At 48.6% G+C, this 70984-nt stretch overlaps 3 protein-coding genes across 3 annotated transcripts; all 3 read left to right on the forward strand.

The window, feature by feature from the left end:
* The first annotated feature begins 687 nt into the window (after positions 1-687).
* Positions 688-26241, forward strand: cntnap1 (contactin associated protein 1). Its single transcript, XM_007901458.2, is given in 25 exon segments — positions 688-822; positions 5699-5800; positions 6432-6491; positions 6494-6624; positions 7297-7444; positions 8919-9125; positions 9690-9874; positions 10338-10481; positions 10703-10979; positions 11144-11293; positions 11743-11914; positions 12708-12814; positions 13250-13372; positions 13867-14070; positions 14846-15002; positions 15560-15687; positions 16134-16301; positions 16785-17003; positions 17704-17943; positions 18514-18741; positions 22374-22507; positions 23602-23695; positions 24281-24508; positions 24718-24765; positions 25101-26241. Coding segments are annotated over 25 exon segments (3897 nt in total). The 5' UTR covers positions 688-767; the 3' UTR covers positions 25289-26241.
* A 2982-nt stretch (positions 26242-29223) lies between these two features.
* On the forward strand, positions 29224-33385 carry ramp2 (receptor (G protein-coupled) activity modifying protein 2). Its single transcript, NM_001292761.1, is given in 5 exon segments — positions 29224-29317; positions 30345-30515; positions 31072-31236; positions 32067-32172; positions 32972-33385. Coding segments are annotated over 5 exon segments (783 nt in total). The 5' UTR covers positions 29224-29253; the 3' UTR covers positions 33249-33385.
* A 4301-nt stretch (positions 33386-37686) lies between these two features.
* On the forward strand, positions 37687-59691 carry cdk12 (cyclin-dependent kinase 12). Its single transcript, XM_042343445.1, has 14 exons — positions 37687-38813; positions 42393-43370; positions 46152-46328; positions 47138-47277; positions 48347-48517; positions 49174-49363; positions 49998-50054; positions 51063-51164; positions 51791-51868; positions 52606-52722; positions 53897-54028; positions 56440-56639; positions 57411-57983; positions 58755-59691. Exons 1-14 carry the CDS (start codon positions 37690-37692, stop codon positions 59501-59503), a joined length of 4788 nt encoding a protein of 1595 aa, XP_042199379.1. The 5' UTR covers positions 37687-37689; the 3' UTR covers positions 59504-59691.
* Positions 59692-70984: the final 11293 nt, after the last annotated feature.

Here is a 70984-nt window from a genome sequence, read left to right on the forward strand (position 1 = left end):
CCCGGTTGTCAGTGGATTGGCGGATCGCTTTCCGGGAGTAATAATCGCTCCCCCCCCACCCCCCCCAAAAAAAAGGAACCGATTATGGTCACTCAAACCAGGGACCGGTTGTGCTGTGCGCAATTGGATGCCGCGTTTTGCCTCCGAAATACCACGCAGTCACAGTGTGGACTCCGTGAAAGAAGCTCTTCGAGACCGAGCGACGCGACGCGACGCGACCACGGCGTCCAAACGTGAGGGTTCCTGTGGGTGTCATTAGGGGCGTTGTCACAGCCGATCACGTTCGGGAAACCGATAGATCGATGGGTGGACGGATCCCTCACAGGTCCACCACGAGTTGAAAAGTGACTGTGCGATGGGAGGCTGCGTGGAGCCTGTGCGGATGTGGTAAACGCCTCTCACTGCAGTGGAGTCGGTCAGTGTGGCAGTCAGTGCTGCTCTGCCCTGCGCTGCGCTGCCTGTCTGCCCTGCGCTGCCCTGCCCTGCCTGTCCTGCCTTGCCTTGCTTGCCCTCCCTGCCCTGCGCTGCCCTGCCTATCCTGCCCTGCCTTGCCTTGCCTTGCCTGCCCTCCCTGCCCTGCCCTGCCTCTCAGGGAGGGACAGAGAGCGGCACCAGTAAACCTCCCGAGGAGCGCAGGCGCTGCGTAAAAAAAACAGAGAGAGAAGAAGCAAAACACCGACTGCGCGGAAATTCCGCATCTCCCGAAAAGCGCAGAGGACGGAGGTGGACGGACGGACGGACGGACGTTGTGCGGTGCGGCTGCCGCAATGCCGCGACTTGCACTGCCGCTCCTCCTGCTGTGGGTCGGCTGCAGCCTGGCAGGTAGGTGGGTGGGTGGGTGGGTGGAGGCTGGCAGGGTGGGGAGTAGGTGGGTGGGTGGTGGGGGTGGGTGGATGGCAAGGCTGGCAGGGTGGGGAGTAGGTAGGTGGGTGGGTGGGTGGGTGGATGGCAAGGCTGGCAGGGTGGGGAGTAGGTAGGTGGGTGGATGGCAAGGCTGGCAGGGTGGGGAGTAGGTAGGTGGGTGGGTGGGTGGATGGCAAGGCTGGCAGGGTGGGGAGTAGGTGGGTGGGTGGGTGGGTGGATGGCAAGGCTGGCAGGGTGGGGAGTAGGTAGGTGGGTGGGTGGGTGGATGGCAAGGCTGGCAGGGTGGGGAGTAGGTGGGTGGGTGGGTGGGTGGATGGCAAGGCTGGCAGGGTGGGGAGTAGGTAGGTGGTGGTGGGTGGGTGGGTGGATGGCAAGGCTGGCAGGGTGGGGAGTAGGTTGGTGCCCGGCAGGGCTGGGCAGGGCTGGGCAGGGCAATTACTGTCCCAGGCAAAGTGCCCTCCCTTTCTGCTGTGTTTGCAATGCTGTGTGTGTGTGTCCAGAGGCTCAGAGGAATCGGGTACCAATGATGAAACCAATGTGTTTCGATGTGGATGTGGGATGTTGACTCTCTAATCAAAACCGAACCATTGCTGAGCGTCAATATCCCACCGGGACAGCCCTTAACTCCACAGGTTCAGGCTGGAGGATGGATGCTGTTGCTTTCACGTGTAATGATGTAAAGGGTCGTGTGTCCTTGGGTTCTGCGCATTTTGTCCTGTTAAGAGTTTCCCAGGTTGATTTGGATTTTTCAGAGTTTTTTTTGGGGGGGGGAGTCGTGTGTGTGTGTCATATAAGTGTGTCTCTTTATGTGTCCATCTCTGTCTCCACGTCTGTTTCTGTTCGTATCTCCCTCCTGGTGTGTATATCTCTATATATGTGTGTATATTTGTGTGTGTCCCTCTCTGTATGTGTGTGTATCTGTGTCTGTGTGTAAATCTTATATGGCTCTGTACAATACAGACACATTTACATTAATATAGTGCCTTTCATATTGGGAGGAACTCCCAAGGTGCTGTATGTGTGCATATCTGTGTGTCTCTCTCTCTCTCTCTATGTGTGTTTATATGGGTGTGTTGATATAAGTTTTTATGTGTGTATCTATTTGTGTTTGTGTATGTGTCTGTATCTCTGTATGTGTGAGTGCATGTGTATATCTATGTCTCCCTGTATGTATCTCTCTGTATATCTATGTGTGTGTATACTTCTGTCTGCGAGTATGTACGTGTATATATATATATCTGTGTGACTCTATATGTCTCTGTGTCTCTCTGTGTGACACCCTGTATGTGTGTGTATATCTTTAGTATGTGTGTATCTGTATGTGTGTGCCTCTCTGTATGTGTGTGTATCTCTCTGTGTGAGTGTATGTGTCTGTGTATATCTCTCTGTCTGTATCTCTGTGTATGTGTGTGTATCTCTGTATATGTGTGTGTATCGCTGTATATCCCTGTAAGGAGATGCAGTCTCTCTCTCTCTCGCTGACTGGGTGGGTGGGTCCCTGGTTTCTGCAGTGGACTCTGTTGGGCCGGGTTGGCAATGAGAGATCCTGCAGCAAATCCTGAATTTGCTGAGCGACAACCTAGCCTCTGCTCTGCACCGGGAGAGCAGTGCACAGACTGCTCGCAAAAAAAGGCATCTTTATTCTACTTTATGCTTACAGCAAAAAAAACCAACCCGCACAACTCAGGAACTGACAGTGCGATTTGAAGGAGACGGCAAAGTCACACCACCCAAAAACAAACCTAATTGCAAAATCGAATTAAATTTGAATTGATTTCTTCCACATGTATTTTAAACTTCCCAGATTCCATCTCGTTTGCATTTCCCTGAGTGATTCGAATCATTTAAGTCGCCCTTATGGGCAATGGCAATGTATTATGTGTTGCATTTGTGGCCCTAATAGATGATTTGCCAAAATAAAAAGCCCTGCAGCATCCCATCACTTTTATTAGCCTTATTATTGTCTAAGGCTGCTTTATATTCGTCTCTGGTCACTTCCCAGCATTATGGTACCCGGGGTATGGAATCATTTGATTTGTTCTTCAGTCCTTCACTTCCCCCTCCTCGGTCTGTCTGTGTGCAAAACAAGGGTGAAGATGCAGCACCTTGGGACATCCTCCAGACGTGAATGGCGCTATACAAATGTAATTTGTTGTTGTTGTTGTTGTAGGAATAGTGTGCCTAGCGCTTTCGCTCCTCTCCTCACACCCCTTTCATTTTCACACTGTCGCTGTCCCAATACTCTTCAATAGTTGAAGAATTAACGGGGAGAGAAAAAAATCATCCATATGTATTTCTCCTTACATTCCACCTCTTGGACACAACTGTAATGGAAACGCTAAATCTAATGTACATTATACATCCAGTCATTCATTCCCAGGAGCACACTTTGTCTGTTAAAGGAAAAACATATTCGCAAGAGATTTACACGTACTCTGATTTAAAGCCACTTCATTACTGTGGAATGGGCGTCTGATAGATGGCTGAGTGCAGGGATAGGACACTGAGATTTTAGAGCTATTTCATGTTGAAATCAGTTCCTCAGGTGGCATCCAGTACTTCTCTGGGTGAGACTTGTTAGTGAGTGTGGACAGAGAATTTTATGGGGAGGGGGCCGATGGGAATGTATAGGAGTTGAGCCTGAAATGTTCCTTGTCCCAAGTCCACGCATATAGGACTGTAGCTCAGTGGTTAGAAAACTCGCCTCAAATTTCAGTTGCTCTTAGTCTTACTAACTGTTACTGATTGATAGGGACAGCCTGGCTCAGTTGGTAGCATTCTTGCCTCTGAGTTAGAAGGTTGTGGGTTCAAACCCCACGTCAGGACATCGAACTCACGTAGGCTTGGCTGATATTCCAAAGAAGTGCTGGGGGTGTTCTGCATTGTTTGAGGTGCAGCCCTTTAGATGGTTCTGTCTGCCTGTTCAGTTGGATGTTAAAGATCCCATGGTGTGTGTGTTTAGGTATTCAGTCTAATGTGTGTGTGAGATTCTCAGTCTTGTGTGCGTGTGTGTGTGTGTGAGAGGTATCAATTTACATTGTGTGTATAACCTATCCCAGTGTAGTGTGTGCGCGTGTAAGGTATCCAGTTGACATTGTGTGTAAGCTATCACAGTGTATAGTATGTCAGGTATCCAGTTTACAGTGTGTGTGTGTAAGGATTCCCAATGCACCCTGTTTATCTAACCCTGGAGAGTTGAGGTACAGGTTGGTAAGAGCCAATGTAGAATTTAATTAGATAAAACCAGCTCAGGTTTTACTGGAAATGTGGCATCCATTAAATGGAACAGTTGATTCACTGGTACAAGGGATGTATAAGGCGTACAGATGCCCATTCGTCAAATCGCGCATTAAATCTGCTTGCAGAATGTTCCAGAAGCAAAGCAGATTCCTTGCTGGAATATTCTGCCCTACAATGGCATTGCAGGATTTGTGGATTACAAATGCATCCGATGGACGTGGAATTTATGTGTTTAGCAAACGCTATGGTTTCTGTGGCCTGGTCTCGCTACTGTGCTGAAAGCATTTGAGTTCTGGAGCTTTGCGTGTTAATGCTCTGTTTGTAGATGATATTGGCCGAATCACCTGGGGAATAGTGGGACATGACGATGGGTGCCAAGGGACCTCAAGAGTATTGATATAAAGATAGAAAGGGCATTAGTTCCTATCGGTATTTGATATCGTGTCTTTCAAATATGGGAACACATTTCAAAACACCACATCTGGGCTAGAGATTAGCCTCACAGAGTATACTGTGAATACATTGTTTTTTTGTGGGTGAACGCGGCAGCCAAATTTGCACACAGCAATATCGCATAGACAGCCATGAAATGACTGAACAATTTCACCTGAGGGACTGTTGTCCAGGACACTGGGACAGAGAAAGAGAGAGCGAGCGAGAGAGAGATAGATAGAAACTCCCTTCTTTTTTCGAACAGTGCCACAGAATCCTTAACGTCCACATGACATAGAACATATGATAAAATGAGTAATCATGAAGAGGTATGTGGGTTAATTAAAGATAGTTGGCTTGGGTTTGTCGTGCTGGACAAATTAAATGCGTTAAGTGTATGTTATACAGACGGATTTTCAAAAGGTATTTGATAAGGTGCTACAATAAGAGGTGTGGAAAATATTAAGGTGCTCGGTGTTAAATGAAATGTGGCAACATTGATGGAAAGTTGCTCACTCAATTCACAACTGTTTATGGGTCACTGCTGTGCGCAATTGCAGCACAGATAGGGTTCAGAGAATAGTTTTGGGAACGTGTGTACACCCAGGATCCTGGGCTGCTCTGGGCTAAATATAGCCTAATCTCTAGCCCAGATGTGCTGCTCTGATTAATTGGTGAAAGCGGATTTTGCTTCAACTGCTCAGAGCCTCTCAGTGGCTGCTGTGTGAGAGCCCAGCACTGTACTAGGAACAGAGTCTAACAGGCTTGCAGCACAGAACTGCAGTCAGAAACTCTACACTGAGACCTACAGCACAGTGCTGTGCCAACAGCATCCCTGATGGCATCACCGAAGATGGTGTGGGCTACCGATCATGGTGTGTTGACTGCTGAGCGAAGGCGGCGGACAGTGGAGTGGGGGTTACGAGCAGATAAGAAAGAGAGAGAGATACTTCCGAGAAGAGCGTAGATTAGTTTCCTATTCACTTTGTCAATACCCAGGTTGTTCAGCCTCACGTCATAGGCCAATTCCCATTTATCCCGGATATTCATATGTCCTGCCTCACGTGGGTGGAGCACCCAAAACGGAGCCACGTTTAAGCAGCGAAGTTGCCGGTTGCTGGTGCGGATGACTGAGCGATGTGTTTCTGGATTGTGTTTGCAGAACGGTGCGTAGAACGGCTGGTGCAGCAGCAATACTCCAGCTCGTTCACGGCTTCCTCCTATTACTCAGCTTTGTACACTCCCAGTTATGGGAGGTTTCAAGGTAAGAAAATAAATCTTTTTGTATCTCAAGCGCTCCGAGACGCCGTCCGGGGTGAGAGGGCGCTATATCACGGCAAGTTGTTGTTGTTGTTGTGCGATGAAAGTCGGTCAAGCGGGTGGTAAGAATGGTGACAGCAAATTCCAGTAAAAGAGTTTCAATGCAATGAGATATCATAAAACCACAAACCGAGTTAGAGAAAGAGAGACGAAGAGAGAGAATAAGCCACAGTTGATATTTCTCACGGTTTCAGTCTGGAAGCTCACATGAACCGAAACCGCTTCAAAATCAAGGTTGAATCTGAGAATTTCCAACAAAATGATGACCTCCAACCTTGACAGTTTTATGGCCGAGACTGCAAGAGCATTTGGGGCCTTTTGTCATTGTCTGGGCGCTGAATACATGGAAAAGGCAAAATAGTGCAATAGAAATCTGAACTTAAAACAACGGAAGTCGCTGGGAACACGCAGCAGGTCAGGCAGCATCTATGGAGAGAAAGGAAAGTGAGTCGACGTTTCAGGTCGATAGTCTTTTGTCAGGATGCAAGTGGTTGATGTTGTTGTTGTGTGAAGGGCACTGCGTAAATGCAACTTGTTGTTGTCACTTGACCCGTTGACGTCTCACTGTGTTGCAGGCAGCGGTGGGTGGTCACCCCAGACCTCCGATCGGTTGCCCTGGTTACAGGTCAACCTGTCGCAAAATCAAAGATCATCGCCATTTCCACCCAAGGAACCTACAACTCCAACGACTGGGTGACCAAGTACCTGTTCCTCTACAGCGACCAGGGAAAGAACTGGAAGCCTTTCTACCAGCAGGGACATAACTGGGCAAGTCCTGAGGCTAAATGCTACATTCTATATTTTGTAATAATATAAAAATTGGAGTCCTGTAGTTCAGTGGTTAGAGCGCTCACCTCACAAACGAGAGGACCTGGGTTCCATTCCTGGGCAGGGCGAAACGTTGGGCAAGTTTCCTTACACCATTCGCGCCTCTGTTTACCCAGCAGTTGATTGTCAGTTAATTGGTGGATCGCTTTTCCAGGGGGTCATAATTCCTTTCAATTTTTTAAAAATAAATGATAAGAGTGTCCACGACTGTTTGTGGGACGCTGCTGTGCGCAATTGGCTTCCCCGTTTTGCCTAGAAAATGTACGGTCAATTAACTCTACAGTATATTCTGTATATTAGAGCTTTGAGACGTCTCGAAGACCTAATAAGGTGCTATATCAAATACAAGGATTATTATTATAACATTATATTATAATATATATATTATATATAATAATATATTATATTATAATATATATAATATAACATTATATATCCTCGCAATCGTTGTCTTCTTTGCAGTAGTTTTACGAAAATGAGTTCTTTCCATCAAACGTTGGCTGATATTCACCCTCTCTCCTCTTTCCCTTCTCTTCTTCTCCCTTTCCTCTCCTTTTCCTCTCCCTTTCCTCTCTCTCTCTCTCTCTGCTCGCCCTCTCCTGTGTGTTACAGACCTTTGCAGGGAACCAGGATAGTGACACAGAGAAGCGACACCTCCTGTGGCGGCCCGTCCTGGCACAGTTTGTGCGCTTTGTTGCCATTAGCTGGAGGCGAGGACATGCTGTTGGACTGCGAGTGGAGGTGTTTGGTTGTCCGTATGGTTAGTACAGAGTCTTCACATCAACACCCACATTACATGCACGCCCTGCACTCACCAGCATCCAAGGTGGCCGAGCACCAAATTTTCTTGACTGTGAAAAAGAAATTCATTTGTGCAGCATAAATGATGCATTCCCCTAGTAATTTTACCCAAGACATGGAGATCGCAATAAATTTAAGGGGTAACGGATACGATGCCTTGATTTGTACCATTTGGTCACGTTTTCCAAGTTGAACCTGACGGGAGGAAAAGGTATGATTCTGCAGTGAGCAGAATGGATCGATTTCAAGATCCTCGCGCTCACCTACAAATCACTTCATGTCCTAACACTTGCCTGCCTCTGCACCCTGCTCACAATACACTCCTCTACCTGCCCTTTGCTCGGCCGGGTTGGGCCTTATCTACGTCCCATCTCCTCAACCACCATCTATGGCTGTGCTTTCAGCCCCTAAGCCCCACACCTCTGGAGTTCTCTGCCTCAATCCCCCCGCCTTGCCCATCTTCAGATGGCACATGACGACTTTCCTACTCGACCTCGCCGAAGGTCACCTCCTTTCTCCCTGGCTCAGCATCAAACCCCTGTCACTGTTAAGCGCTCCGAGACGCTACCTCGCGTGCAGGACGCTGTGTACGTGTATAAGTTGCTGATGGTATTGCACCTTTCACAGCGGGAGGAATGTCTCAAAATGCTTCTGCGGATTCGCTTTGTCGTGCTACACCAAATGTAGAGATTAATGTCATAATTATTAATATTATGACTTTGATCAACACAATGGAATGAAATGAACTCTTATTGCACAATCTTGATAACAGTGACACATGAGAAACAAATGACTTATCACAGGAGAAAACGCACCGACTCATATTTCACAGGGATTTGATTTATTACATTGCCTGCAACACGATTTGGGCCTTTAATAATTAAGCAATTCTAATTCGACTGCAATGGTTTGGTGGTTTGGGTTTCTCTTCTGCACCCTCTACTGGTATCCAGATGTACGGCAGTCAGGTGAGAAGATGCGGCGCTCAAGTGTAGTGCCCTCTACGGTCAAGTGTCCTCTCAACACTCACTGCCGAGGCTCCCGCATCAACAGCAGGTACCAGAGACTGGAGATTAGGGGCAGAGGCTTGTGCCAATGGGGAGGACGTTAGAGAATGAATTGGACACAGTAAATCACACCAAAGTAAGTGGTTGTAATAATTGACACACGCCGACATTCTCCAAGAGGTGAATCGAGAAAAAGACATTATGAGAAATATGTGCGTGAGTTATTTTGTTAAAGCTGATTTTGTGAAAATCTCACCTTTTTGAATAGCGAAAGAAATCTGACTTTAAATTACTGGTGTGTTCTGAGATAACGGAAATATTTTGAAGCTCTTATTTAAGACGATACGTGAGCTACAGGTGACCAGTCCACTCACAAACCCCTGTTTATTTTTGGCTTGTGTAATATTTTCTGCCCTTCACTTTCAGACTCGGAAGTCAGCTCCTTTGATGGCAATTCCACGCTCTCCTACAAGTTTGGAAATAGCCAGAGCACACACACACTGAGGGACAGCATTTCCTTCAACTTTAAGACCTTGGAGACAGATGGGTTGCTTTTGCACAGTGAAGGGAAGGAGGGAGATTACATTACGGTGGAGCTTGAGCGAGCGAGACTGCTGTTTCACATCAATCTAGGTACAGTTCTGCTTTAACTGGGACGGGTTGTGTGATTTGTGATATCTTAGAGGAATGTGAGATAAAGAACAAAGTGTGCTTGTTTATAGCTCCTTGTTACTGTCAAATAAGTACTTAACAGGTAATTATTTGGTCACTCAATCCAGGACTGTTTGTGGGATCCTCCTGTGCGCAATTGTCTGCCGCGTTTCGTCCAGAAAAATACAGTCAATCCACTTCACAATATAATCTGTGAAGCGCTTTGAGACTCTCAACAGCGTGATAGAGCTCTGCAAATCCAAAATTACATTTGTAAAGCGCCTTTCTCGTTGGGTGGATGTCCCAAGGCTCTGATATATCTATAACAAATGCAAGGATTATTTTTATTTGAAGTGTAGTAACTGCTTTTATAGTCAAATTACGTGCACAGCAAAGGTTGGCCCCACCCCCCCCACCCCCACTCACACACAGCAAAGTTGAATTTCCTTCGTGCATTTGTTTGTGATTTGAGGGGGGTGGTAAGAGGGTTATTGGTGTGTTTCTTTGATTAGTTATCCTCGCTCTTCACTATCTTTACCTCCTCAGGCAGCAGTAATGTTCATTTAGTGAATGGTGAAACCTTGGTCACACTTGGGAGTCTGCTCGATGACGATCACTGGCACATGGTGACTATTGAGCGCTATGGACCTTACGTCAATCTGACGCTTGATGGTGATGTTGAACACATCCGCTGCAATGGGAACTTTGATCACCTGGACTTGGATTCGCAGGTAAGGTTATAGTAGAGGTTAAGGAGGGCTGGCACAGAAGGGAATGGGTGTGGATGAAGAGCCATTTTAGGCTGTTGGCAAATGTTCATCCAGATCACAATTGAAACTTAATAATCAACATGTACAATTAAAAATAAAGAATAAAAATAATAAATTGGTCACTTCAACCCACGACTGTTTGCGAGGATGCCTCTGCGTGCAATCGGCTGCCGCGGTTCGCCCGCAAAATACACAGTCAATTCACTTTACAGTCTGTTCTGTGAAGCGCTTTGAAACGTCTCGAAGATGTGATGAGGCGCTGTATCAAATGCAAGGATTATTATTATTATTATTTGGTGCTTGAGTTTGAGTTTTTGACTTGGCAGCTCAGTGCTGTGGTGAGTGGCTCGGTGAGGTGACTCAGACGCAGGTCTGAATCCTGTTGAGACAGATGTGCTGACACAGTGTCGTCTTGTTTTGACAGATTTTCTTTGGTGGGATGGTAACTGGTGATAAGCACAGACTGAAGGAGAAGGCCAATTTCCGCGGCTGCCTGGAGAACATCATGTACAATAACGTCAGTGTGTCTGCTCTGGCCCGAGCCAAGAACCTGGAAATCCACACCACGGTGAGAGATTGACTCCCATGCTCACTTAGTGAGCCATTCCCTGCGTGTCCCTGTTCACATACACTCTATCCCTGTCTGTCAGTCACACACACTCTGTCTGTCTGTCTATCACACTATACTCTCTCCCTGTCTGTCAGTCACACTCCCTACCCCGCCACAGTGTGTGACTCGAATTCTACAGCCTGTTGTGTTAGCGATTTGTGCTGTTTTTCTCTCTTTAGGGTGACGTGATGTTCCGTTGTCCAGATCTGCTCTACCACGAGATCCCCTTCAGCCCGATCACCTTTTCATCACCCAACAGCTACATCCAGGTGCCGTCATACCCCAGCCAGAGCCAGTTCACCCTCAGCTTCCGCTTCCGATCCTTTGACAACAGTGGCATGTTACTCTTCAGCAACTTCTCAGACGGGGTTGGTTCCTTCGAGATGGGTTTGAGCAACGGACAGATCAATATCACCTTCCTGCAGACTGGCCACAAAACCCTCGAGTTTGCTGCAGGTACCCAACCCTCCCTGTCCACCTTCCCTTATTCCAGCTCTCTCGATCTGTGCTCCAAATCCCTGACTGTCCATCGCTGCTCTATTCGCTGTGGTGGCAGGAGGCATATGTAGCACTGTAGTGTTACAGTCGGTGATTTGCCAGCTTTGCTCCCTGTTGTACAGGACACAACATGAGTGACGGACACTGGCACTCCCTGCAGCTCACAGCCAGAATGGATACCGTTATTGTTACCATTGATGAAGATGAAGGTGCAGCCGTGCGGATCAACAGCGCCCTGCGGGTCTCTACCGGAGACTATTACTTCCTGGGAGGTACGTACTTCCTGGTGCCTGGATATCTCTTGGTCCCTCTGTACCCTAATCGATCTATGATCACAGGCTACTGAGACCAAATGCATCTCAGCCACTGTGTATCCAAGAGCAGTAACTCAGCACAGATTGACCTCCAGGGCTGAGAGCTCAAGGTCTGAGACCCTTGCCTTTTTGTTTTTGTTTCTTATCGCCTCGCTCCCTCCTTCAAGGCATGTCTCAAGACCCTCCTCTTCGTCCGTGGTTTCGGCCACCCTCCACCCTCCCTTACCTCAAACCCCTCCCCCAGCTCGGTTCCAAATCCCTGACCGTTCAGCGCCTTGGGACGTCCTCCCGATGTGAAAGGCAGGCGCTGTGTAAATATAATTTTGTATTGTATTGTGTCCAGTGGTTACAGCAGCCCCAGCCATGTGGTAGCTTCTAATGACAGCTCACTCTGCGTCCCTTTTCAGGCTGTCCCAAACGTGTCCGAGCCTATGGCTGTTCGTCAAACCTGAGCACCTTCCACGGCTGTATGCAGGAGATCCGGGTGGAGAATCGGCTGGTAGACCTGGAGCTGGTAAAGCGGCGCAGACTGGGTAGCTACGCCGAGATGCTCTTCAACACGTGTGGGATAGCAGACAGGTGAGCACAGCCACGCAGTGACATCAATAACATAGCCATGTTTCACAGCACAAAGCAGCAACTCCGTCCAGTTTCACAGCTAAAAACTACCACTTGACTCATCATCAACAACAACAACAACAACAAATTGCATTTATATTGAGGCTTTCATGTCAAGAAGATGTCCCAAGGGTTTGCACCCGAGTTGGGGGCCGGAGTCTAGAGGGGTAGAGGGTAAGGAGAATGGCGGTGAGTGGGTGGGTGGATGAACGAAGGCGCGGTCAAAGAGGAGGGTCTTGAGACGGGCTTTGAAGGAAGCAAGCGAGTGGGGGGCAAGGTGAAGGGGGGTGTGGGATGGAGCTCCAGAGAGTGGAGGCAGAAAGGCTGAAGGTTCGACCGCCAATGGAGGGGCGGGCAGGCTGGGGGGACGTGAAGCAGCCCAGTCCCCGCCGAGCGGAAAGAGCAGGCAGGTTGGTGAGGTGATCGGAGGTTGGGGAGGTAGGGAGGAGCAAGTCCGTGCAAGGGTCAATAAGCAGCCACTCCACATGGTTAGACAAGAGGAAGCCTCACCAGGCTGACATGCTGAGCGTTGTAGCCGGGCATAATAATAATCCTTGCATTTGATACAGCGCCTTGTCAAGTTTTCAAGACGTCTCAAAGAGCTTCACAGAATCTGCTGTAAAGTGTGATGACAGTACGTTTTATGGGCGTAACGCGACAGCCAACTGCGCACAGCGGTGTCCCAAAAACAGTCCGCTCAGTATTTTGTGCTGCTCTTGTGTAAGATTGTCTTTTTTCCTCCTGACGGTGTCAGGTGCACCCCGAACCTGTGTGAACATGGTGGGATTTGCATACAGACCTGGGACAATTTTGAATGTGACTGCCATAGGACGGGGTACAAAGGACCGACCTGCCATAACTGTAAGTACCTAGTACCTTATATACACACAACACATACACACAAACACGCAAACACACACACTACTGGTCTCTATATACAGCAGTAGGAATAAATATTCGAGCAAAGGGATTTTCCTTTGCTGAACTTGTGCCGAGAGAAGCAACTGACGGGCTACAGGTGATATGTCGGTGTTGCATGTGCTTCACGTGTGCTGTGGTATGTCACCTGTGCTTCATGCGTGCTCTCAGCAGTGCACGCATGTTCTGTGATGCATTTCGGAGACTGCAAGTTTCGGGGAGAACTTTTCCTGTTGCAAGTGGAGCACATCAGTGAGCCATAACCGAACGTGTAAAGTTGGATCTGTTCTCTTTGCTTTTGTTTCTCTTCCTGTCTCTCATCTTTCCCACTCCCCCACCCACTCCTCTCACTTCCTCCTCCTGTCTATGTGTGGGAAGCTCTCTATCCGGAGTCCTGCCACCACTATCGGCTTCTTGGGGTCAGAACATCAGGAAACTACACCATCGACCCGGACGGCAGTGGCTCCGCCCGGCCCTTTGTGGTTTACTGCACAATGACAGGTAGCTAGTTCATCATCAGCTAAACGAGGCCCTTCCCCAGGTCCTCTGACTCCCCCGACACTCCACACTCCTTCCCAGAATGGTTCTGGCTCGGGCTCCCTCTCTGCCCACTAACTGTTGCTACACAGAGCAGGTCAAACTTGTTCAACTCAACACAACAAGCTTGACTGTAGGCCGATGGGACAATTTCACGTTCGAAAACCTTTCCTCTGGAAGTAGAATATGGTGTGTCAGTCTCAACGCTGTCTACACATTTTCTGCGGAGGCTTAAAATCCTGAATCTCTCCTCCCTGTGATCGACTGACTGATTCTCTAAATAACTAACGACCAGCTTGTGGAACTGGGTCAAGAATCAGTGTCACCTTCCCCCACTCTTTATAGCAGGAGTTCAGCACCATCACTATCAGACAGGGTTGTGGCTGGGGTTGGGGTCAGGGTTAGAGTTGGAGTTGGGCCAAAGTGCTGACGTACTGATGGAGCTGCTTGTTTGGCAGAGGACACGGCCTGGACCACAGTGTTCCACCTACAGGAGCGTGACACCAAGGTGACGGGCTCCAGCCTGGAGAAGCCATTCGTGGGTCACATCGATTACTACAACAACACAGAGGAGGAGATCGCTGCCATCACACTGGGGGCTGAGTATTGCGAACAGAAAATTGCCTTCTCTTGTTACAGGTCGCGACTCCTGAACAGTCCCTGTGAGTAACTCAGAGTTAACACCAAACAGAAACTCCCAATTCAGCATCAGCCATAACTGAGACCTGGCTTCAGAGCAGCTTAGTGTAATATTGGGATCAAAACGCCACACAGGGCGCTGACTGCAATATTCTCGTTTCACCCAAAATAGTCAATTTACAGAACATTCTGTGAAGCTCTTTGAGAAATCTCAAAGATGTGATAAAGCGTTATATCAAATGCAAGGATTATTATTATTATTACTAAGCTGACACTCAGAGGTGTGTTTCTTTGGACAAGGTGTTGAACCAAGTCTGCCTCTACAAGTGGAATAGCGGCGCTATTGGAAAGGAGAAGGGAGTTTCTCTCTCCCGGTGTCCTGGCCAACAATCGCCCAAATAAAAATAATAAAAGCAGTCACTCGCTCCACAGCTGCTTATGGGACGTCGCTGTGTGCAATTGTGCTGCCGCTTTTGCCTACAAATACACGGTCACTCCATTTCACAGTGAAGCGCTTTGAGACGTCCTTCCGACGTGATAAGGCGAAATGCCAAATACAAGGATTATTATTGATAATATTATTACTAATATGGAGAAATTTGCCTAAAGGGTACAGGTCTTGGGGCACACAACATTGATCTTAAACCAATTTTTTTCTTTACATGTATAACTCGGCACAGGGTTTTTGCTCTGTGCGTCCGTGTGTGTGTGTCCGTGTGTGTGTGTCCGTGTATGGGCGGGTGTATGTGTGTCATCACCTCGGCAGAGCCTGATAGTGAGCGTGTTCTTTGTCTCCAGCTGGGCTGCCCTACGCATGGTGGCTGGGACGGGAGGCTGAGAAGCATTTCTACTGGGGCGATGCCAGCCCATGGGTACAGCGCTGCTCCTGTGGGATGCACAGGGGCTGCAGTGACCCCAAGTATTACTGCAACTGCGACGCAGATTACAAGCAGTGGTGAGTCCTAGCCAGGCTCCACTGTCTCCCAATCACCCGAACGGATCGACTTCAAGATCCTCTCACTCGTTTTTAAATCACTTCATTTCCTCGCAACTCTCTACCTATCCGACCTACTTACCCCCCACTCCCCCCTCCACCACCTGCTGCCTCCTCTCGGCTGGCTCCAGCCTCCTAATTTCCCCCTCGTGCCCTCCCCTCCGCTCCACCATCGGTGTCTTCAGCCACTGTGCCCCGAAACTCTGGAACTCTTTCCCTCAATCCCTCCACTTTGCCCCCTCCCTCCCCACCTGGTCCCGCCTAAAGACCTTCCCTTTTGATCGTGCTTATGGTCACCTCCCCCTACTCCCTCCCTTCTCCCCTTGGCTCGTTGTCCGTGTCCACCACTGTGAAGCACTCCGGGACGCTACCCCGCGTGAAGGGGTGCTATATAAACACAAGTTGCTGTTGTTCAGCATCAGAACAATTGGTTGGGTCCACATCGCTGTACGTTGGGGCGTGGGGGGAAGGGAATGAGAGGCGAGGCTTTGGTTCTAATTTTTTCTGTTCATGACCAGGAACGCTGACAGGGGTTTGTTGAAGTACAGAGAGCACCTGCCGGTCACTAAAGTGGTCATCGGTGACACCAACCGCACAGGCTCCGAGGCCAGGTTCCATGTCGGCCCCCTGCGCTGCTACGGGGACGGTAAGTAATAATAATCCTTAATAATCCTCGCATTTGACACAGCGCCTTTTCACGTCTTCATCGCGTCTCAAAGCGCTTCACAGGATACCCTGCCAAGCGAATCGACTGTATATTTTGTGGGCGAAACGCAGCAGCCAATTGCGCACAGCAGCATTCCCCCCCACCACCCACCACCCACCCCCACAAACAGTTGTGGAGTGAGACGCACGGAGATCGTAACTGTCTCCGGCCCCATGCAGTGACCGTATAACTGCAACGTCCTCCAGACGTGAAAGGCGCTATACAAATGTCATTTGTTGTTGAAGGCAGTGTTGTAATTGTTACCTGTCTCACGCAGCGATCGTAACCGCTAAGCACTTTGGGACGCTACCCAGCGTGAGGGGTGCAATATAAATGCAAGTTGTTGTTGTTGTTGTCATCACCTGTCTCTGTGTGTGTCTCTGCAGGTGGCTCCTGGAACGTTGCCTCCTTTGTACACGGGAACTACCTGAGTTTTCCCACCTTCATGCCCGGCCCCAGTCTGGACATCTCGTTCTACTTCAAGACCACGTCCTCTTCAGGAGTCTTCCTGGAGAACTCGGGCATCGTCGACTTCATCCGGCTGGAGCTACGCTGTAAGCTTCACTCCCCCATGTTGGCTTATTCCGCTTCCGCATTGCGGCCGAGCGACTGACGTGGAACCGCGTCTATCAAAGTATCTGTGCTGTGCGGTGTCGTGTGACGGTCGGACAGTGCAGTGCTGTGGGTTCCCGTCACGTTAATTACATTTCTAGCAATCCACAAATAAAAAAAAAAAATCATTTGGTCACTGTTTGTGGTTTTGCTGCCGCGTTTCTCCCACAAAAGGTTGAGACATCTCAACGACGTGATAAGGCACTACATCAAATGCAATATTATTATTATTATTACCCTCAGCGCACAGCATTCTTTGCTCCTCTGGATTGTTTGTTGTGCAGCTCAACACCCCTCCACCCCCCACCCCTTTGTGTATGTGTGTGTGCGCGCATGTGTGTGCGCGCGTGTGTGCGCGTGCGTGTGTGTGTGTGCCTGCGTAACCCGAACAGCACGTCACCACAGTCTTGTCTCTCCCTGACCAGCTAACAGGGAGGTGGCTCTTGTGTTTGACGTCGGCGATGGCCAGGAGCAGTTGTTGGCCAGGTCACCCGTTGCCTTGGACGACGACGACTGGCACTGGGTACAGGCCGAGATCAACGTGGTGTTCGCCCGCCTGAAGCTGGACGAGCTGCCGTGGCAACGGAGAGAGGCTCCCCCCCAGAGCTACGTCAACCTGCGGTTTAACAAGCCCCTGTTTGTGGGTAAGTCCCTTCACCGTCCTCCACCGCTGCCCTCCGCGATCCATGGCAAGCTGTGCAGTTTTTAGCTGGTCAGTCTCCCAACAGTCACCACACGCTTGGTTTCCCCCCTTCGCGCTGCCCCTCTCTTACCCCCTCCAAGCCGCGGCTCTTTCCAAACTAAGCCTAACAGTCCAGGAATTAGGTAAACAGGAAGCGTCCCTTCAGAGAGTGAGAGAGAGTGCATTCCATTCCAACAATCTCTCTCTGGGATTCCCATGTGTAGGTGGGATGCAAGGATTTCTTATCCTACTCGCTCCCTCTGCTTCACGTCCCCCGCCTGGCTCGCCCCACTGTTGCTGGATGGGCCTTCCGCCACTTTGCCCCCACCCTCTGGAACTCCATCCCGCAGTCCCTCCGCCTCGTCCCCCTCCTTCAAGACCCTTCTCAAGACCCTCCTCTTCGACCGTGCTGTCGATCTCCCTGCTTCCACCCCTGCCCTCCACCCTCCCCCACCCCGACCACCAGCTCGGGTCCGAAACACAGACTGTCCTGTGCCTAAATGTAAATTTGTTGTTGCTGTTGTTCTCGGTTTGGTTCGGAGGCTCTTAAGCGACGGTGGTGGGTTTCCCCATGTATCAGACACCTGGCTGTGTGTGTTTGTTGGGGAGGTGTCTCTCTGCGCTCTGACAATGACTGTAACGGTTGTGCTGTTCTATCACAGGCGCGGCTGAGTACAGGCTCCAGGCGTTCTTCGGCTGTATCCGGGGGCTGAAGATGAACGGGGAGATCCTGGACCTGGAGAAAAAAGCCAATGAGACCGAGGGGGTGAACGCGGGCTGCGTGGGGCACTGTGAGAAGCCGCGGGTGGAGTGTCAGAACGGAGGCCGCTGTATCGAGCGTTACAGCACCTACACGTGCGACTGCAATGCCAGCGCCTTCGATGGACCATTCTGCAGCAAGGGTACCACCTCGCCCCATTCCCCAGTGTCCCCCTCCCACCCTCGTCTCCCCTACCCACCCCCTCCACCCCCCGCAGGGTGAAATCTTAGGCAAGCTTCCTTACTCCACACAACTCTGTTCAATCAGAAGTAAGCAGGAACCCTTTCTGCTTGGGGATGGGGGTAATAACCCCTTCAAGATAGATAGATAAACAAACAGACAAACAAATAAATAAAATAATCGGCGACTGTTTGTGGGACGCTGCTGTGCGCAATTGCTGCCGCGTTTCACCCACAAAATTCACAGTCAATCCTCTTTACAGTATGTTCTGTGAAGTGCTTTGCAATGTCTCCATGATATTCTATCAATTGCAAGGATTATTATTATCTTTATTATTATTATTATGACTCAGTTCCCTGCAGTAACATGTCAGCCTGGCTCAGGCGGTAGCAATCTCGCTTCTGAGTCATGATAATAATAATAATGATGATAATAATAATTCTTTGATTTGATTGCGGTGCTGTTTACTGGAAGCTGATTGATTGTTGTACACACACGCGAGTAGCCTAATGCCTGTCTCGTGCTGTTGCAGTTGTAGGAGGATATTTCGAGCCTGGCACCTACATCCGCTACTCGTTCCAGTCAGTGGTGAGTGCTGTGGCCGGCACAATGGCCAACTTGATGCTCCCCTTGATCCCCGGCCACAACCTGACCAACGAGGAGATTGTCTTCAGCTTCTCCACAGAGCAGCCGCCCGGAGTTCTGCTGTACGTCAGCTCCTACACACGTGACTACATGGCCGTGGTCATCAGACACGATGGTGAGGACACGCTCCGACACACCGGCCTGCACCTCACACCTCTTTGTTGAGCATTTGTCGGTTGTACACTGTGTCACACCTGTAGGTTGCACAAACCCACGCATTGCATACCTGTACATGACACCTGTCACACCTGTTTCTTGGACAGTGTACATTGTGCACCTATCTGCACACGGCTGTACACGACACACCTCTGGTAGCCACCTATACATAAGAACATAAGAATTAGGAGCAGGAGTAGGCCATTCGGCCCCTCGAGCCCTGCCCCGCCATTCGATAAGATCATGGCTGATCTTCAGACCTAACGCTAATTACCTGCCCTCTCCCCATATCCCCTAATCCCTCTGTTTTTTAAAAATCTATCAGTCTCAGCCTTGAAGATGTTCAAGGACTGAGCATCTACAGCCTTCTGGGGTAGTGAATTCCATAAATTCACTACCCTCTGAGTGAAGAAATGTTTCCTCAACTCTGTTCTAAAAGGCTGACCCTTAATTTTAAGACTGTGACCCCTGGTTATAGATTCTCCTACCGGGGAAACAGACCCTCAGTGTCTACTTTATCAGCCCTTTAAGAATCTTATATGTTTCAATAAGATCTCCCCTAATTCTTCTGTACTCTAGAGAATACAGCCCTAGTTTATTCAGCCTATCCTCATAGGTCAGTCCCCTCATCCCAGGAACTAACCGAGTGAATCTACGCTGCACCCCCTCGAGGGCAAGTATGTCCTTTTTTAAATAAGGAGACCAAAACTGCACACAATACTCTCGGTGCGGTCTCACCAAAGCCCTATACAGTTGCAGCAAGACTTCCCTACTCTTGTACTCTAAACCTTTTGCAATGAACGCTAACATGCCGTTCGCCTTCTTAGTTGCTGCTGCACCTGCAAACTAACTTTTTGAGACTGGTGTACAAGGACACCCAAATCCCTCTGAACACTAACACTATCTAATCTCTCCCCCTCTAGAAAATAATCTGTTTTTCTATTTTTCTACCTAGGTGAATAACTTCACACTTCCCCACATTAAATTCCATCTGCCACCTACTCGCCCACTCCCCTCGCCTATCTATATCCCGTTGCAATCTTTTTGCATCATCCTCAGAGCTTACTCTCCCACCGAGTTTAGTGTCATCCGCGAATTTAGATACGTTACATTCAATGTCCTCGTCTAGATCATTGATGTAAATTGTAAATAGCTGAGGCCCAAGCACTGATCCTTGTGGCACTCCACTAGTCACATCCTGCCAATTCGAGAATGACCCGTTTATCCCTACTCTCTGTTTTCTACCCGTTAGCCACTCTTCAATCCATGCTAATATGTTCCCATTAATCTCGTGGGCCTTAACCTTGTGCAATAGCCTTTTGTGTGGCACTTTGTCAAATGCCTTTTTAAAATCTAAATATACTACATCTACTGGTTCCCCCCTATCTAACCTGCTAGATACATCTTCAAAAAACTCTAAAAGATTAGTTAAGCATGACTTCCCTTTTGTAAAGCCATGTTGCCTAATCTTGTTATGGTCTTCCAGGAATCCCATAACGACATCTTTAATTAAGGACTCAAGAATTTTCCCTACCACTGATGTCAGACTAACTAGTCTATAGATCCCCATCTTTTCTCTCCCACCCTTCTTAAATAGTGGTGTTACGTTTGCAATCTTCCAATCAATGGGAACCGTTCCAGAATCCAGAGAATTTTGGAAGATCAAAGACAAGCCATCCACTATCTCAGTAGCCACCTCTTTTAAAACCCTAGGATGTAGGCCATCAGGTCCAGGAGATTTATCAGTTTTAAGACCTGATAATTTACCTAAAACCATTTCTTTACTAATATTAATTTCCCCAAGTTGCTCACTATCATTTTCTTCTTGGTTCCCCTCTATTCTTGGTAGGTTTTCAGTGTCTTCTAAGGTGAAGACAGTAGCAAAGTTTAATGACTCTGCCATGTCTTTGTCCCCTACTATAATTTCCCCTGTCTCTGCCTGCAGCTGACCCACATTTATCTTTTACAGTCTCTTCCTCTTTATATATTTATAAAAACTCTTGCAGTCTGTCCTTATGTTCCTCGCTAGTTTGCCCTCATATTCACTCTTAATCACTTTTTTGGTTCTCCTTTGTTGATCCCTAAAGTTCTCCCAATCCTCGGGTTTACTACTCATCTTAGCTGTTTTATTAGGCTTCTTCCTTTAACTTTATACTGTCCCTAACTGCTCTAGTTAGCCACGGTTGGGCCACCTTTCCCGTGGCATTCTTATTCCTCAAAGGAATACGTGCTCGCTGGGAATTTTGCACTATCTCCTTAAACGTCTGCCATTGCTGGTCTACTGTCAAATCCTTAAGTCTAATTTCCCAGTTTATTTTGGCTAAATCCTCTCTCATACCAGCAAAATTGGCTCTACTTAAATTTAAAACCTTTGCTTCGGACTTAACTATTTCTCTCTCTAACTTAATGCTAAATTCCATCGTATTATGATCACTTTGCCCTAGAGGAGCCTTAATTTCCAGTTTGCTGATCAGCTCTGCTTCATTGCACAAAACAAGGTCTAATATGGCCTGTTCCCTGGTTGGCTCCTCGGCACACTGATCCAGATAATTATCCCTAATACATTCTATAAACTCTTCCTCTATCATATTTTTCCCAATTTGGTTGTCCCAATCTATGTGCAGATTAAAATCACCCACAATTGATGTTTTTCCTTTACTCTATGCTCTGCTAATTTCCTGATTTATACCCTGAGAGATACTGTGACTGCTGTTTGGGAGTCTATAAACTACTCCCACGAGAGTTTTCTGCCCCTTGTTGTTAAGTACAACCTTTAAGTACAATCTTTCCTCTCTACTGTTTATCAGCAGGGCCATGCCTCCTCCTCGTTTACCACATTGCCTATCTTTCCTATACACCACGTATCCTGGAATATTTAGCTCCCACCCTTCATCTCCCTGTAACCATGTCTCGGTGATGGCTACCAGATCATACCCGCTTGTTTCTATTTGTGCATTAAACTCATCTCTCTTGTTTCGAATGCTTTGCGCATTCAGATATAGCACCTTTAATTCTGACTTTGGGCTATTAGTCCTCTTCACTAGTACTCTATCCCTGGGCTTCCTTTCCCCGCTTGACACCCTTTGTTCATTTCCCTGGTTAATCTGCTCTCCCACTTTCATCGGTCCTAATTTTAATTGTAATGGATTACGTGTGATTGAATTTACGCCCCCCCCCTCCCCTTTAGTAGTTTAAAGCCCTGTCTACCTCCCTATTTATTCGTGTGGCCAGGACATTTGTCCCAGCCCTGTTGAGGTGGAGTCAATTCCTTTGGAATAGCTTCTGTCTCAATACTGGTGCCAGTAGCCTATAAAGTGAAACCCTTGCCCTCCGCACCATTCTTTTAGCCAGGTATTCAGCTCTTTAATTTTTATTTACCAATTTGCCCCTGGCTCAGGTAATAATCCCGATATTAATACCTTCGATGTTCTAGTCTTTAGCTTAACTCCCAATTTCCGGAACTTGCTCCTCAACTCGTCCCTATCTGTCCTACCTACATCATTGGTCCCTATGTGAATCATAACTATTGGATCCACTCCCTGCCGTGAGTGTGCGTTGGAGTGAATGACGCTGTTTGTGGCTGCGTTACAGGAAGCCTGGAGCTTCGCTATCGGCTGGGTGGCTCTGCCTATCCCTACACCAGAACCATTGCCAAAGACAACATGGCGGACAACAAACCTCATCGGGTCAACATCACCAGGCGAGACCGCGAGGTTTACACACAGGTACACGGAGCCTCTACTCATCTGCTACCACTTCAGCTCTTAGTCTGCCCGTGACTCTAGTCAGTTGGTGGCCGATCTTTATGGTCATCCAAAAAAATCAATTTTCTTGATTGAATATTTCTTCACTCATGCCACCCATCAAAAAATATTCGATCAAGAAAAAACTGAAGTTTCCTTACTGCACACCCCCCTGTTTACCCAGGAGCAAGTAGGAATCCGGTTGTTAGTCGATTGGCAGATCACTTTTCTGGGGATGATATTTCCTTCAAAAAAAAATTAATAGTAATAATAAATTGGTCGCTCAATCCACAATTGTTGTGGGACACTGCTGCGCGCAATTGGCTGCCGCATTACGCCCACAAAATATACAGTCAATTCATTTTACAGTATATTCTGTGAAGCGCTTTGAGACGTCTCAAAGACGTGATAAAGGAGCTACATCAAATGCAAATGATTATTTTTTATAAAACACACTACCGATCAGCCTGAAACAAAGAGAGTACCTGAAAGAGTGATGAATAAGCTTGAGAGTGAGAGTCTGTGTGTATGTGTGTGTGTGTGTGTGTGTGTGTGTGCGTGCGTGTGTGTGTGTGCGTGCGTGTGTGTGCGCGCGCGTGTATGCCTGGACTATGACATTTCAAAACCACATTCAGGAAGTGGATAAACTCATAAATTATTTTGATTTTAATTATTATCATTATTATTTATTTTGTGATCTGTCCTTTCCGCTCTGGTACCGTGTGTGTGGGTATGTGTGTATACATTTGATTTAAAACGTTACCTCTTGAGGGATCATTGATATGTTTGCCTCCTCATTAGGAAGAGATGGAAATAGCTCATCCCAGTTTCATATTGTCCGATCAGGGCAATCTTGGCGTATTCCTTATATTCCTAGAAAGCCTGGACACATTGAACGAGTTATACTGTTTCTTTCTCTCTCTCTCTCTCTCTCTCTCTCACTCACACACACACACACACACACACACCAGGGCCAATCCCAGTTACTGTTTGCTTGTCATTACATTTGTGGCTTGGGTTTATACATACAGCAGCAGAACATTGTGTTGAAATTGTAACACTCTTGTGTCCGTCAGGTGGACGAGCTGCCTGTAATGAGGGAGAAGCTGTCTCTGTGGGGAGATAAGAATTTTGATTCTCCCAAGTCGCTTTTTCTGGGCCGTGTGATGGGTAAGAGTTGCATTTCTAGCTTTTCACATAGAAACCGGAGGAGGCCATTCAGCCCCTTGAGCCTGTTCCGCCGTTCTATAAGATCATGGCTGATCTGTACCTCAATTCCAATTCTCCGTCCTTGCCCCCTATCCGTTAACAAATATCTATCGACCTCTGTCTTGAAAATGTGGATGAGTATCCCATACTGCGTGGGTCAACAGCACTGCCCCGTGCCTTGAATGGAACGCATTCTGCATTTGCTGCACATTCTGCAGTCACTGCATGTTTTGCGTTGGGGTTTCTTTCATTGCACTTGTCTCCAGGGTACTGTCTCCCTAGATCTTCCTGTACCTTAAGCGCTCCGGGACACTACCCAGCGTGAAAGGCGCTATATAAATGCCAATGCAAGTTGTTATTGTTGTTGTGTGTTCTAGTCCCATTTTGGTTCCTTTAGTTTCTTTCTAACGTTTGGAGGTTTCGTGACACTGTCTGGTCTGGTGTATGGTGTATTGTGGTTGGGGCGTGTGGGGAGAGGACGGTGGGTCATGGGGGAGGGGTGGGTGGCGGTCGCTGTGCTCACGCATCGCCTGCTTACACTTGCAGAGATCGGAGTGTTGGACCCGGATATTCAGCGCTTCAACACGCCCGGCTTCACTGGGTGTCTGGCCGGATTTAGCTTCAACGGCATTGTGCCCATCAAGGCAGCTCTGCGAAGCGATGTCAACCACACGGTCAATGTCTCGGGCACCCTGCTGGAGTCCAACTGTGGTGCACCTCCCGTCACCCTGTCCCTTGTCTCTCTAGAGGAAGATCCTTGGCAAGTCCACCCAGGTGAGGCGTACCACTGAGCCTAATCCCTCCCTCCCCCTCTCCCTCCCTCCCTCCCCTCCCCTCCCTCACTGGTTTATATGATTGACAGGTGACGAATGCACAAATAAAACAACTAGAGTTTACAGTAAATCCTGTGAAGCGCTTTTGAGACTTATTTCCGACGTAAAATCAAATGTAAGACTATTATTCAACCGATCGTTCTGTTGCAGATACGCCTCGGTTTGGATATGACGGACTGGGTGCAGTGCTAGCAGGCAGTAAGTACCCCCTGTCCTCGTGAGCACAGCAAAAGAGCGAGTACTCCTCTGCCTGTTTAGGTGGACGTTAAAGATCCCGCGGCGCTGTTCAAAAGGAGAAGGGAGTTTTCTTCTCTCTCCCGGTGTCCTGGCCAACGATCTCCGAAATAAAATGTCTCACTTGTTTCACGGCTGTTTGTGGGATGCCGCTGGGCACAATTGTGCTGCCGTGTCTCGCCGACAAAACACATGGTCACTTCTCTTTACCGTAAATCCTGTGAAGCGCTTTGAGACGTCTGTATCAAATGCAAAAGATTACGATTGTAACCTTTTCTCTCTCTCGCTCTTGTCTCTAGTTTTCGTGGCTCTGTTCCTCTTCCTGCTGCTGGCCTTCCTGCTCTTCCTCTTCCTCTATTATTACCGTCACAAGGGCAGCTACCTGACCAACGAGGCCAAGCCGCTGGAGCCCTCGGGAAGCTCCCAGCCTGCACCCCCCAAGGAGGCAAACCTGGAGAAAATTAACGAGGAGCCCAGGAGCGAATAGCTCCGAGCGCGCGGTTCCAGTCTTGCCGGGAACAAGGTTACATTTTGGGGCGTGGGGATGGGGTGGGGATGGCATGGTAGGGGAGGGGGAGAAAAACGATGGGATTGTATCCCATTATCCAGCGTGGTTTTGAGTTTGCGTTCACTCCCTGGCACCTTCATCACCAGTCGATCGACGTGTCGTCAGCCATGTTCGGAGCGAAGCTGTGTGTCGCTGAGCCGCTCTTTGAGAATTACAANTTTTTTCTACCAAAGCCCCCGCTGGGCCCCCTCCCATCCGCCTCCCCCCCACCCCCCTTCCGTCTCCCCCTCTGTACCCGAGCTGCCGAATCCCAGAAGAAACTGCCTCCGTAACCGCAGTTCCAGGGAGAGGCGCCATGCGACCCGGAGCCTCCTGCTCTGTAACCGGTGCCCGCTTCACGCAATACTCGCTCCTGGTGCATGAACAGGACCCTCCCGCTAGGCTCCAAGCCAACACCCACCACCCACCCACCCCTCGCCCCCCCGCTGCTATAAGCAAATCAGCTGCTTTCCCAGAATTTTTACTTCTTTTTACTGCTTCCGTTCACAAGTCCGTTGTATAAGCAAAACATTGTATAAAGTTTTTAATTGTATAATCTTGTATATAGTGTACGGTTTCCCGAACCTGCGGAGACCAGCTACTCGTAGTCACGATACCCAACCTCCCTCTATTCCCCCCTCCCCCCCAACACGGGACATGTCGATGTTTCGCTGATTATACTTGGGAGACTTTGCTGCTACTTTCAAATTCTTGTCCATAATTGCCCCACCGTTTGCTCTGCTGTCCTGACTCCCACAGCATCTTCCCACACAAGCCGCAGACCGTCCAGAACTCTGCCGCCCGTGTCCTCTCCCACCCCAGGCTCCACCAACCTATCACCCACCTTTCTCCCCCCACTTCTTCCATTCCCGCTCGCTCGGCTCCACTGGCTCCCCATTTCACCCCCCCCCCCCACCACCATCACCCCATCAGTTCGAATTCAAGATCCTTGCCCTCCCTTTCAGACCCCTCCGCCATCTCGCTGCGCTCTCATACACCACCTGTTGGATTCACTCTGTACCCTTTGAAATTCTGTAGCTTCTTTACAAAAAAGGAACTTACCGGAAAACGATCTTCAAAATTACGAATGTGTTGAATCAGGCTGTGTATGTATATATATATATGTATACTGTGTTTATTTAAGAATCTGCCACGTTCTGGACACACTGAATCGATCCGTTTACAGGGCGAATCTAAACCCTGGTGGAATCTCTGGTGTCTTTGGAGCATCTAACATTTGTGTTGATTGTTCACTATCAGGTCTGAGATTCCGCGTCACACACTACACACATATTACACGCATGCACACACACACTCACACCATAAATACGCGCACACACACACTCACACCATAAACACACACAACCACCCACACACACACACACACACCCCTCCAGTAATATCCATGTCCATTCGTTAATTTTAAATGATATCAAATGTTTTATTTTTCAGAAGCGCAACGGGATTTTGTACCGTTGCTTTTAATTTGCTGGTTAGTCATTGGCACTTGGCACGGGCTGGCGTTTGGGCCTCTGTCCTCTCCTCTTCTCTTCCCCCGTGTACGCAGCACTGAATGTCAGCCAGACATTAGGTTTTAGACTGAACTTGTAGATTTTCTTTCTCTCTGTCAATGTGCTCAGGGTCTGCCTTTTGGGCCAAGATGCCATGTTGTGAAATCACTGCCCAGTCTCCTGAGAGGCACTCACTCACTCACTCACTCACTCACTCACTCACTCACTCACTCACTCACTCACTCACTCACTCACTCACTCACTCACTCACTCACTCACTCACTCACTCACTCACTCACTCTTCCTCACTCATTCCCTTTCTCGCTCTCACACTCTCTCACTTTCTCGCTCTCACACTCTCTCACTTTCTCGCTCTCACACTCTCGCTCTCACACTCTCGCTCTCTCATTCTCTCTCTCTCACTCTCTCTCACTCTCTCATTCTCACTCTCTCACTCTCACTCACTCTCACTCACTCACCAACTTGTTCCATGGTAGAGCCGAGTGTGTTTATTGATTAAAAATCTTTCTCTTTCATTCCACACGTTGAATTTACCAATAAAGGTTGCTGCTGGAGCTGTCTGCCTCTGCACCATGTCTCCTGTTAATTGCAAAATGTTCAGCTTTGTTCGGGCGTTCTCCCTCGCACGCGTTAATCTTAAAATAATGACTGAACACAATGAAAGTAAAACAGGAAACATACAATAAAATGGTAGAACAATGGAGGAGTGGCTGAATGGCCCAATGTTAATAATAATAATAATAATCCTTCGATTTTATATGGTGCTTCACATTTTCGAGATTTCTCAAAGCGTTTCACATGATATACTGTAAAATGAATTGACTAGATTTTGTGGGTGCGACCTTCAGCTGAGTTGTTGAAGTCCGCTCGCCTGTTCAGGTGGATGTTAGAGATCCATTTATTATTATTGATAATTACAGCACCTTTCACGTCAGGAGGACGTCCCAAAGCGCTTCACGGTAAAGAGGGGTGACTGTATTTTGTGGGCGAACGTGGCAGCCAATTTGCGCACAGCAATGTCCTGCAAACAGTGAACGACCAATAANTTTTTTTACTCGGAGGAATTATCTAATGCCTTCGTTTAATGTCTTATCCAAAGGATGAATTTCCTAATTATCCAGGAAGCTTCTGCTTGCAAGATAAATGTTTCTGGCAGTTGGCAGTGAGTGTAGCACTTTATTGTGAGGCTCTGTGCTAAGTTAGGGGTTTCCTCGGTATAATGACTGGCGCCACAAAAGGAAATTAAGTGTTGCAGTGTTGATTGGCCGGCTTCCTGTTGAAGCTGGATGGTGTTTCAATTATTTATTGTGTGTCAGTCTGGCTCAGTCAGTAGCAGAAGGATTCAAACCCCACATCGGGACTTTGAAGACACATTGTCTCGGCTGATACTCCAATGCAATGTTCAGATGAGGTCCCGAAGTCTCATCTGCTTATTCAGGAGGACGTTAAAAGATCCCATGGCGCTATTTGAAAAGGAAAAGGAGTTTCTATCTCCCAGTATCCTGGCCAACAATCGCCCAAATAAAATTGGTCACTCACTCCATGGCGGTTCAAAGGACATTGCTCCAAAATGCACAGTCACTACACCTCAGAGGAAATCCTATGAAGCTTTGAGATGTCCGTCCTGATGAAAGGCGTTTTGTAAAATGTAAAGATTATTATTATTATTATTATCTGACTGACCACCACACCTCAGGGCAGCAAACCCAGCAAAAGAAATGAGAGAATCTAACCACAGTATACTCTTTGAAGCGCTTTGAGATGTCTCAAAGATGTGATAAGGCGCTGTGTCAAACGCGAGGATTATTATTAATTACACCATTGATGAAATCTCGAGCTCAGCGTGAATCAGTGAGAGATTTTGTAGTCAGGTTCACCAGATTGGTTTGTTGGAAGAAGTCCCTTCGGCCCACTTGATCTTCTTCCAGAACACCCACCCTAAGGTCCTTCCACCAAAATCAAGCCGTTTTATTTTAACAAGTCCAGCATCCTGAACCACCCTTCCAAGCAATTTTTTATTATGCTCGGGAATTTTTTTTTTCCCCTGACGTCTGTTCTGAAATTGCTAATTGCAACCCCGATTCTGTGCCTTATTGGTGTTCTGAAAGCATCGTCCTGGTTTCACTACTTGGTGTCTCGGTCACAAATGTGTCTCTCTCCCAAAACGCGCTCCCACACACAATCGGGAACAAGGCTCGGCTTGTGTTTGCTAGGGGTTAAAAGCATCTTCGTCCGCAATAATCAAGCCAAAGCCTTGTTGTGTGAGGATTCGGTGTCAGTCCAGCCACACAGCACGTCGCCTCCCAGCACCACGCCTGCTCTTCCTGTTTTTACAGTGTTTGAAGATCTCACATTAGGATCTCAGATCCCGCCATGTCGCTGCTGTGTGGAGGCTATATTCTCTGCTGCCTCCTCCTCTCCCTCCTGCTGCCTCTGAGTGAGTATAAACATTTCTTCTTTTATAACATGTTTCACAGCCTCTCTCTGATGCACAGTAAATATTATTGATAATGTTATTAATAATCCTCCATTTCGTTTAATGCCTTTCACATCAGGAGGAGGTCTTAATGCGTTTCAAGGGGATATACTATAAAGTGGAGTGATTGCTTTCAGTCACTACGCCCCAAAACTCTGGAACACTCTTCCTATATCCCTCTGCCATGGCCCCTCCATCCCCATCTTCAGGTTGCGCTTGAAGACCTTCCTATTCGATTGTGCCTACGGTCACCTCTCTCTCTCCCCCGGCTTGGAGTCGTGCTCCACCACTGTTAAGTGCTGGGACGCTCCCCTGGGTGAGGGGGTGCTGTGTAATTGCAAGTTGTTGTTGTTGACTGTGCGCTTCGCGTTCTGTACTCAGACTCTCAGTTACCAGCCCACGCCAGCAGTTTACCATTTCTCACTTACTGAGAGAAAGAAAGGCTCTTTAAAATGATCTATTTTACATTGGTGCATGAGGAATTTATAAAACGCATCAAAAAGATTAAAGAGCATGATGTTAAAGGGAATGTGCCAGCACGGACAGACTAGAATAAGAGAGGATGAATGTTTTTCTAATCGGATGACCGCTTTGGGTCAGCAAACCATTAAACATTGTTTATATTCTTACGACCACTCAATATCTCTTAGTGGTCAGGCCTTCAGTGCATCTGCCCCACATCTTGGAGTCCCTCCCACTTGCCCCTTCCCTTGTCTCTTGCTTTTGACCACATTGTTTCTTCTCAACTCCTTTACCCCCCCACTCCCTCATCTCCCACCCCATTGCCCCCCCCTATCCTCCACCCCCAGCTCGGGTGCAAACCCTAGTCTGTCCAGATACCTGCTAAGGTATCTCATTCAGGACAAAGGGATAAGCACTTGACAGTGAAGCATTAAGGATATGGGGGAAGAATCGGGAGCTGAGGTTAATTAAAAAAAAGTGATTTAGAAACGTGGTTAGCAGTAAAATTCAATGTTTCTGTGTCCAGCCCAGACTCAAATCCCCGCCAACAAAAGTACCCTGGAGCAGGCTAATGGATCAACAGCATGGAGTGTCATCGTGGGGGACTTCACACCACAGAATCTTTGTTACCCACCAACCGAAGCGTTCCTCAACTGGATAATATCGATGAAACATGTCGCAGAAAGCATCCCAATGAGTATGTGCTACCACCTCACTTTGGCTTCTAGCATTGTGCCTCGTAGATCCTTCAAGGCTGGACTGAGAACACTCACTTCAACCAGGGAACGTGCTGGGAGAGGTAGAGCAGAGTGCCTGCCCAACAGTGGGGCTAGGGGTGGGTGAAACGGAGCAAAGTCCAGAGAAAGTGTGTGTTGGGTGGGGGAATGAACCATTGTTTTGATGACACAACTTGAAACATGTGTGAAGAGCCTGGTGAGGATTGGGGTAAAGATGCAGGAAGCTAATTAAGTTTGGCCAAATGGGCAGGCAGGTGCTAGATACAATTTGGCTTTGGGATATATGAAGCGATCATAACAATAACTAATAATAATCCCTGCATTTGATATAGTGCCTTATCATGGTGTTTCGCAGACTGTACAAGTGGATTGACTGTGTATTTTGTGGGCGAAACGCGGCAGCCAATTGAAACAGCAGTGTCCCACAAACAGTCGTAGATTGAGTGACCAAATTATTATTATTATTGTATGAAGTGTTTTTACTGAGACTTGATTTTCTTTTGCTGTTGTGTTCAGACAGGGGAACGTTCTCTGACAATGAAACTCAACCCAATGAACTTACATCAAGCAACTCCGTACTAGAGAACATTAATGATACATGGACGTCTGAAATCATATGTACCAAGCTCATAATCTGGCTCAAAAATACAGTTGCAATCCTGCAGCAAACGTATGGTGAAAGTATGTGCTGCTATCTATCTCTCCTCTCTTCAGTTTCCTGCGTTGTACACTCTCGATCTTTCGGGACTGTAGCCAAAGCAGTTATTTCAAACAGTTTAGTTTCAAAGAAGATTACAACTTCTTACATGCCATCTCACACATAGGGTGAACCTTGCAGAACACTTCAAAGGGATGGTGGAGACCATTGAGCAGGAAGGGAGGGAGGGAAGGAAAAAGGAAGGGGTGTTGACGAAAGAAAAACAAAGGGAGTGAAGAAGAAAGGCAAAGGGATTTGGGGAGTAAGTTTCAGAGAGCAGGGGCTGAAAGCTTAGCCACAGATAGTAGAAGAGAGAGAGTGAATTGTGTGCAGAGGAGTGGAGATTGAAACATGGTCCTTAAACGGTTGGATGCTTGAAGGAGAAATATTAAAGAATGAATGGCCTGTCTCTGTGATTTACTTGCGCTCTCTCCCCTCCCCTCTCCTCCCATTTATCTCACTCTTCCCTTCTCTCTCCCCCCCCCTTCTTTCTGAATCTTTTCAGCATTTATAGACTGGGGCAGTAGAGTTAGCAGAGGATCCATTACATTTGTACAGTGCCTTTCGTGTTAGGAGAATGTCCTAAGGCACTGGGCAGTCAGGGATCTGCACCCGCAATGGTAATTGGGATCAGGAGGAGTAGAGGGCGGGGAGGGTAGGGGTAGGAGGGTGACCGAAGGCACGTTTGGAGAGGAGGATCTTGAGACAGGTCTCGAAGGAGGCAGAGGGAGTGGACGGGTTGTTAGGGGATTCAGGCACTGGCATTCTTTTGGCAAATGTTACTCAAAGATATTTCTTCCTTTCATTGGAACAGCTATGGACAATTTCTTCTGGGCTAAACATCGCTGTCTTCCGAGGTTTGCATTTGAAATGGAAAGAATTGGAGCTTCGCAATGGTGTAACTGGACGTTGGTGATTAGGTGCGTCTGTCTGCTCTCAGGTGCCCCAACCTTCAAACAACCCCCAGATTCTTTCTTTCAACTATTTTAATTGCCCTTTCAATAATAATTAACTGGAGACTCCGATTCAGGCATGGTTCATGGCGGAGAATTAATTCCATGTTCATAAAATAATAATCCTTATAAATAATAATGCCAGTAATAATAATAATTTGGTCACTCACTCTATGACTGTTTGTGGGACGCTGCTGCCCGGAAAAATTGGCTGCCGCGTTTCTCCTACAAAATACATACTTTACAGTAACAAAGCGCTTTGAGACACCTCGACTCTGTGATAAGGCGCTATATCAAATCCAAGGATTATTATTATTATTATTAGTGAAACTCCGCCGCTGCTAAGCGCTCCGAGGCACTACCCCTCGCTGTGTAAGTGTGCGCAGTCGCTTTTTATTCAGCAGAGTATGATTTTCTTGCTCTGTAAGCGCTGGGCAGTCGGATTGCCGTGCACTGACGTGAAACTCCTCCCCTCTCTATCTCTCTCTCTCTTTGTCTTTCGCACTGAGTTGAGGAAAAACTTCTTCACTCAGAGGGTAGTGAATTTATGGAATTCTCTACCCCAAAGGGCTGTAGATGCTCAGTCCTTGAACATATTCAAGACTGAGATTGATCGATTTCTTGTAAAGGGATTAAGAGATAAGGAGGGGAGATGGAGTTGGAATAGATCAGCTTATTGAATGGCGGGGCAGACTAGAGGGGCCGAATGGCCTATTCCTGCTTCTAATTCTTATGTTCTTATGTTTTTATGTTCTCTTTCCTCCAGACCGTACAGTGTCCTGTCCGGTTGCACTGAGTTGGTGATGGAGTCCCTTGGATCCTACTGGCCGAACGAAGAAGGCAAGCGTTTGCTGATGTCCCAGCATGATCGCTATTTCCGGAACTGCACCCTGCCCCAGGTGCCACTGATGCACCCTCCGCAGGAAACTGTACTGGTTCTCATCATCACGCCCATCTGCATCATCCCCATTATGGTGGGCCTGGCAGTGTGGTACAATAGGGGCAGTGAGAACAAGTCAGAAATAGGTACACGTTCATCCTAGAGCCTCGTTCACCATCTTCCCATAACTATAAGTTAGGCAGGTTTTCTTACTCCACGCACACGCCATTTTTACCCAGCAGTAAGTAGGAAACCGGTTGTTAGTCGATTGGCGGATCGCTTTTCTGTGGATAATAATCTCTTCAAAAAAAATAAAAATGTGGTCACTCAATTCACAACTGTTTGTGGGACGCTGCTGTGCGCAATTGGCTGCCGTGTTTCGCCCCCATATACAGACAATTCACTTTACAGTATATTCTGTGAAGTGCTTTGAAAACAGCTAGAAGATGTGAGACGATGCTAGTCAAATGTAAGGATTATTATTAGTAGTGTGTAAGTTTTTTTTTGGTCAGCTCGGATGTCTGACAAATGCATAAACCCATCACTGTTGCTTAAGAGTATTCCAAACCAAGCTGAGATTTCTGTGCATCGCACCTACACATGGGAATCCCAGAGATAGATTGCTGGAACGGAATGCGCTCTCTCCCTCTCTCTCCCTGGAGGGACGCTTCCTGCTCCCCCAATTCCAGAAAGAATTAGGTGGAGGTTGGCAAGAGCTGAGGCTTGCGGGGAGCCCATAGTGTGCGCTGGGTAACCAGCTGGTAACCAGCTAAAACCGCATAGCTTGCCATTGATTTCGCTGTCTGGCAAGATTTCCTGCTGCTTGTCCAGATACTTTTCAGCTTCATCCATCCCAGTTCTGTTATCCCAATTCCATCTCTCCTGGTTCCATATCTGGAAGTTTCTAAATAAAGCTTGAGTGATCTTTCCCTGATGTCTGGTGTCAAGTCTATAATAATATTACACCTGGGATCTATACAATGTAATGTACAAACACAAGACAATTACAAATTTACATTTACAAATTAGGAGGATGTTCCAAGTGGGTGGACAGTCCAGGGTTTGCACCTAAGCTGGGGGTGGGGGCTGAGGAGGGGCTGGTGGGGGCGAGGGGCTTGAGGGGGAGAAACAATGGTGTAGGTAGGGGGTAAACATTTAGGAGCAATAATACAAGATAACAATAATCGCTGAGAGAGGCATTGTGTAAAGGAAACGCCACTCCCTCTATAGGCGTAACACCTATTTTTTATGTGAGGGTGGGTTCCCCGCTCCCCCCACCCTCCCCGCTCCCCAGTTCAAATTCATCAATGATCAATTCGCCAGGATTGAGATCTATACATGGCTGCTATACACACAATTACATTGAATAACGCAGCATTAAAAACTAGTCCTTTACCTAGTCCATCAATTAAGCTGCTCATTATTCTCCACATGAGCCTCTACGCCTCCTAATTCTCTCTCTTTTTCCTAACTAGACAGCTGTTAGTTCCCAATCAGTCGTTAGTCGATTGGTGGATTGCTTTTCCGGGAGTAATAATCGCTTAAAAAAAGATTGGGTCACTCAATCCATGACTGTCGGTGGGACACTGCTATGTGCAATTAGCTGCCACCTTTCACCCACTAAATATACAGTCAATTCACTTCAGAGTATATCCTGCGAAACGTTTTGAAACACCTCGAAGACGTGATGAGGTGTTATAGCAAATGCAAAGATGATTATTATTATTATAATTACTAATATAGACGCTTTTGCCAAGCCTTGGCTCCTGCTAACCGGCACCTAATGCCTTCCAGAAGTAGGTAACAAAAAATGACTCAAAACGATACGCCACTTTCGTGTTGTTATCTCAGGGGTGAAAGTTCAGTGCAAGACTTTGATCCCAAAGATTAGGGGTGAAGGTTCAGGGTGTGTGATTGTTTAATATTGATCGGAGGGTGGCTGGAGGAGACTGGCAAGTGGACACAGAATTGGAACGTGAGCCCTTGTATTGGCCGGGGCTGATGAGGGTGGTTTTCAGAACATTATGTGATTAACATTGGCCCCTAAGAGGGACATGAGCTTTAAGCTTATCCTTTCCATCTCTCTGATCATCCTTTCATCCTCCTCTGGGTGGGTTGCTTTTAGTTCCTTCCTTCCTTCCTTCCGGCCTTCCTACCACTCTGCAGACGAAGAGGTTTTAAATGTGCAAGTACCAAAAACATAGACGAGGCAATAAGCAGAATACTGCAGATCTGCAGGAAACCTGAAATAAAAACAGAAGTCGCTGGGAACACCGAGCAGGTCAGGCAGCATCTACGAAGGGAGGAAACTGGGTTAACGTTTCAGGTCGATGGCTTTTCGTCGGTTTTCCCAACAACGTCTACTGGGTTTAACGTCTCATCCGAAGGACGACGCCTCTGCTGGGATCAAAGACGTCATCGCTTAAAGCATTATTTCGGTCGCGTTAGAAACGCTTCTGTTTGTCGGCTGACCCGTGCGACGACAATCTTGATATTAAATTGGTTGTTTGATCGGGTGAATGTTCCTGGGGGGGGGGGGGGGGGGTTTCGTCCGCAAAATATACAACCAGTTCACTTTACGGTGTGTTCTGCGCAGGGCTTTTGGGACGTCTTTGAGTCGTCTTGAAGACGTATATCAAACGCAGGGTTTATTATTCTTATTGTAACACCACCCGCATCAGAACACACCCCCCGGACGGACTGGCTGCCCGCAAGGGCTTCTGGATTGAGGTGTCAAATAGGGGCGCTGATTTTTGAGCGGGTGCCCGGGAGCCAACAACGGGAACGCTTGGGAAAATATCCCCTCCTCCTCGCCCCCTCCGCTCCCTCCCCTCACCCTGACCATCTCCCCCTCCTCGCCCCCTCCCTTCCCTCCCTCACCCTGACCATCTCCCCCCTCCTCGCCCCTCCCTTCCCTCCCCTCACCCTGACCATCTCCCCCTCCTCGCCCCTCCGCTCCCTCCCCTCACCCTGACCATCTCCCCCCTCCTCGCCCCCTCCCTTCCCTCCCCTCACCCTGACCATCTCCCCCCTCCTCGCCCCTCCGCTCCCTCCCCTCACCCTGACCATCTCCCCCCTCCTCGCCCCCTCCCTTCCCTCCCCTCACCCTGACCATCTCCCCCCTCCTCGCCCCCTCCCTTCCCTCCCCTCACCCTGACCATCTCCCCCCTCCTCGCCCCCTCCCTTCCCTCCCCTCACCCTGACCATTTCCCCCCTCCTCGCCCCCTCCCCTCCCTCCCCTCACCCTGACCATTTCCCCCCAATGCTCGGGTCCTGACCCAACTGTCCAGCGCCTTGGGACGTCCTCCCGACGTGAAAGGCGCTCTATAAATACAATCTTGTTGTTGTTGTTGTTGTTGTTGAGCCTGTCACGCCTTCCTCTCAACAGGGCTGAGGGCGGTATTGCAGCGCAGCGCACAGCACAGCGCTACCCTTTGGCCGGGAATAGGTACTGCAGCGCAGCGCCACTGTGGCCAAGGACCGGTACTGCAGCGCAGCGCCACTGTGGCCAAGGACCGGTACTGCAGCGCAGCGCCACTGTGGCCAAGGACCGGTACTGCAGAGGCCGGATCGACAAGAGGGGGGGCGTTCCGGAAGTAGACGTTTGACCTCCGAGCGCCGCGCTTCCGGCAGAGCGGCACGAAGCCGCAATGGCGTCTGTGTTTCGACAGCTGAAACCAGGCTGCTGCTAACAATCCGCCTCCATCGCCCTGAGTACCGGCCAGAGAGGGGTCCAGGGCGTGCAAACTTATACCAGAATGTCCAACATACACGCTGATACAGCCATTTGACGAAAATCACGGGAATATTGCAGATAAAAACTTAAAAAAGAAATCCAAATACAAGTTTTTTTTTCTCTTCTCTCTCGTTTCGTTTCGTTTCGTCTTTTTTTTTGGGGAAAAAAAAATATCAAAAGGTGGGAGGAGGGGGTGGGGGGGGGAAAAAATCCGAATTCTGTCAACAAAAAGTACAGTCAAGGAAACGCCAAATAAAATCGAGGGTTTTCTTTTTTTTTCTTTTTCGGTTTTGGGGTTTATGTTTTTTTAAAAAAAAAAGGAGAGGAGAGGAGAGGAAAGGAGAGGAGAGGCTTAAAAAAAACAGGAAAGGAAAAAGAGAAAACAAAAATGCTCTGAACAATTCTGCAGGGGAGACAACAACAACAACAACAACAACAACCAAAAAACACTGCAAAAGAGAGAGAGAGAGAAAAAAATCCCGAAACCCTGGGTGTCAACATCCAGTGATTGTGCCTCTTACTTTAAAGTCAAGGCAGAAAAGAGAGAGCGAGAGAGAGAGAGAGGGGGAGAGAGCGAGAGAGAAAGAGAGAGAGAGAAGTTGCTTGTCACCGGGTTAGAGCCTCAGACTAGTGCAGATTATGGAAGAAAAGGAACCCTTTGGGTGAATGTGATCAGACCAGAGGATATAAGGAGCGAAGGACGGGGGTCGCGTGCGGCCCGAAAGATCTTTTTCCTTTTTCTTTTCGCTTTACTTTAAAGAAAACATTTTATTTTGGAAGTTTCCTTTCCCGGTTTTGAGCCCTACCCCCTCCTCACCACTCCCCCCCTCCCCCCCCCCCCCCCCAACCCACCCGTTGAGAGGAAGGGATGCCAGGCTCGGAGCGAGCCGGGAGCAAGGTGGATGGAGGAGGCAGCGGCGGTTTGGGGTCCCTTCAGCCCGGCTCCAGCGGTGGCGGCGGAGGCGGTGGCGGCAGCGGCAGAGAGAGGCGCAAAGCGGCGTCCCGACACAAGAGACACCGAGCCAAGCACAGCCGGGACTCGCCTGGAGTTGCCCAGGTCCCACTCGCTAAGGTCAAGTCCCTGGTGGAGTATGACGACATCAGCTCGGACTCGGACTCTTTCCCCGAGGTCAACTTCAAGCCGGAGCGCCGGGACAAGGAGGAGCGGACCAGCTCGGAGAAAGCGCTCAGAGCCCACAAGCATCACCACCACCTGCACAAGAGGGGCAAGGAGCACCGCAGGTCCAAAGAGACGGAGAGGGTCAAAGACCGAGGCAGGAAGCCGGAGAAAGGGCCCGAGTCGTCCGGTAAGTCGAGCACCAGCAGGGAAAGGACTTCGAAGAGGCAGAGCGCGGAGGACGAGGATTGTGGGAGGCGAGAGCACGGTTCACCGGCTCCGGCCACCAAACGCGGCGGCAAAGAGGCCAAGTCCGGCAAGTCCTCGTACAAGGAACGGGCCAAGAGGGAGAAGGAGGAGCGAGCGGCTCAGAGGGAGCGGCCAAAGAGTCAGAAGAAAAGCAAAGAGACGCCTCGTGGCTATAGGACGTCGTCCAGTCCCCCCAAGAAGAAAGCTGGGAGCCCGCGACGCAAACGCTCATCCAGCCCGAACCGGGAGGACAGCCCGTATGGGACGTTGTACAGCAAGGGCTACGAGGGCAGCCCCGTGTACCGCTCTCGGACTTCGGGCGGTTACGAGGCATCGTACAGGCGGAGTCCCGGCGGCTCGAGCCGGAAGCAGTCTGCCAGCCCCCCCACGTACTACAGCTCCCGGGAACCGGCTGCGTACCAGAGCAGTTACAGCGGACGCTCTCCCAGCCCTTACAGCAGACGGCAAAGGTCTTCCAGCCCCTACAGCCGCCAGCGATCCCCCAGCTACGACCGTCACAGCAGCTCCTACGATTACAGCGGGAGGTCACCCAGCCCATATGGTCGGAGGCGGTCGGTCAGCCCCTATGGAGCCAGAAGATCGTTCAGCCAGAGCCCAGGACCCAGGTATATTGTCTGTATTACTGGTTTATAAGGTTAAAGTCGAGGTTTAACATGCAGCACTTTATTTACTCTGCTTCTCGTTGAGTAAATATCGTGAGGGTCTCCAGAACTGTTCAGGCCCCATGTTCAGGCCGCCATAGGCTGAGGGAGGATGTGAGGCCTCAGTGTGTGAGCATGTGGTGTGCAGGCGGGCGAGCGGCCTGGAAAGAGTGGAGAGAACAGCGCTTTGGGCATTCGCCACTTCTCGCGTGCGTACACAGTGCTCACAACTTCAGGGGAAAGGTGGTGGTGGTGGGCTGCGGAAGTTAGCAAACTGAGGGCTTCCTGTTCTCAGGCACTACCCGTGCGCTGAAAGGCAGCTGATTCTATGGCCAGAGTTGTGCAGACACTCATGGCTGCGTTACACAAACCAGCAAGGCCCAGCGTTAGGCCCGGCCTGTCAATATGGCCTCTGTCTGTGCCCTCCCCCCCACACACACACACACACCTCTCCCCTCCTCTCCCCCCCCACACACACCTCCCCTCCCCCCCCCCACACACACCTCTCCCCTCCCCCCCCACACACACACCTCTCCCCTCCCCCCACTAACACACACACCTCTCCCCACACACACCTCTCCCCTCCCCCCACACACACCTCTCCCCACACGCACCTCTCCCCACACACGCACCTCTCCCCTCCCCCCACCCACACACACCTCTCTCCCTCTCCCCCCCCCCACACACACACCTCTCCCGTACCCCCCACACACACCTCTCCCGTACCCCACACACACACACCTCTCCCCACACGCGCCTCTCCACACGCACCTCTCCCCACCCCCATACGCACCACTCCCCCTACCCTCTCCCCATCCCCACACTCACCCTCTCCCCACTCCCACACACACCCTCTCCCCACCCCCACACACCTTCTCCCTCCATACACACCTCTCCCCACACCCACCTCTCCCCACCCTCTGCCTGTGACCCCTTCCCTGACTTTATTCTCCCCTCTAAATGCAAACCCCCCCAACCTGAATTTGAATTCCCCTTCTCTAACTACCTCCTCTTTTCTGCATGCACCATCCCCTCGCTCTCACCGTGAACCCCCCCCTCTGACAACCCCCCTGACCTTGAACATCCCCTTCTCTCTGACAGCAAACCCCCATTTTCACTGACTACAACACCCCTTTCCCTCCCCTGAGTGCCCTGTGTTCCGCTGGGTTCCTGCTTGATCTGCGTCACCATTTGTGGGTGAACCTTCAGCCATTCTGCCTGCGCTCTCTGAATGCTATTCTGGATTTCCTCCGCCTCAGGCCCTATTCCTCACCTTTAAAGCTCACCTTAAAATCTAGCTCAATTACCCAGTCAACGGGTGATCCCCTGTCCCCCTTCATTGACTTTGAGAACTCCTGATGTGAAAGGTTCTGTGTAAAAGTAAACTGTTGTTATACTCCACTTTGGTTCTTGCACTTTACAAATTTAAAGTACAGTTAAAGTCAGATTTTGGTGGAATGTAGTTGGCATTAGGTCCAAGTGGAAGCCCTGCACATCTAACTGCAGGCCCAGCAGAGAGAGGCCCAAGAGATCCGAAACCTTTAGCCCAGGATAGTTACACTGTACTGCAGCAAGTGTCATTTAGTTCAGTGCTAATGAGCTGCATGAGGGAGGGAGCAGGGGAATAGCTGCAGAGAGAGGGGGTTAGACACATTTGTCGTTGGTGTTCAATGGTGTGGAGTCTGTACCCAGTCTGAGGTGGTGTGGGGACAGAGCTGGAGCCTTAACTTGATCACTGTGTGAGCTGAGCTGTCTGCTTCCCTCATAACATTACATACATAAGCAAGAAACAGGTCATTGCTGGGGAAAGGGGGACAACATGGAGAAGGGACTTTACACAGATGGCCTTTCCTCAGTTCGTGGGGGGGAATTTTCACTGTCCGTGAGGGTGGGTGGCTATAGATATTACTCTCTCTGGTGTGTAGATATTACTCACTATCTGTGGGGCTGGGGGTATTACTCACTCTCAGGGTGGATAATAATGAGTAATCCTTGCATTTGATATAGTGCCTTATCATGTCTTCAAAGAGTTTCTCAGGATACACTGTAAAGTGTAGTGACTGTGTTTGGTGGGTATTGCCCATTGTGTGCACATATTTCTGACCCTGTGTATGTGGGGGGAGGTGGTTATTCCTGACTATCTGTGAGGGGTATTGCACCTAGCCCACTTGGAGTACTCACAGTGTGGGTGGTATTATTCACTGTTTGTCTTTAGGTGGTAGTACTTGCTCCCTGTGGCATGTTAATGCCTGTGAGGGCATAATACTCATTGTTTACTGGGGCTATTATTCACTTTCTGGGGGCATTATTCACTCTTGGGGAGGGGAGGGGGCGGTATTACTCTCTGGGATGGTATTACTCACTGTCCCTCGGTGGTATTATTCACTGTCTGTAGGGATATTACTCCCTGCCAGGGGTGGGAGGGGAGAAGAAGGGGGGATATTGGAGTCCTGTAGCTCAGTGGTTAGAGCACTCGCTTTGCAAGCGAGAGACCTGAGTTGGGTGAAACCTTGGGCAAGTTTCCTTACTCTACACGCCTGATAATAATCTCACCAAAAAAATCAATAATAAATTGGTCATTTCAAGCCATGACTGTTTGTGGGACGCTGCTGTGCGCAATTGGCTGCCGCCATATTTCACCCACAAATATACAGTCAAGTCACTTTACAGGCTATTCTGTGAAGCACTTTGAGACTCCAGAAGACGTGAAAAGCACTAAATCAAATGTAATTATTATATTAGTCTCTTTCTGTTGGGGTGTTACTGTTGGGATATATTACTCCTTTTCTGGTTTATTCACTTTCTCCTGGGCATATTGCTCACTTCATCTGCAGGGTTATTACTCACTGTGTGTGTGAGGGAGAGGGGGGTATTAATACTGTCTATGTGTGCATGGGAGGATGTGTGTAAGTATGTGTGTGGGCGGAGGTGCGTGTGGGGGTAATACTCACTGCGTGTTTTTGTGTGTGTGGTGGGGGAAAGGTTACTATATGGGGGGTATTAATCAACGCCTGTGGGGACATATTACTCACTGTCCAAATGGTGCCTGAGGCTCCTGTGGTTTGCTTTAATAAGAAGCAGTTTGTAGTTTTCTCCAAGACAGTGTAGGTTTGTGTTTGCATTGATTGGTGAACTCATTCAGTGTGTGATACAAGGTCTTCGAGGCCTGTACTCTTGTGTTATTTGTGTTATAGTCTGTGTGTTCTGATATCAGATTGTGCAGATATTTTCTGTAACTGGAGCTTAGTCTGTTGGTTAGATGAGTGTGTACCTCTGGTGAACACGCATGTGTTTGTGCTTGCATACGTGTCCTTGCTGCTCAGTCCCTTCTGTGACAGATGCTCCAGATGGAGCCGAATAGTGGAGGTAGAGAGATATTTGTTAGTCAGGGTATTAAGGGATATGGGGCAAAGGCGCGGAACTGGTCTTGAGGTACAGATCAGTCATGATTGTATAAAAATGGCGGAACAGGCTTTAGGAGCTGAATAGCCTACTCCTGTTTCTGTGAATGCTAACGCTCTCCCACCCTCCCTCTTCTTTCAGGAGGTCGGCAAAGTCACGGAGCCGGAGCCCACTGTACTCCAGACATTCAAGATCGCACAGCAAACACCGGCAGTCCCGATCCCGGAGCCGGCACTCCAGCATCTCGCCCGGCAGACTGACCCTCAAGTCTAGCCTGGGAGCCGAGCTGAACAAAACGAAGAAGGCTCGAGCTGCGGTGGCTGCCAAGGCAACCGGGAAACACTTGAAAGAGCCGAAGGCGTCCACTGTGTCAAAAAAGCCCCTTCACCCCCACGGGGCAGGTCCCAGCAACGCAGGCTGTGGTCCAACCCTGAAAGATACCAAGAGATTGACCAGAACAGTTAGGTTGGAAAAGTCCGCTTCCCCCTCAGGGATCCCGAACTCCTTATCGCTGAGGAAGGAAGTCGCTGCTCTTGAGGAGACTCCTGCGGATCCCAGAGTCAGGGTCGATCTGAGCGAGGATAGAATCAGCCTCTCGCCCCTACCCTCAGCCCCCAGAGAACCCAAATCACTGAAAAGTGAATCAGGAACCCCGAAGGACAAGAGTCTGAATGTGCCTCCGTTACCCAACGAAATCCAGACCGAGAAACCTCCGCTCCCGCCGTCCTCCTCCTCCCTGCCCCCGTTACCGCCGGCCTCGCCCCCAAAACTGCTGCCCCCGGCTCCGGTCCACCCGCCTCCTCCTTTGCCACCACCGACTCTGACCCTATCCCACCCTCCACCGGAGAGCTTGGCCGAACCCCCTCCGTCAGCTATCCTACCGCAAGCACCAGTGCCACTGTTATTACCGTTGCCGCCAGTGCTGGCGTCTGTATCGGCCCCGGTTTCAGCACAACCACCACCACCATCAAACATCTCACAACCACCGCCCAGGATTACTATATCGGCCACGGTTCTCCCGATGCCACCAATGCTGAACTCCGTCATGTCCTTACTGACCTCAACACTGCCGCCCTTACCGCTCCCACCACTGCTGCCGGGAGAGGATGACATAGAAAGGTAATAGATGTGTGAAATACACACAGAGTGAAGCGAGCATTCAGTGACAATACATGTCCAGCCTGGCCCGAATCCTCAAACCAGCTTTAAATCCAGGATGAGCACAAGGGTGTTCTGGTGTGCAGGTGTTCTGTATTTCCTGGTTTTAATCTTCTGGTTTGAATTTTCGGGTTGTGTTTAACATGTAAGGTGGAATATGAAGAGGCTGCAGAAAGAGTTGCCCTGATAAGTGATGAAGTACAGCTCAAGTCTGAAGCACAACTCGATCAGCAGTCTCGCTCTGCCAATGATGCTGTAGGTTGATGTATGTAACATAACATAACGTAGGAGCAGGAGTGGACCATTTGGCTCTTCGAACCTGCCCTGCCATTCAATCATGGCTGATCTTCTAATCTAACTTCATCTTATAACATATGTAACATCCTAGACAAAAGAAGGGGTAGGTTTTGTGGCTCAGTGGCATTAGCCCATTGGGACATTAATGAGCTGTGTCAAGGAGTAGGGGATGGATTGGTCCCTGATACATTGTCAATGGCAGTGGAGTGCCAAAGTCTTGAGGAGGATGCAGCACAATGAGTTTTGATTAGAACACAGAGGAGGACGAGTGTAAGGCAGGGGAATTGGATGCTTGAGAACAACATGCCGTTATATAGCGCCGTTCACGCCGGACAGTGTCCCAGAGAAAAACAAAAGAGGAGCAATAACCATGGTAGCTTCAATAGCATGTTTTGGTGGTGATTCTGGAATGCATGTATGCGTGTCTGAATGCATGCGTCTCTTGGTGTGTATGTCCTTGTCTGTATGTGCGTCTGTACGTGCATGTGCTCCTGAGTGCGCGTGTGTGGGTGAACATGGGCATGTCTCCTGGTGTTTTTGAATACTAAATTGGAATCGTCAACACAAAACTATTTGTTCGTGTTTTGGCTAGTTTATTCCCCAAATATTCACCCTCAAACCTTTGCAATGCAACATGAAGTTATAGACAGGATTCAGTAAATATCTGGTGCAGTTGTGTATAATAATAATCCTTGCATTTGATACAGCACTTTTCATGTCTTCTCGACATCTCAAAGCGCTTCACAGAATAAACTGTAAAGTGAATTGACTGTATATTTGTGGGCGAAACGCGGCAGCCAATTGCGCACAGTAGTGTCCCACAAACAGTCATGGATTGAAAATGACCAATTTATTATTGTTTTTTGTTTTGGAGGGATTGGAGTAAGTTGGTTCATCAGGTTCGAGTCTTTCCTGAGAGCATTGGACAGAGATGGCTTCAGTAGCCACCACAGTTGAAGCTCAAGTTGAAGTATAACCACCCCGTGGAGTCCTGTAGCTCAGTGGTTAGAGCACTCGCTTTGCAAGTGAGAGACCTGAGTTCAATTCCAGGCAGAGGGCGAAACCTTGGGCGCCTTTCCTTACTCAACACAGAGCCTAAAAAAAATCCCTCCAAAAAAAAAAAAAATAATTAAATTGGTCATTTACAATCTACGACTGTTTGTGGGACATTTCTGTGCGCAATTGGCTGCCGCGTTCGCCCACAAATATACAGTCAATTCACTTTACAGTGTGTTCTGTGAAGCGCTTTGGGACGTCCTCCTGACGTGAAAAGCGCTATATCAAAATGCAAGGATTATTATTATTATTATTATTGCTACCATTGGTGGGCTAGCCTTCAGCTACTTTACCCCTAACATCTGGAATTTCCTCCCTGTACCCCTCTTGCTCTCTCTCTCTACCTGTCTTGAAAACCTATCTAAAATCTACTTCGTCAACCATGCCTCTGTTAACTCATCTCCCTCTCTCTCACCCTTATTTGATGTCTAACCCCTTCCATGAAAAGCTTTAGGACGTTATGCAATGTGAAGAGCACTATTTAAATGCAAGTTATTGTCATTGTTTTGTCGTTTCACTGAGCTGGGCAACAAGATGTGTCCACAGCTGTGTCACAGGCGGTAGTGAATAGAGAGGGGAGATGACCGCCCATCGACTTTGCCTGAGGACAGTTAATTTTTGCACTTAAACACTGCACCAGTCGCTGGTACAGAGTGTTGGGCTTAGAGAAAAAACAACCAAAAACAGCCTGTGTACCCTTTATAATGAACACTCTGGGACACAATCTCAGAGCAGGGCTGCCAGTTTAATCTCCAATATTAGAGGATCGAACTGTGAGGGAAAACTAGATAATGTGATGGATGTGAAAAAAGACTTTTGTTAAGAGCTTAGTACCAGGTAGTGGAGAGAGCAAAAAGGGTGACTGAAGAGCAGAGTGCAGAAGGGAATCAATAGGTAGGTGTTTGTGTAAGACTTGCTTTTTACAATACACATCAGTGACTTGGATGTGGACATTGAAGGAGCTATGGCCAAGTTTGCTGATGATACTAAACTGGGTGAATTGGCAGTTTGTGAGAAGGATTGTGTAAGGCTTTAGGAAGATGTTGTAAGGCTACAGGAATGTTCATATTTATTTAAGAAATAGCTTGATGCTGTCACGTAAAGTTGGGAAGGGGGTATTTCTAGAAGAATGGGCTGAGGGGGCTTCTTATGAACCTTCCTTGTGACTTCCATAATATCTAGCTTTAATTGCTCTTCCGGTGAATGCATCACGTGTTCTTAATCCTGATATAGGAGAGAGCAGTGGCCGAGGATATGGTCAAGCTTTCACCCCAGAAAACGGCTTGACAGAAAGATCCGCGGTTGCTCTGAAATTGCAAGCGTCTGTCTGTGTGTGTTGAGGACTTTGTGTGTGCCAGTCTGTAAAGCCTCTTCCTTGTTTTTTTCCAGTCCAAAAGAAATCCATCATCCAAAGCCCACGAAGAAAGAGAGAGACCAAAGGCCCCGGCATCTACTGGCAGATCTCCCTCTCCCTCCAGAACTCCCTGGTACAGACCCCTCGCCGCCTGATTCTCCAGAGCAGAAATCTCCATCTCCACCACAACCTGTCCTCAAGAAAAGGCCAAAGTAAGTAAGACATTTTCTGTTTGTTAGTCGATTGGGGGATCGCTTTGTGGGGGCAATAATCCCTTTAAAAAAAAATACCTTCAAGGCAATGAGGAAATTCTATGTCACAGCTGTTTGCTGAGGGAATGCTCTGCAGTCTTTACATGTGCCGTTCTGTGCCTTGATTTCAGTCTCTGCTGCACGAATGCTTAGTTATTTACTGTGCAGATAATTGCAGCGAATTTCTATTAGTCGCTTTATGGTTGGTCAATTCTATGCCCCATTCATTGCTTCAGTAGCTGCTGGTTAAATATTGACTGCTGATGTAAAGGGAACAACAACTCTGAGATAGGAGTGTCAACTGGTAGCATATTCCCCTCTAGGTCAGCAGGTTGAGGCTTCAAGGTGCAATTCAGGGTTTGAGGTCAAAATCTAGGCTGACACTGAGGGGAATTTTACATTGTTGGAGGTGCAGTCTCTTACGTGAGATGTTCAGCTGGGGTCCCGTCTGTCTGTTTAGGTGAACGTTGAAGATCCTCTGATACTATTTGAAAAGAGAAGGGATTTCTCCTGGAGCTCTGGCCCCCAAATCCTCCAAATAAATTGGTCATTCACTCTATGGCTGTGGTGCGCAAATTGGCTGCTGTGTTTCCCTGAATATACCTCATAATAATGTGGTTAACTGAGTCCAATAGTTCGGAGGAAAAATTGACTGACTTCTGGATCATCAAGGCACTGTTGATATCACTGCATGCACATTATGCACGAAATACACAACTCAATGTTTGGTTCCTACATCTGTGCTTACACGTGCTCCTGGTGTTTTGTAGAATATGCTGCCCTCGCTATGGTGAGAAGAAGGAGACTGAGAGTGACTGGGGCAAGCGGTGCGTGGATAAGTTTGACATCATTGGAATAATTGGAGAGGGGACATACGGACAGGTTTACAAAGCCAAGGATAAGGACACAGGTATTGTACCCATTGCACCCACAAAATACACAGTCAATTCACTTTACAGTATTGCCTGTGAAGCGAGTCAACGACATGATAAGGCTATATCAAATGCAAGGATTATTATTGCTGCCGTTTGGGAATCGCAGATAATAGAGCAACGGCTCCTGGTGGAACAAACACTTGGCCTGAGTCTGTTGCATTGATTCACGGAGCGGTTTGGGCTCAATGTGAAGCGCAGGACTGAAAGGCCTAGTGGAGGCTTGTTATCGTCATCAGCCCCGTGGTGAGATGGCAACAACAACAACAACAACTTGGATTTATATAGCGCCCTCCACGCCGGATGGTGTTTCAGAGCGCTTCACAGTAACGGATCCCGGGGCCAAGCCAGGGGGAGGGGGAGGAAGGTGACCAAAGGCGCGGTCGAAAAGAAAGGTCTTCAGCCGAGATCTGAAAATAAGAGAGGGGGCGAGGCGAAGGGAGTTCCAGAACCTCGGGGCATAGTGGCTGAAGGCACGGCCGCCGAAGGTGGAGCAGAGGACTCGGGGGACGAGGAGGAGGCCAGACCCGGTGGAACGAAGGCAACGGGCACTGTTTTGAGGAGAGAGGAGGTCATAGAGGTAGGGGGGTGCAAAGAAGTGGAGGGGTTTGAAGACAAGGGTGAGGATCTTGAAGTCGATCCTCTCTGGGACAGTCAGCCAGTGCAGTCTGGTAAGGACTGGGGTAATCGGGGAGCGGAGTTTGGTGCGGGTAAGAATGCGGGCGGCAGAGTTTTGTATGACCTAGATCTTATGGAGATGGTAGTGGATGGGAGACCAGCGAGGAGGGCATTAGAATAGTCCAGCCGAGAGGTGACGAAGGCATGGACCAAGGTTTCAGCGGCTTTTGGAGTGAGATATTGGCAGAGACCGGCGATGCAACAGCAGGTCCCTCACCCTTTAGTAACAGGTGAGCTGTTGCATGATTTCAGAAGTCACTTAAAAGGACAGAGAAAGAGCGAAGGGATTGGGTCAGCGACCTTGGTATTGATTGTACCCAGATCGACACATCTGTAATCGTTTTATGTACACTCTTATTACCGTCACAGGTGAGATGGTCGCTCTCAAGAAAGTACGACTGGACAACGAGAAGGAAGGATTTCCCATCACGGCCATTCGTGAAATCAAAATCCTTCGCCAGCTCAATCACACCAGCGTGGTCAACATGAAGGAAATCGTCACAGACAAGCAAGATGCGCTGGACTTCAAGAAAGATAAAGGTGCCACGTGATTATCAAGAGTAATGTTTAATATCTAAGTAAAATGGTGCCGGAGTTAGCAAACAAAATAAAAGCTTGAGGGTCAGGACTACGGTGTTTGTTGGGAATAGGCTTGTTCATCGCTGGGCATTTACCTCGTTGAAAGAAAAGCTCTGGACAAATGTCCACAAACAAGGCTGACATGTGTAAGGCTCAGGAGATCTGGGCTCAAGGGTGAGCGACTGTGGAGTATAGCTGGTCAGGAGATGTGATGTTAGAGAAATAATGCATGTACTGCTTCCTGATTTTTGGGGGGGATTTGGGTGATGTTTCCAAGCTTTACCCCAGAAGATTTGCCAGCAGTTGCTTTCCTCCCTAGTCATGATTTTGGCAAATCCACAACTGGAGATGTACCATGTGGAGTCCCCTAGTGTAATGATTAGAGCATTTGGCTCTCAAGCAAGAGGACCTGGGTTCAATTACTGGCAGGACGAAACGTTAGGCAAGTTTCCTTACATCACAAGCCTCTGTTTACCCAGCAGTAAATAGGAATCTAGTTTTTAGTTGATTGGCGGATCACTTTCTGGGGGTAATAACCCTTTCAAATAAATTAGTGGCCTGACGGTGTGGATTGAGTTACAGATCTAACGGGCAATTCTGTGGTCCCTTCACTACAGGAGCTTTTTACCTAGTCTTCGAGTACATGGACCATGACCTGATGGGGCTGCTGGAGTCGGGCCTTGTGCACTTCACCGAGGATCACATCAAATCCTTCATGAAGCAGCTAATGGATGGGCTGGATTACTGCCACCGCAAGAACTTCCTGCACAGAGACATCAAGTGCTCCAACATCCTGCTCAACAACAGGTAAGGAAACTGATCCCCCCTTCCCACCCTGGGTTTACTCCTGAGTGTGGGGTTGGGGGCGCAGAATTGTTCTGAAGGTCAAAGGCAACTTTAGGCTCCTTTTCTCCAGCACCAATCACCTCCTTCGCCATCTACCCCTGCTCCAACTCCAAATATAAGGAGGCGATGGACTTCCTCGAGTCCAAACTCAAGTGGATTTGCTCAATTGCCTCCACCTCTCCCCTCCTGACCTCCACACGCCCTCCTTCCACATCTGTGATGATAGTTTGATTGCCTACCGGACATCAAATCAACAAGCCCAAGGTTCACTTGCTTGGCTCCTATCAGTATTTTCTCCTCTCAGTCACTGACTGTATGGATGCTCACTCCAACTCACAGAGTCAGTGCAGAACCTGTCTTTCCTCTGAGACATGTCTCTTTTGGCATCTATCTTCTTCTGACCTCCACCCACCCAGTTTGCTGTGTTTAGCACTTTGAGATGTTGTCTGTCCTGGCATTATATAAATGTACATTCTTATTGCAGTTTGAGGGTGATGGGAGTGGAGTTTGAGGATTGATGGGGTTAGGGGCTGTTAGAATCACGGGGTGTAGGTTTTATTGATTGCCTTCCCTTGCTGATTCTCATCTCTTACAGCGGGCGGATTAAACTGGCAGATTTCGGACTGGCGAGATTATACAATTCAGAGGAGAGGTGAGTCACTTAATCTGTACCTGATTCAGCAGCCTTGGGGAAGCTTATTGGGTGGATGGGGTACATTACTTTTAGTCTTTTGAACTACAAAAAATTGGGTCTTCTGGCTCATAAAGTCACCGAGGTCATCACATCTCGCTTTGTGGCGTCCTTGTGTTCTGTGAAGGCAATTAATGTGTCTTGACTCGTTCGTTCTCCTACTCTTTCTCTGTCTCCTTTATTTCTCTGTCTCCCAACCTATCCCGTTTTAAGGCAGGGTGGAATTTTATGGACCCCAACTGCACATTATCATGGGTGGAAGGGAGGAGCAGGCGAGGGGTGTTCTAAAATAATAATAATAATGGTTTAGTCACTCAATCCACAATAGTTTGAGACGCCGCTGTGCGCAATTGGCTGCTGCTTTTCACCCACAAAACTTACAGTCACTACACTTCACAGTATGTTCTCTGAAGAACTTTGAGACGTCGCGAAGACATAAGGCCCTATATCACATGCAAGGATTATTATTATTACTGTAATGCTGTCACTGGTGCCTGGCACCACACGAGCAGCAGTCAGTGTCATCACTGACTCACAGCACAGAAGCCAGCACCAGGCAACAACAACTTGCACTTATATAGCTCCCTCCATGCAAGGTAGCGTTTCAGAGCACTTAACAGTGGCAGAGCCTGACTCCAAGCTGGTGTGGGGCTGTGCTGGGGAAGGAGAGAGTAGGTGGGGTTAGGAGGCATGTGTGGGCAGCGGATGCATGGATTCCCCTGTGCAGTGTGGTAGCAATTCTATTTACAAATTTATAATAACTGCCATGATGGATGAGCTAGCTGTGTTCTTAGCACTGAGAGAGAAAAAAAAATGATTTAGGACAGTGAAGTTTACAGGCAAAGTCCTGATATCCTGGCTGCAGTGCTGGGCATCAACAGAGGGCGTCACTGTTCTACAAGGGCTTTGTGAAGCAGAGTGTTGCTGTCTGTCTGCAATGGAAGTAATACTACTTTGTATTCTTCCCAGCCGCCCGTATACCAATAAAGTTATTACGCTGTGGTACCGGCCCCCGGAGCTGCTCTTGGGCGAGGAACGATACTCTCCAGCTATAGACGTCTGGAGCTGCGGGTAAGTGCTGGAGCTGTGATAGCCTCTCCACCCCTTCCTGATCATTGGGTGATTTTTGTGGGGGGTTGCTGTGGAGGAAGATGGCTTCATTCAAATTGTTGTAAGTGAATCATTGAGATTGCAGAGAGAGATGCGAAACGTATTGTTTTGGCGGATTCCGTTTATATAAATGCCTTTGTCACACGATCACAATGTTATACGCAATATATCTTTAAATTATCTTTTTATAAACACCTGAGACAATAAAATGGAGTGTGAGGGGTTGGAAGGACTACAGCCCTCCTCCCGTGTGTTCATTGTCTCCCGCACGGTCCTTTCACCCTCTAGTAGCAGATGTCTGGAATCAGGTATCAGTGTAAGCGTAGGATATGTGGAGCACAGTTTAGGAAAGGATCTGGCTGCCTCTGGGCATATGCCCAAATGTGGGTGTTACTCCCATATAACTTGGGGGTGGGGGGGTGAAATCAGGTGGTCACCTCACCTATATGTTTGTTGGAGGGGTTATGCTTTATGTTTGTTGAGGGGGGCGGTGAGGTACACTTGTATGTCGGGCTGGCATGTCTGTATGTCAAATGCATACCTGTTTTTTTGGATATGATTTAAAAAAAGTATATATTCTGTTGTAGGTGCATCTTGGGAGAGCTGTTCACCAAAAAACCCATCTTTCAGGCAAATCAGGAATTGGCACAACTGGAACTTATCAGGTATTGCTGCATTTCCGTTTCCATTACTGCAGAGTTAACCCATTAACCATTAACCCTGTCTTATTTATATACAGTGCGGAGTGACAGAGCCCTGACTTATATATAGTTCAGAAATCCTCCAGACATCTGAACTTGCAAACATGTTAAAGGAAAACTGGAACAGCCAATCAGTTGGTCACCCTCTGACCTATAAATTGTGCATTCAAACCCCATGCCAGGACTTTACACTCATTGTCCAATATGAGAGGCTGATGCTCCAATGCATTGTTGGAGGTAACGTCCTTCAGATGAGGTGTTATAAACAAGGTCCTGCCTACCTGTCTGTGAACGTTGAAGCGACACGACTCAAAGAGAGAATAATACAGGATTGGTTCCCTTGACGGGGAGATGCTTCGCTGATTATGTTGAATCCTGCGTAATTTTGGAACTCTTCTTCAATTCTTCCCCCTCCTTCCACTATTCGACTGTGCTGATAGTCACGTCCTCCCTCCCCCTGGCTCATAGGTACATAGATATACATAGATATAGAAACAGGAATAGGCTATTCAGCCCCTCGAGCCTTTTCTGCCATTTTATGGCCGATCTATACCTCAAGTCCAGTTACCCACTCTGTTAAGGGTTGGGGTTAAGTGTTAGATCTGCCATTGTTAAGTGCTCCAAGACGCTGCCCTGTGTGAAGGACGCTGTATGAATGCAAGTTGTTGCTGTTGTTTCTGACTTGTTTTTTTTCTAAACAGCCGGTTGTGTGGCAGCCCGTGCCCTGCGGCCTGGCCCGATGTCATCAAGCTGCCGTATTTCCATACAATGAAACCCAAGAAACAGTACAGGAGGCGTCTGCGGGAGGAGTTTGCCTTGTGAGTTTGTGTCCAGTGAAGAGACTAGAGAGGTGGGGGGGTGGGGGAACTGTAACTCACTCTCGGGAAGAGTGCAGATTAATGGTCACGATTGGCCAATCTTTTTGGTCGGCCAACAAAATAAATTCTCTCGATTGAATGTTTCTTGGTTTGCGCCATAAATCAAGAAATATACAATCAAGAAAACAATGGAAACTCACTATTGATCGACACGGACTTACCTACACTCGTGCGGGCCACTTCCAGCCCTTGATCTAAAGATCTTCGAAGAGACCCACCTACCCACCGCCCTCCAACCCTCCTGACCCCAACCCCCAGCCAGGGTCCAAAAACTCCTGACCGTCCAGCGCCCTGGGACGTCTTTCCGAAGTGAAGGATGCTACACAGGTGTAATTTATTGTTGTTGTTGTTGGGCCATGGGTTGGCCACCAGTGGTGTAGAGGGACCTTCGCTCTGTATCCTAACCCATGCTTTGCTCGTGAAGAAAGTGTACAAGTGCAGCTGTTGTGTTTGGGGTTGATTGGCTGGCTTTGGTTTCTATAGCAGCGTCTAAATAGACGGGTACATAGCGGTCGGTCGCCATGGAGTCTGATGTGCTGCTGACAGCACAACTTTGTAAATCCTGGATCCTTTGCTGTGGTTACAGTGAGTTACTGTATTACCAGGAGCACATGTGGGTCTCACTGAATCCGGCCCCTCCCACAAACCTTCCACTCACTCCCTGCTCTCATATTCCCCTGCCTGGTACATTCATGTCTCCGTCCTCCGTCCTTCTCTCCCCCACTCCCCGACACCCCGCCTCTCCCCCCGACCACCCCCCCGCTCTTCCCCCTCCTCCGACACCGCCCCTCTCCCCCCCCTCCCCCCACCTCTCCCCACCGACCCCCCTCTCCCCCCCCCCTCCCCGTGCCGAGTTGCAGATGAGTGAGACTGATGCTTTTCCCAACATTGCCCTCCCTCCCCTTGGTGAGTGAAATTGAGGCTGTTCTCAGCACTGCCCTGCTCCCCCTGGTGAGGTGAGACTGATGCTATTCCCAGCTTTCTCCACCCCCCCCTCCCCCTGCTGCTGTGCTACAAGTGAGTGACACTGAAGCTGTTCCTAACATTGCTCCCGCTCCTCCTGGTGCTGAGCTGCAGGTGAGTGTGTGACACTGACCCTGTTCCATCTTCTCAGCATTCCTTCGCCGGCGCTGGAGTTGTTGGATCACATGTTGACTTTGGACCCAAGCAAGCGATGCACTGCGGAGCAAGCCCTGCACAGCCACTTCCTCAGCCATGTAGACCCCGCCAAGATGCCACCTCCTGAGTAAGTAGGTGGGGGGGAGGTGGGGAGTAGGTGTGGGAGGGGTAGTGACTGAGCTTGAGTGACCCTGCATGCTGAGTGTTTGGAATATCTTCGAGCTGAGTCCCTGTATTAGTTTGCGAGTGGCCCCATTTCGGATAAGCAGGTAATGAAGGTGATTGAACGTTACGTCAAATACAAATTGGCTACAGTTCTCTCNAAAAAAACTTGTTCAATCAGGAGTTTTACTGTCACTAAAGTACCACATCTGTCCAGCACCTCTCTCTCTCTTCCTCTTCCTGCACACGCGCACACATACACACACTCTCTCTCGCTGCACTGTAGTCTGACGCATTCTCTCCCTGCTGTGTGTGCGCAGGTAATGGCTATCATGTATAGTGACCTTGTATTTGTATGCAAACACAGCAGCTATTAATAATAATCATAATATTTCATGCACAACAAGGTCCCACAGTCAACCAAATAATGAGGTTATCACTTTGTGGCTGTTTGTGGGATCTGCTGAATGTAAATTGGCTGCCTTTGCCTACACATACAATGCCAACACACTTGACAACAGCTATTGGTAAACTTTGAGATGTTTTGATATATCAGTTTATCAATTGCAAGGAATAATATGAGACAAAGGAATCTGGAGGNTTTTTTGCCTACTTTCTTCCAATAGTAGCTAGGATTTGTTCATGTCTATCTGGAGAACAGGCAGCCTTGATTTAATGGGTTTTCTGAAGAATGGCAGCTCTGACAATGCAGCTGTCTGCCAGCAATGCACTGGAATGACAGACCGTTGCTTTCTGCGCCTAGGGAACCTTTAGTCCAGATCATTAAGCAGTAACAACAACAACAACAACAACAAGATTCCATTTATAGAGCGCCTTTCACGTCAGGAGGACGTCCCAAGGCGCTGCACAGTTGGGTCATGACCCGAGCAGGGGGGAAATGGTCAGGGTGAGGGGAGGGAAGGGAGGAAGAGAGGAGGGGGAAATGGTCAGGGTGAGGGGAGGGAAGGGAGGGAGCGAGGAGGGGAAGAGAGTCGAGAGGGGAGCTGAAGGCTCGGTCAAAGAGAAAGGTTTTGAGACCGGCCTGAAGGAGGAAAGGGAGGAAGCGACGAAGGCACTGGGGGATGGAGTTCCAGAGCCTGGGGGCTGAGAGGCTGAAGGCCCGACCACCGATGGTAGGGCGGTTGGGGCGGGGGACGTGGAGCAGACCGGAGCCAGAGGAACGGAGGGTACGGGCAGGTAGGTAGGGGGATAGTAGGTTGGAGAGGTAGGAGGGAGCGAGGCCGTGAATGGCCTTGTAGGTGAGGGTGAGGATCTTGAAATCAATCCTCTGGGGGATGGGGAGCCAGTGGAGGCGAGCGAGGGTGGGAGTGATGTGATCGCGAAGCCTGGTACGGGACTAGAGTCAGATGTTGAACGAGATAAAGAAAGTAAACAGAAAGTAATAACGGGTACATCGCATCCACACATTTAAATGATTCAAAGCAGCAGGGCAAGCGGACATAGGTTTAGAGTTGTGTACAGCAATATTAGGACAGACATCAGGAAGCAATTCTTTACACAGCTGGAATAGATTCCCAGAAAGTGGGTTGAGACCTGGACACGGACTTGTTTAAGAAAAAAAAGTTTGATTTTGTAATAGAAAGCCAGGTGAGTAATAATAATAATCCTTGCATTTGATATAATAATGATTATGCTTGCATTTGATATAGGACTTTATCACATCTCAGAAACGTCTCAAAGCGCTTCACTGAATATATTTTAAGTGAACTGACTTTATTTTGTGATGGCAAAACAAATGTGCAAAAGATATACACCTTTCACGTCGAGAGGACATCTCAAAGCACTTCACAGGGTTCACTGTGAAGTCTAGTATTTTTGTAGGTATTCTGGAAAGGTGAGATCAAATGGGCTGAACGGCTTTCTTCCTCTGAACCTCCCTTTTGATTCTGTGAATAGATTTTGCCCTCACCTCTGGAGAGACTGCGCTGTTGTTAAAGGGAATTGTTGGCCTTTACATTCTCACTCCTAGGACATCGACCGATTGATAGCAGAGCATCATGTCATTAGTGTCTGTCATCGATGTTCTCAAAGAGGTTGTGTTAAATCTATGGCATTCGCACATTGAGAGCAAAGTATGTCTGATCAAAAGCCGAGGTGCTTCAACCAGCACGTGAATGGAAGTGGGCAAGTTACAGCGATGTGAACGGAGACATCGGTGTGCCTGAGCCATGGATTAAAAACAATCGCAGGCTCTCTACGATTGTTTTTAATCCATGTCTCAGGCACACCGTTGTCTCTATGCACATCGCTGTAACCCGCAGGCTCCCTGACTTGACTTATGTCATGTGTCCCGGTAACTTGGTCGCGGTCCTTATTCTGGGAATGTTGACCGGGCGTTGTCATCTTGTTTCTCAGCCTCCCGCATTGGCAGGATTGTCACGAGCTGTGGAGTAAAAAGCGGCGACGACAGAAGCAGGCGGGAACTGATGACCCGCCTGTACAGAAGGCGTCCCGCAAGGACACTGTGATCAGCACCGATGACAGCAGGAGCAGCACACCACAGGCCGTGCAGCCAGTCCAGAGCAAAGCCCAGCCCAGCACCGCTGATGTCAGAGGTGAGTGAATCCTCAAACCACCACAAAAAAAGCGATTTACAGAATATACTGTTAAGTGATTTGACTGTATATTTTGTGGGCGAAACGGTCGGGAAGTAATGTTAATTTTATTTTAAAACCTTGGCGAGACCACATTTGCGTGTTGCGTACAGTTCCGGTCGCATTCCAGGAAATATATTGTAGCATTAGAGAGAGAGGGGGCAGCATAGGTTTACAAGGATGTTGCCATGGAATGAGTGGGAACAGCTATAGAGAATATTGGACAGGGTATAGTCTTCTCTCCGGAGGTGATCGTTGAGAGAGGACCTGTTAGCGGTGTTTAAGATTACGAAAGGATTCAATAAGGTTGACGTTGATAGGCTGTTTACGTGCAAAACTAGAGGTTATAAATTCAAGCTAGCCAGGAATAGATCTAATGGGGAGATTAGGAGGAAATACTTCTCACAGAAGGTGGTGGGAATGCTGAACTGCTGGAAGCTGTGGTTGAAGCAAACAGCATCAATGTATTTAAAAGAGGACTTGATGTATACATGGGGGAGAAGGGAATAGAAGGGTATAAAGATTGCAATTATTCATCGGCATAGATTGCTTACTCTAGGCCTGTGCCCGCTGATTATTGTACATTTCTCACTGTGTATGTGTGCATTCCCCTCTCGTTGCTAGCCACTGATCTAAAGCCGCCGCTTTCATTCATTCACTCGCTCACTCATTCACTCACTTAGTCGCTCGCTCGCTCACTCACTCGCTCACTCACCCCCGTGTCTCCTGCAGGTATCAGGGATGCGGCTCAGCAGCTAAATCAGAACGAGTTGGCGGTGCTGCTGAACCTGCTGCAAACGCAGACCAACCTCAGCCTGACACAGCTGGCACAGGCCCTGAACGTCAGTGCCAACCCAGAGACACAGCAGCAGTGGAACGTCCTCAGTCAATCGCTCGTAGCCCTGGCCGAGGCCACCAGTCAGCAACAGCAGGAGGCACAGCACCCGACAGCTAGTCAGCCCCCGCCCCCACCTGCCCCGGCCCCCACCCAGCCCCCGCCCTCGGCCCCAACCACGCCTGTGCCCACCCTGCCAGCTGCACTTCCCCCAGCACCTCCCCCGCCTCCACCCACCCTGGCACCTCTCCCTCACGTCCTGGCCACCCTCCCTCAATCCACGGGTACACACAAGTCTCAGACTGGGTCGGAGGTGGCCGACCCCTCCCAATCCGACGCCCAGAACCTGCTGACCATCTTGCTGAGTCAGCTGATCAAAGCTCAGGAGCCCACCGCTGCTCCTGAAGAAAGTAATGGCCTGAAGGCGAGCGACGGACTGCAGAGCATCACTGCCCCGCCCGATACCACAGGTAACGCACGTTTCCACACACATGGGGCTCGCACCTGCAGCTCACCTTTTGTTTCCCCCAAAAGTTACCAGTGATCAGATAACTGGGCTTGCAGGTGTGCACGTATATCAGGTGATACCACTCCCCAAGTGATGCCACTACAGTGCCAGGCGAGGGGACTGCCGCTTTTCAATGTGGCAATGCAATTTGAAGTAAGCTGGCTGGATTTGGGATAGTTCTAGTCAACTACTGTTGAGGTCCACACCTCTTGCGCGGTTTGCATTACAAAGCGAAGCTGGGTTACAACAAGCATCTTATACTGGGAATCAACTCTACTGTAATATACTGTGCTGTACAGTAGATCTCTGTCTACATATGTCTGGCTGCTCCACATCTGTCGCCAGCCCCACCATCGATGGTGTGGCCTTCAGACTCTCTGCCTCCACTCTTTGGATCTCCATCCCACAGTCCCTATGCCTCGCTCCCTCCCTTGCCTCCTTTAAGGCCTATCTCAAGACCCTCCTCTTTAACCAACCGCGTCTTCGGTCACCCTCCTACCTCTACCCTCCCTGCCTTCCACCCCGCCTTGATGCCAACCCCCAGCTCGGGTCCAAATTCCTGACTGTCCAGCTCCTTGGCACGTCTCACTAGGTAAAAGGCACTGTGTAAATGTAGTTTGTTGTTGTGCCAGACCTGTGTTTCCCTAAATCTAGAAAGGTTTGTGGACTTTGTTGTTAATGATACAGAGTAAAAAATAACACTGAAGTAACCTGGCTCTTCCTCTCTGACCAGATGGAGTTTCCGTTAGCAAACCCGACACAAAGGCACCTCCTACCACACTGAACCAGGCTCGCATTCTTCCTCCTGACCAGCGGCCACCAGAGCCACCTGGACCACCCCCTCTGTTGGCAGACAGTGACTGTCGCGGGGGCAGTATACAAGCCAGTCCCTCTACCAAAGACCCCAATGCAGGGGTCAAAGCTGCTCTCCTGCAGTTACTCAGTAAGGAGGAAGTCCAGGAGCACGAGAGACCTGCCCGGGCATCAGAGTACAGCTCACATCCACCCAACAGCTACAGTGCCGATGGTTACAGGAATAATCTCAGCGCGAGCGAGAGGAGGGACACTGAGGCCTCTGGTCTCGCGCTGCTGGACACGAAGTCTGTGATGTGCGGCGCTACCTCGCAGTCGCGGACAGTGTCGGGCACGAGGAGCGAGTTTGCGGAGGCCGGCACATACCAGGACATGAGCACAATGCAGTTTACAGCCGATCAGGACCACCGTTTCAGCTTCGGCAGAGTTACGCTGCCATCTCTGGTGACCGGGGCAGGACTCGCAGGAAACCCAGAGGGCAGCAACAGCGCGATGTCTGTGGGCTCAGCGGACGGCAAGTCGCAGAATTACAGCTACGCTGGTCCTGTGCTGGGGCCCGGCAGCATGGCAGGACACAGCTGGAGCGCAACGACGCGCGGCTCGAGCTACACCAGGGCACACGGTAGAATGCCCAACAGAGGTGGCAGAGGGAGAGGCGTCCCTTACTGACCCTAGTGGCTTCTTACTACATTGTCTTTGGAGAACGAGCTGTGATTATCTTTGGCAGGGCTGAGAAATCCAATGGCCACACACACCTCCATTGCTGGCCATATGGGTACTGCTGACTGACAGGAGGGGCTGTTTGATGTGTGGGGACTGCCTGTGACATCTGACCTCCCCTCCCTCCCTCTGCCCACCCCCCCCCCCACCCCCCACCCTCCCGAGAGGTCCTTTTGTTAGGGCGAGGAAGGTTTAATTGAGAAGTTACACTGTTCAGGAGATTGGCCATAGAAACGTAAGCAGTGTACACACGTTAATGAACTTGGAAATGTACAGGATTGTACTGAGATTGATACATGGGAGCAAATACAGCCATATTGGCATATCAGAGATGAAGCGGTCGCTGGGGATTGGAGTGGGCTGAGATAGAGCCTGAATACTATGTAGAATAATCCGCTACGTGGAAAGATTATTAGCAACCCTGCTGTCAGATAAATACACTGGAATCTGCTTATCAGCCTGGTTTGTATCATAATCTGTTTATTACCATAAAAGTTTCAAACCCCAGACCATTTCCTCTTCATTTCTGTGGCATTTGAGCCTCGGTGCCATCTGTTATTTCTAGGTTACGGCAACTCGGCCAAACCTGAGCAGCGTTCTCGTCTGTCTGCCCAGGTATGCCCTCCTCCCAACTGGTGAGTGTGTTCAGGAAGTGTCTCTCTCTCTCTCTTTCCTGCTGGTCATAAGTATCCGTGTGTTACCTCTGTACACATGATATATCTCTACATGCTATGCATGTCTCTTGCTGGTCAGCTTTACACACAAGAGTCTCCCTCCCTCTTTGCTGGTAATTGCTCTACATGTACTGTATCTATCTCTTCTTGTCAGAGCTTTACACATGATGTCTCTCACTCTTCCTCTCTCTCCCCCCCCCACCCCCCTTTTTTTTTAGTCAGCCAGGTGTCTTGCAAATATGGGAACTTATCACCTTGGTTAAACACTAAAACAACAGACTGAAAGTTCCACATATGTATGGTTTCTGTTTTTCTGGTATGAAGTACTGTGTTCCGAAAGGGACATATGCTTTTCGGTAATCCTGTAAGAGTTTAGGTGCAGGTTGATAACAGCCAAGCCTTGGAGAGCCTGGTGTGTGTATTGGAGTGTTGCTGCCATGCTACCTTGGAGCAAACTTCAGCTCCAAAGAAACTCTGCTTTACCCGTCCTTCCCTCCCCTCTCTTCTGGAACTCTCTCCCCCGATCCCTCCGCCTTGCCCACTCCCCACCTTCAAATCCTGCCTAAAGACCTTTTTGATCGTGCTTATGGTCACCTCCCCCTACCCTCTTCCCTTGGCTCGTTGTCAGACTCCCGACACTGCGAAGCACTCCGGGACGCTACCCCATGTGAAGGGTGCTATACAAATGCAAGTTGTTGTTCTGACAGTCTCTTCTGAGGGTCAGTGCTCTGGATCCGGTGTATCTCTCTATTAGCATCTGGATTCCAGGATTCCTCTGGTCTCATTCACAGCCTGCTTTCTTTCCTTTCATATTCTACTGTAAACATACAGTATAAATTTGCATTTATACAGCTCCTTTCACATCGGGAGGACGTCCCAAAGTGTCTAACAGTACCTACTAGGCACCTGAGCTGCGGGTAGGAAGGGGGAAAGATGATTGAAAACATGGTCAAAGAGATACGTCTTGGGACGGAATGTGTACCTGAAGCCACTGCTTTGGTACCTTCTCGTGTTTTACACTTTCAAAACACAGGGTCACAGCCTGGGAGAGAACTCTGGAAATTCTTCGTTGAGATCAATCCTTGCGTGTGTGGCATGTTCTAGTGCTTTGGGACATTCTCCCGAGGTGAAAGGCATTATACAAATGTAATTTTGTATAGCTCAGAAACCCTTTGCAGTCTGGCATTATACCCGGGCTGCCTGTGAACCCAAGAGGGTGATAGCGTGTGGAGTCTTGTAACAAATTGGTTTAGAGCACTCGCCTGGCAAGCGAGAGGACCTGGTTTGAATTCCCATGCAGGGTGAAACCTTAGGCAAGTTTTCTTACTCTATGCGCCTTTGTTTACCGAGCAGTAAGTAGGAACCTGGTTCTTAGTTGATTGGTGGATTGCTTTCCGANGGTGGGGGGGTAATATTAAAACTTTTTTTTAAAAACCTTGACATTTTTAAACTTTTAAATTTTTCTTTTAGACTTGACTTCAGTAAGGTCCCTCTTTAACCTGCTCAGATGTAGTAAGAATAAGTTGCTATGTTTGACGATGTCTGACCACTGGTGGCAAACGGGGCTTTCTTATGAAAGTCTTCCTGTGTTTGGCTGAGTTGTGGTGGTACTATTGATGCAGTTAAATGTACACAGGAGGGCGCTGTTGTCCGAAGTTCGTGCCATTCCTTACATTTTCCGGATAAACATTTGAGTTCCTGTTCAAGAATTTGCCGTCGTAATTTTCCCCCGAAAATTCTCATGGCTTCACCTTAACACAAAGGCTAAACGGTCAGCGACGGCAATATCCCAAGTAAATTGAATCACAGCTGCTTTGGGGAATTTTATAATGGTCCAAATGAACAGTCACCCAAAATAAAACGGCTCACCCACTCCATGGCTGTTTGTGGGACATTGCTGTGCGCAAGTTGGCTGACACATTCCCTCACAAAACACCGGCACTGTACTTTATAGTACATCTGTGAAGCTCTTTGGGACCGTCCTCCTGACGTGAAAGGCGCAGTGTCAAATGTTGGGATTATTTTTTCCATTGATGGGTTGGACAGAACTTGCTGGCTGGGGGCGCGTGTGGGGGTGCAGTTGAAAGAAACGTAGAGGTGTTAGTTGGACTCATTGCTCACCACAGGTAAGGGAGCAATAAACAAGGCAAATAGTTGAGTTTAGACCCCCCAAAGCGATCTGCCAATTGACTAATAAACAGATTCCTACTTACTACTACATAAACAGAGACATAAGCAGTGGAGTAAGGGAAACAAACCCAATTCCTCTCGCTTGCGAGGCGAGTGCTCTAACCACTACACCACAGGACTGCACTCTACTGCGATTTTGTGCAGTACACTGGGGGTTGTGCAACCAATGATGGTGATATTGCTTTTGTGTACGCCAGCAGAATAACTCACAATGGGTGTGTGCGCGCGTGTGCCGCTGTGTGTACAAGGTGTGAGATGCTGGTGTAATGAGCTGAATCTTTTATCCCATTCCGGGGATCTTTGGCGCTGATGAAGCTGCGGGACGCAGCTGAGAAATGTAATAAGTACAATGAACAAATGCAGGGACGAGACACAATGCGACTGCAGCAGCAGAAGCAGCCTGGTGAGCAAGTCTGGCCGCGATTCAGACTCAACCAGCGCACAGCTGAGCCAAAGAAAAAGCGGAAATGGCACATTTTCACCTGGCATTTAATTGGATGTATTTTTAATTAATGGGGCCTCGGGGAGGCTCTTGTAGACAATGTAATTGTAGAATAGGACCAGGGGATGAATTTGGGAGGAACAGGATTGGGCTATGGGGTATGGTTGCCTTTACCAATCTTCCATCAATCACAGGCTGCTTTGAACAATGAGCTATCAGCTGATTGGAAGCACCTTTGACAGCAGCAGATTACGAGTTAAGTCAGCAGTAAAATGCCATCAGAGAAAGGCTCTTCGTGACTGCAGTCAGCGACCGCGGCCGCGCCCCCCCCCCCCCCCAACCCCTCACCAACCTGCAAAAGGGACTCTCCAGTGAACAACTGGGAGTGGTAAATAAGTGAAGAGTTTTTGACTCAGATCCAGTTGAACCCCACCCTCTGCTCGGTGGTGGTGGTGGTGGTGGTGGGGGGAAGCAACAACAACAACAAAATTAAATTTATAGAGCGCTTTTCACGTCGGGAGGACGTCCAGGGTTGTCTTGTGGAATGTTTTTTCTTAGCAATACACAGCAGGTGTTTCCTCCATCTCTTTGGAGTGAGTGTGTTCTGACCAGCAGAGGTGCCCAGTAGAAGTCATTGAGGGAAAAGACAGCTTTGGCAGTGCAGGTGGACAAGTATCTCACTTCCAATTGGAGTTATCACCTTAAAGGCTGATTGTCAATCACTATCTACTGGGTGCTGTGTCAGTCGTGTGCCAGGCATGTGCCTTTGTACGAGGAGTGTCGCCAATGCTGGATGTGTGTGCCCTATGTCAGGCATGTGCCCCCGGAAAAGCTGAAGGGGGTCACTGTATTGAGGTGGGAGTGGTGTGGTGTGGTTGGTGGGGGGAACAGCTATACTCCTTTCTCTGAATTTGGTGATGTTTAGGTTTAAACCTATTGCATGGAGATAATTACCCGGCTTCAATTTGGCATTGGGGCTTCATGCCCTAAGGTCAGAGAAGGGCATTGGGGGCGCTTGAGTTTTCACATGTGGCGAACGAGAATCCACAAGTATTTAATAATATAATTCCAACGTCAGGGAAAGTGACAGTGAAAGAATTGGGTGAGTGTCTGTCGCCTCAGCTGCCGTCAGCGCACAGGGCCTGAGAATGGGTTAACACCCTCCACTTCCCCTCTCTGTGCTGTGCTTCTGGATCTCTCCCGATCTCCAGGCTGTGGGCTGACACTGCCAGCCTGTGCCACATGTGAGATTCATTGCCAACTGGCACTCAGTGCAGTGGGAAGCGGTGTTGCTATGATAAAAAGCTGTGGATTGACCTCAGCGCCAGGAGGTGCCACTGGTGCTCCCCGACCAGCAATACTCCGTCACCAGCTCGTGGCAAGAGACAACACGGTGGGCGCTTGTGGCTATCGGCTTGAGGGCAGGCCTCACTCTCTGCCTGATCCTCCAACCCTCACCCCACCTCCCCCGTCATCTCTTGCCCCGCCTGCTCTCTCACCTTCTGTTCATTCACGTTGCGGATTTCACCAAATCCCAGGCGTGAATGTTCAGAGTTGCGGGTTCGCACTTGCTCCCGGGGAAAATATGTGCTTCTTAACAGCCCCCACTGTAACCTTTGAAACAGTAATGATAATAATAATCCTTGCATTTGATATAGCGCGTCTTCGAGATGCCTCAAAATACCTTCACAGAATATACCGTAAAGTGAATTGACTGTGTTTTGCGGATGAAACGTCTAGGATCTGGGTTCCGCACGTGGTAGTCCAGTGTCGTAGGACCATGTAACTTCTTTATAAATATAGATTTTTTTTCTCCTGTGAATATTTGTGCTCATTGAGACTGGGGGGGGGACATAGATGGGCACTTCCCCTGGCTGTCCCTCTCCTCCCCCACCCCCACCCCCACAATCGGGCACTGCTAACAGATGGTAAGATCGGTGTTGTTCTCTGTCACCAAAACAGCTTTGACATTGGACAATGACCCTGGCACAAACAACAGGTACAGCAGAAGAAGGCTGCAGTGCACGTGATCCAATGGAGACAGGGTAGGGAGGGCGATGGTGAGGGTCTGTAGAGAAATTCATAGAACAATATTTAGGGACAGAATTAATAACTGTAAAATAATTATTGCAGGAACGTGGCTAACAGTGGAACATGTCAGATATTAAGCTCAAATTATATCTAATATAAACATTGCTTGTAAACGTAACATAGCACGAGCCCTGACGTGAGGGAAAGTTTGTTCGAAATGTACCTATCAGAACTTGTGGTCATTTTTGTGGGCCTTTCTAAGCTGTAGAAGTGTGTGCGTGTGTGCGCATGCATATGTGAGCGTGCGTGTGTGTATGTATGTATGTGTGTGTGTGAGATAAGCAGTGAGTGGCGCTCCCACTCTCAGCATTGTGATGCAGGGAGCAGTAGTTTAACAGCTGTTTCTCGCTCCGAGGGTTTATTGTTACCTAGAGACAGACTGCTGGCTCTTTCCCAGCTTCTCCGGCACTTCTGTGCTCCCCGAAGCTCTGATGGGAAATTTATAGCGTGTGAGTCTTGCAATCTTAAAGAGACAGTACAGTGCCTTTGGTTTCGGCTGCACACACATTGTGAAGAGGTTACATGTATATCCCAGCCCACCTCCAGCCACATACACAATTCCCTTCTCTTATCAAAACATTACATTAATATGCTGAAGAGATTTTTTCCCTTTAGAGAGGATTTGGGTGATTGTACCTACTCCCTCCTAGCAGCCTGTGAGCACAGATTGATAGAGATTTGACCCATTATATTAGTGTCGGTGTTTGCACCTCCAATGAAGTCATCTATTCTAATCCCAATTCCCTACTCTTTTCCAATTTAAGCGCTTTGAGATGTCCTGCTGATGTGAAAGGTGCTATATAAATGTAAATCGTATCATACATCCTCTAATACTTTCCTCTGATTCTATCTTTTTTCTGCCTCATTCGGTCTGTTAAGTGGCTGATAAGAAGTTACTGGACTAAGTCTTGTTGCTGTGCTCAGTGCTAAATGCATTGGTTCTCGTTAAACAGATATAACAAATTATAGAACCTTGCAGCACAAATGGAGGCCATTCGGCTCATCGTGCCTTTTCCGGCTTTTCGAAAGAGCTACCAAAACTAGTCCCACTCCCCCCCGCTCTTACCCCATAGCTCTGCCGATTTTTTTCCTTTTCAAAGTACCTATCCAATTTCCTTTTGAAAGTTATTATAGAATCTGCTTCCACCACCCTTTCAGGCAGTGCATTCCAGACCGTAACCAACTCTCCCAGAAATTAATTTTCTGAAAATTTGTCCTTTCAAACGTGTTGGTTGTGGTTGGGTTGAGAGGGGGGTGGGGGGGGGGGAGGTGAATGTAAGAACAGGAAAAGGTCTATTGAACCTGCTCTATTATTACAACAACAACAACGACAAGATTGTATTTATAGAGCGCCTTTCATGTCGGGAGGACGTCCCAAGGCGCTGTACAGTTGGGTCAGGACCCGAGCATTGGGGGGAAATGGTCAGGGTGAGGAGAGGGAAGGGAGGGAGCGAGGAGAGGGTATTAAGCTTATGGCAACTCTTTAATTTCAATTCCCTGGCTTTTCACCATAACCTTTAATATCCTTACTTACTCCCTCTCTTGAACATCTCAATCAACTCTTATCTCTGGATTCCTCTTTCACTCTGCTTCCTAGGATATCCCATAAAGTGTAGTGATTGTGTGCTTCGCAGACACAGTGATATTAAGTTATAAAATGATGGGACCTGCTCAATGAGTGGCCTGGTTCTTAATCCTATCTTCTTATATCATTATTTGAGCAAGAAAGTGGCCACAAAAGAGAGAGAATGAGTGTTCTTCCCTGTTTCCCATCTTGGAACGAACTACTACTCACTGTCTTATTTTATGTCCTGGCTTAGTATGATCCGAAATCTGGGAAATATGTCTCTGTGTTCCTATATCGAGGTCCGTATATATCTACACATAGAAAGAATCAAACATAGCATTCCAGTGTCTTGAATACTTGTCAAATACCTCAGATGGAAACAACGACAACAAATTATAATTGTATAGCGCCCTTCACCTTGGAAAGATGTTCCAAGGCGCTGGACAATCAAGGGTTTTGGATCCGAGCTGGGAATTGGGGTCAGGAAGGGTGGAAGGCAGAGGGTGGTGAGGATGGGGGTTGACCGAAGGCGCAGTCGAAGAGGAAGGTGTTTAGTCCGGAATTGAAGGAGGCAAGAAAGGGGGTGAGGCAAAGGGATTGCAGGATAGAGTTCCAGTGTGTGGGGGTAGGGATACTGAATGCCAATGGTGGGGCGGAGCTGGAGCAGATCCATCAGAAACCACCAAGACTGTTATATTCACACTGATCTGATTGTCCCAGTACCTCAAGTCTCATAGCCAACTTTGCTGCTGTGAAAACTGAAGCAAATATTAACTTAGCAGTTCTGCCACGTTTCTACCCTTGTTTCACCTAATTCAGTGTTTAATGGGCCACCTCCTCCTTTACCACTCGCTTTATCTTGATGTATTTATAAATGTTTTGCTATTTCCGTTGATGCCATCTGCAAGATTTTTTTTGTACTCTCTCTCCTTGCCCCCCTGATTTATTTTCTTGGCGTTCTTTTGTTGCTTTCTTTAATCCTCCCAGTCCCAGTCTCGCCGTTTTCCCTCACCCTTACGCAAGCCTTCTCCACTTCCTTTAACAAAATAGCTAAATTAAGACGCGTGGAATTGAAACTTGATGAACTTGCTGAAACCCTGGTTCACGCCTTTGTCACCTCAAGGCTGGACTATGGGAACTCTCTCCTCGCCGGCCTTCCCGCCACCTCCCTCCACAAGCTGCAGGTCATTCAGAACTCTGCAGCTCGTGTACTGTCCCGCACCAGGCTTCGCGATCACATCACTCCCACCCTCGCTCGCCTCCACTGGCTCCCCATCCCCCAGAGGATTGATTTCAAGATCCTCATCCTCACCTACAAGGCCATTCACGGCCTTGCTCCCTCCTACCTCTCCAACCTACTATCCCCCTACCTACCTGCCCGTACCCTCCGTTCCTCTGGCTCCGGTCTGCTCCACGTCCCCCGCCCCAACCGCCCTACTATCGGTGGTCGGGCCTTCAGCCTCTCAGCCCCAGGCTCTGGAACTCCATCCCCCAGTGCCTTCGCCTTGCTTCCTCCCTTTCCTCCTTCAAGGCCGGTCTCAAAACCTTTCTCTTTGACCGTGCCTTCAGCTCCCCTCTCGACTCTCTTCCTCCTCCTCGCTCCCTCCCTTCCCTCCCCTCACCCTGACCATTTCCCCCCTCCTCTCTCCCTCCCTTCCCTCCCCTCACCCTGACCATTTCCCCCCTGCTCGGGTCATGACCCAACTGTGCAGCGCCTTGGGACGTCCTCCTGACGTGAAAGGCGCTCTATAAATGGAATCTTGTTGTTGTTGTTGTTGTTGATGCTCTGCTATGTTTCAAACCTCCACCAAACTGCCCTGCCTATGCCCTTATCTCACTCCCTGCTGCTGGATCCTCATTCATGCCTTCATTGCCTTGATGATAGACTGCCTCTAACAATCTCCTTCCATCCACTCTTCTCAAGCTTCAACTCATCCAAAACTCTTCAGTCTATTTTCTATCCCACGCTAGCTAGTGTCTATTCATTTCCCTCATCGTCACCTGGCTCCATTCACTCAGTTCTCCAGTAAACTGACTTTAAGGTCCTTGCTCTCACCTTTACATCCTTTCACAGACTGATCCCTCTCTATCTATGCAGTGGTTTAATCCCAGGCGGGAATCAGGGACAAGGCAGTCCTTAGCCTCGCTGAAATCCTGTGTCAGGCAAACAGAGTGAAAGCATTTGGTACGGTGTCATCATGTCCTTGAGACATCTCAAAGTGCTTCACAGGAATATACTGTAAAGTGGTTTGACTGTATATTTTGTGGGTGAAACGCGGCAGCCAATTTGCCACAGTAGTGTCTCACCAACAGCCACAAAAGCAGTGACTGACTGGTTGAAGGTTAAACGTACACATTATTTGAAGTCCTTCAAATAATTTCAATAAAACACTAAAAGATCAGAGAAGGCAAAAGCGAAACCTTAAGCAACTTTCCTTACTCCACACGCTTCTGTTTACCAAGCAGTAAGTAGGAACCTGGTTGTTAGTTGATTGGCGGATCGCTTTCCGGAGGTAATAATCCCTCAAAAACCACAAAAAATATAATGGTCACTCAATCCACGACTATTTGAGGGACACTGCTGTGCACAATTGACTGCTATGTTTCTCCCACAAAATACACAGTCAATTCACTTAACAGTTTGTTCCATGAAGCGTTTTTAGACGTCTCAAGGACATGATTAGGCGCTATTGTCAAATGCAGGGATTATTATTATCATAGTTTGTCTATATTAAAGTTTGTGAGTTTCTGGGATACAAGAGAGGAGGCAAAGCTCTTGAACGTTGTGTCATCTGTATAATTGGCTCCTGCCTGTCAGCGGTTTAAACATTGGGAAGGTTGTAATTTTTTAAAGACATAACAACCCTTTTGTTCACCTACGCATTCCGAGCTGTTAAATGATCATAAATCAGATCTACATTGTAATTTCATTATTTCAGTCTTGTCATTAACTTTAGGACATGAACAGTGGAAGTTAAAGATAACGCTAATAACATCAACTCACGTATGAAGCTACCTACCCTGTGATTTTAAATTGTATAAACTTTTGCAAAATCACCCTTGTGAGGAGAATGGTGTTGTCCTAAAATCAGCGGGACCTCGATAAGTTTTACTAGTTAAAGATTTTTATTATAATAGTAATTCCATCGGCGGTCGGGCCTTCAGCCTCTACGCTCCCATCCTTTGGAAGTCTATCCCACATTCCTTTTGCCTCGCTCCCTCCCTCGCCTCCTTCAAGGCATGTCTCAAGACCTTCCTCTTCGACCATGCCTTCAGCCACCCTCCATTACCCCAACTCCCCCTACCCCAACTCGGATTCAAATCCCTGACTGTCCAGCACCTTGGGACACCCGCCCAACATGAAAGGCGCTGTACAAATGTAATTTTGTATTGTGTGATAGGGTCCTGTAGGTAATGAGAGACGTGGTGAGTGAGAAGGAGGCCGAGCAGGGAGATTGCGTCTCCATGACACGAGGATAGTTGATAACTTTGGGAGAGAGTATTGGATTGCAAGCCATATATTTTGTTAAACTGTGCAATTAAGAGCGTCTCCATAATTTAGTGTTTTACAAACTATTTAAATGTTGGAGTTTGTCATATGATTTGATTTTTTTTGGAACTATATTCAATGAGCAGCAGCAGTAATAGATGGGGAGGACACGGGATATAATGTGGCTTCACACTGAGGGCACGCTCAGTGCATGGAATACCACACGCTCACTGTACTGAGCAACACACTCACTACATGTATTCAGCAGAGAAAATAGTCACAGCTCGGCAGGAGGCACAGTAACAAAATCAGTACCATTGCATATTGAAATGTTTCTGCTGCGCTACACTCTGTGGCTATTCAGAACACCACCGTGCAATGGTTCAGCAGGTGGATTCTGTTTTGTAGATTTGAGCGACCCAAATTATTATTATTATAATTTATTTTTGAAGAGATTGAAAGCGAATCCGCCAGACGGCTAACAACCGGGTTCCTACTTACTGCTAGGTAAACCGATTGTGAGTGTGTGTTGAGTAAGGAAACTTTCCTAAGGTTTCGCTCTGCCCGGGAATCGAACCCGGGTCCTTTCCCTCGCGAGGCGAGCGCTCTAACCATTATGCCACAGGACTCCATTTAAAAGAGAATTATGCAAGCGCGTGCAAAGGGGTGGGGGGGGGGGGGGGGGTAACAGGGTTTATGGAGAAGGATTGGAATTAGGATAGATGGAACACCAACATAGAATATGGCCTCCTACTGTTGTACATTTCTATGGGGGGGTCTATGGCTTGTCGTTTGGTCTTGTGATGCACTGCGATTGGTATGGAGTGCTGTCCAGTCCCAGGATGGAGTGGGATTGTTGGGGACCATACTCTATAGAAGATGGTCCCTCAGTCCCCTGTACAGAGGTGTCCCCACTCACTCAGTGGCTCGCTTGCTCGCTCACTCGCTGTCACGTTCCGTGTGGTTCCAGGCACCG

The sequence above is a fragment of the Callorhinchus milii genome, unplaced genomic scaffold (assembly GCF_018977255.1).
Source record: "Callorhinchus milii isolate IMCB2004 unplaced genomic scaffold, IMCB_Cmil_1.0 Scaffold23, whole genome shotgun sequence".
NCBI classification, from domain to species: Eukaryota; Metazoa; Chordata; class Chondrichthyes; order Chimaeriformes; family Callorhinchidae; genus Callorhinchus; species Callorhinchus milii.

What these genes read in the sequence shown, in the direction of transcription:
- cdk12 (XM_042343445.1), top strand. Translation starts at nt 37,690, where the DNA reads ATGCCAGGCTCGGAGCGAGCCGGGAGCAAGGTGGATGGAGGAGGCAGC. An exon ending in AGCCAAGGATAAGGACACAG is followed by an intron (nt 47,278 to 48,346) that starts GTATTGTACCCA and finishes TTACCGTCACAG; the next exon opens with GTGAGATGGTCGCTCTCAAG. An exon ending in TGCCCCGCCCGATACCACAG is followed by an intron (nt 57,984 to 58,754) that starts GTAACGCACGTT and finishes CTCTCTGACCAG; the next exon opens with ATGGAGTTTCCGTTAGCAAA.